This window comes from Erinaceus europaeus, chromosome 2, assembly GCF_950295315.1.
Source record: "Erinaceus europaeus chromosome 2, mEriEur2.1, whole genome shotgun sequence".
NCBI lineage: Eukaryota > Metazoa > Chordata > Mammalia > Eulipotyphla > Erinaceidae > Erinaceus > Erinaceus europaeus.
The window spans coordinates 49,711,849-49,783,937 of NC_080163.1; the positions used below are offsets into that span (position 1 = coordinate 49,711,849).

The window sequence follows — 72,089 nt, forward strand, 5'->3', positions numbered from 1 at the left end:
GTGGGGAGCCGGGGGCTCGAACCGGGATCCTTACGCCGGTTCCTGCGCTTTGCGCCACATGCGCTTAACCCATTGCGCCACCGCCCGACCCCCAGTACTTTGCTATTTTAAGTATTGATTGCTCTTTTTAAAATGCATGTTTGTCAAAGCTTAACAAGGGGGGACATGTAACATTCTCTTATGCTTGTTTGAATGCTTATACTTTTTATTAGGTTCCTGAAAGCTAAAGGAGAATATATTTTAACTGCTACTTAAAGCCAAAATTCTACTTTTCTTCCTTTAGCTATATTTTATGATATTGCTTATTTTCAAAGTCTGCAAACTATGGATATTCATTTGTCTTAAAATAGGACTGTTTTACTGCTCTTTTGCAGAGCATGAACTCCCCAATAATAATAATTTATAGCCCCCAAGCTTAAATTTTGTTTTATGCAGATCTGTCAATTGATTAAGCTTGGTGCTGTATCCATTTATGTTACCTTTGTAGTCATTAATCATTTTGTTATTATTGTTTGATTGCTGGGGCTTCATTGCCTTGGGTTAACTTTTTCAGATAGAGATACAGAGACAGAGAGATAGAGGAAGAGGGGAAAGACACCACAGCATTGAAACTTTCCCCAGAGCAATGGCGGCTGGGCTTGAACTTGGGAAATGTATAAAACAAAGCAGGCCTGCTCTCAGGTGAGCTACCTTGTAGACTACATCATTCATTTATTTATTCTCTCCTTCCTGTCTTTTTCCTTGCTTTTGGTGCCTTTCCAAGCCCTGTAACAGGGGTAATAAAATTGTTACCTGGCATGGTAAGCTGTTGCTCGATAGACAAAGAGCACAGGACTTAAATGCCTGAGAGTCCAGGTTCAGTCCCTGACATGGCATATGTCAAAAATTTTGCTTGTGTCTCTCTCTCCTCCTCCTCCCCCACCATTCAAAAATGTATATTCATATGCTTGCTGGGGAAACATCTCAGTTCTTTCACATAAAACTAACTCTAAGAACAATAAACTTAATGTTTCTGTGACCATGCTGACTGACATGTGGACAGGGTCAAAGTTGAGAGAAAAAAAGACACAGAATTTACTTCTTGGATTCAGCCATCACCAGTGTCAGCTATTTATCTTAAGCTTCCATGTTCTAGAATGCAAGAAAATATCTTTTCAGTTTAATCTAATTTGAGTTAGACTTCCATTCCTTACAACAAAAAAATAGGCCAACTCTAATTTTACCATCTACTGAGTACATACAAAATTATAGAGGAAGTCAGACTAATATGTGGATGAGGGTACCTGTAGAAGTCAGTAAGGATCAAGAAAACAATGAAGGTGATTAATTCCCATTTAGAATGCTGAGGAAAGTTGCAGTGAAGGAAGAAATAGAATTGAGGTTGGGCATTATAGAGTAAGCAGATTTTCCAGTCATGAGGATGTGAATATAGAAAAAGGTGGCATTTAAAAAAAGGGGGGGGGGGCTCCACCCTACTAGGGAAAGAGAGAGGCAGGCTGGGAGTATGGATTGAACTGTCAACACCTATGTTCATTGGGGAAGCAATTATAGAAGCCAGACCTTCAACCTTCTGCATCCCACAATGACTTTGGGTCCATATTCCCAGAGGGTTAAAGAATAAGAAAGCTACAAGGGGAGGGGATGGGATATGGAGTTCTGGTGGTGGGAATTATGTGGAGTTGTACCCCTCTTATCCTATGGTTTTGTCAATGCTTCCTTTTTATATATAAAAAGGGGGGGCTTTGGAATCCTGGTGCATAGTGGTGGAAAAGGACTAGGTAGGGGTGAGAATGTTTTACAGACATTGAACATAGTAAGACAAGAAATTTTACCCATGTTTGAATAACTGTACTGTAAACTATTACCCCCCCTCCACTGCCCCAATAAAAAGAAAAAAAAGGCATTGTGCTCAGAGGAACAGTGTGAGGAAAGATGTGGAATGTTCAAGGACTGATGAGCAGTTCAATGTGGCAGAAAGTAAAAGAAATGGACATGTGCCTTGAACTGGTTGTTAATGGGCTAACTCAGATTCTGATGATCTTTGAAAAATATTCAAAGAAGGAAAGACATTATTCTACATTTAGTGGCGATTTGCTGATATTTTTCATAACAGGACTGAAGTGATCAAAGCTACATTTTCTTTATTGCTACCAGGGTTATTACTGAGACCTGCATTAGAAACCCACTGTTTTCATGAATCCATTTCTTTCTTTTTTTATTAAAAATAGAAACAAATTGGGGGGCTGGGTGCACAGTGGATTAAGCACAAAGTGCAAAGGCCAGCATAAGGATCTCGATTCAAGCCCCCAGCTCCCCACCTGCTGGGGTGGGGGCAGTCGCTTCACAAGAAGAAGGTCTGCAGGTGTCTTTCTCTCACCCTCTCTGTTTTCCCCTCCTCTCTCGATGTCTCTCTGTCCTATCCAACAACAACAACAGATATTAACAACAGTAACAACTAGGGCAACAAAATGGGGAAAATAGCCTCCAAGAGCAGTGGATTCATAGTACAGGCACCGAGCCCCAGTGATAACCCTGAAGGCAAAACAAACAAACAAACAAATAAAAATTAAGAAGGAAGGAGGTAACAGAGAGGGAGAGAGAAGGAGAAACCTGCAACACTGTTTTACTGCTTCCCCATGCAATGAAAGTTCTCTCCCTGCAGGTAGATATCAGGGGCTTCAGCACAGATCCTTGTGCATAGTAACATGTGTGTACCAAAACCCTGTGACCCCAGATGTACATTTAAAGAAGGAAAACTGGTTCCCTTCCATTTTTCATTCACTATTTTCTGGAAGATAAATTTCATAATTAAATTTATGTTCCTAAGTTCCAGTGATAGAACAGGAGGATGGTTTAGTTGAAGGTGAAATGCACGGGCTTCTATCTTCAGTAGGGGTGGAAATGTATTCTTGTGACAACAGAAATTCTGTAAATCAACATTTCTTCAACAAAGTGATATTGGAGTTGCATATGTCACCTTTACTTTCTGTTTCTGTCATCTCATCTCACTCAGTCATAATATGTAAAATCTGAGCAGTGAATTTCTGAAAAAATACTGAGATGTAATCAGAGAAAGTGGCATAGACTGGCCATTAGACTTAAGGGCATTAGCATCTGTTGAGTGATTTCAAACATATCAGCGGATAAAGTGGACCCTACTGATGCCTCTCCAAGATTTTTTATCTTGGCCAGATGCATCTGACTGATAATAGTGACAACAATGATAATGTTGTTGATAATGAATGTTGGCTGTTAATGGCTCTCAGTTAACCTTTGCTCAGAGAATTCCCTGAACTCTAACACTTGCCTGCAACCAAAGACTGTATTGATTTAGAGTACATATGTCCAGCAGTCCTCATGCCTCAAGTTACTTCAACCAGTGGCATTATTCATGTTCTAAGATTATTTTCTTCTTTCATTTTCTCAACAGAATACTTGGACAAGAAAATCCATCTGAGGTTTTGCTTCTAAGGGACTTGGCCTAAGAAATGGGGTAAACGATATTGTTGTCAGGTTTATATGTTAATAGATGTTGTCAAGAAGTAAAATAAATTAATATAAATAAGTCTAATGTATGTTGATTTAAGTAAAATGCAGAAGTGCTTAACATAAGCAAGTGTTCAACAGGCACTAGTTTATACTATTGAATGTAACTTCATCAAATATCTTGTGTGATACTCTAATCCCACAACCATTGTTCTACACTAGTTTTTCCTCATTCATGCTTATTATTGAAATGTTCTCTTTATCTGATCTATATGTCTGCTTACTAATATTCAAGTGGCCCAGGGATCAATTTACTCATCTGTAAAACAGGACGCCATCAACAGTGATGGACATAAATGAGAAAATACATCTAAAGAACTTATCTCATGCCTAGTAAGTACTTTTTGATCTCCCCATTATTCCTGATAATCATTTCCTGGCCTGATACAAAGAAGCGACACACACCCAATGTTCCTGGACTCTTCATGTCAGATACGTTATTTATCTAAAGGAGCAAGAATAGAGCTATAACAACAACTACTACTACTACTATTAATAATTATAATGCTTTTCCAAAGAAAAGCATCATAATTCCTGCATTTGTCCTTGCTATTTACATGCAGGAATATAAATCTTGTCAAGGCTCAGCAAAATAGCTCAGTTGGATAGTGTGCTGCTTTGTCACGTGCACAACCCAAATTCAAGCCTAGTCTCCACTGCTTGCTCTCACACACACTCTCTCTCTCCCTCCCTCTCTGTCTTTAAATAAATAAACAATAAATCTTGTCAAATGAATTATTGTTAAGTGTAATGCCATGGATTTCTGTCAAGGAGCCACTCTTAACAAATAGGTTAATAGTTTCTTTGCACCGAAAGTCCATACTCCACCCTCTGCAAGTGGCTGCTCAAATTAGTGAGAATGTGTTGAAAGTCTATGTTGAATGTAAGAGGTAATAGGAAGGACAGACTTAAGAATAAATCAATTTAAACCCAGTTATACAAACAGTTGTTTCAGTTTCCTTGATCTCTGTGAAAAAAAAAAAAATATATATATATAAAGCCTTTCAGCTTAAGTTCAGAGCTTTACAGTTTTCCGAACTCCTTTTGAGGCCTACCATAGTTTAAATAAAGATAAGTGAAGTTTCCTCTGAATTCTGACAGAGAAAAAACTAAACTAAGCATATCACTTGGTGAATTGGATGCCTTGGGTAATAGGGATCAGATCTTTCCTATAGTGAGGCAGTGTGTGTGTGTGGAGGGGGTAAGGAAGAACAACACACTGAATCATTTCTACACTTTCTTATTTTTGCATTTCCCTTTCCATATTTATTTCTATTTAATTATTCTGTTTAGAAAATGTACAGAAGTTCTGCCAAGTTGAGAACTTCCATTTTGTTATTGTACAATGGTGAAATCCAAGATTCCCTATTCTTAAGTCATGACTATTCACAATGATTTAAGATAGCATATATTTATTTGAATATATACATTCCCATGTAAATAGTGTCAGTCATCACAGTTATCATGGTGTTTAAACAGGAGGGGGCTAAATATGTTTTAACCTTGAGTTCTTTCTTCATGCATGAGGTCTTACTGATTTTATTATTCTTTCATATAATGATATGGCTTAGTTGAAAAAGAAATGTCTTTAGTTTCACTAAAAATAAATATTAGTACAAGATGAATGACTAGAAAATAATACAATTATGAACTGAATAATAAGAGATATTCCTGTAATTGTAATACATTTTGAGTTTCATTTTCAATACACTTAACATAATTTTTAAACTTTTTATTTATAAAAAGGAAACACTGACAAAAACCATAGTATAAGAGGGGTACAACTCCACACAGTTCCAACCACCAAAACTCCCTATCCCAAAACCCTCCCCTTATAGCTTTTATTCTTTATCTCTCTGGGAGTATGGACCCAGTATAATTTTGGGGTGCAGAAGGTGGGAGGTCTGGCTTCTGTAATTGCTTCCCCACTGAACATAGGCGTCGGCAGGTTTTATGCAAGAACCTATATACACAAGGAAATTTTAAGATCATAATACTCATGATAATTGTACTTTTATATAATACTTTTTTCTCACAAGTGATAAAAGTGCTTCAAAACATCAAAACACCTAGATGAATCAATAGAAGGAAAGGGAGTGGGCCCAGTTAATGCCTGACTTGAAAGGAAAAAGGTTAAAACGTTAACAGGTTGATAATGGGGAAACTTGAACATGAATGGTGCAGCGTCAAGAGGGTAAATTGCTACTATAACCTTCACAATAGCACAGAAAAAGAAAAAAAATTGTCAGTGTATTTCATTATATATTCATTCAACATTTTTAGATATCTACTCCATTTAAATCTGTAAGCTACATTCAGTGGAGGGGGGGAATCTAAATCCTGCGTAATCTGTGGTTTTAAGGAAGGTCTTACGGTGAGACAGAAAGGTGCTCATAGATATGAGGTCTGGGGGAAAAGTCCTGAGGGTAGTCTGAATATGAAATTATCTAGCTTCCAGGATCCACATGTTGCAGATGCATCATGATGAAAAGTTGCCCTAAGTAGAGCCCTGCTTAGCAAGTGTAAATCCAGAAAAGCAGACAGACAGCCAGAAGCTTCTCTTAGTACATGCTGCTCATCTTCATCTGTTCATTCATTCATTCATCCATTCATTCATTCATTCACCTACTTAGCAAATTCTTTTTTTTTTTTTTTTTACCTCTAGGGTTATCACTGGGGCTCAGCGCCAGCGCAACAAATCCACTGCCTTTGGAGGCTATTTTCCCATTTTGTTGCCCTTGTTGTTGCCCTTGATGTGGTTCTTATTGTTGTTATAGCTGTTTTTGTTGTTGGATTGAACAGAAAGAAATCGAGAGAGGAGGGGAAGACAGAGAGGGGTAGAGAAAGACAGACACCTGCAGACCTGCTTCACCGTTTGTGAAGCAACCCCCATGCAGGTGGAAAGCTGGGGGCTAGAACCTGGATTCTTAAGCTGGTTCTTGCACTTTGCTCCATGTGCACTTAACCTGCTGCGCTACCACCCAGGCCCCAGCAAATTCTTATTGATTATTATAGAGATATGTAATGTGCTCTATAGGGAGGCAAAAAACAGTAGTGAACCAGAGACTACTATGATGCTTGTATCCTGGTTGGGGTGTTTAGCAACTATCATAAGACTCATTCAATTATATTTGTAATAGGAGTTTTCAAGAAGAAATACTGAGTAATAAGGAGGGGCCTAGTCTGGCTTGAGGGAATCAGTGAAACCTTTAATGGAATTTAAAAAATGGTTAAAGCAAGGCCTGTCTGAACTACCAAAGAAGGAACGCAATCTGTGTTAAGAGGTAGGCTGTGTATATATACCACAACTTGCTCAGACACAATGGAATACTACTCAGCTGTAAAAAATGGTGACTTCACCGTTTTCAGCCGATCTTGGATGGACCTTGAAAAAATCATGTTGAGTGAAATAAGTCAGAAACAGAAGGATGAATACGGGATGATCTCACTCTCAGGCCGAAGTTGAAAAACAAGATTAGAAAAGAAAACACAAGTCGAACCTGAAATGGAATTGGAGTATTACACCAAAGTAAAAGACTCTGGGGTGGGTGGGTGGGTGGGTGGGTGGGGAGAATACAGGTCCATGAAAAATGATGAATGAAATAGTGGGGGTTGTATTGTTAAATGGGAATCTGGGGAATGTTATGCATGTAAAAAAAAAAAAAAGAAGTAGAAACACAAAGCAGAAATTGACTGAGTTTGGAGTATGGCTCCAAAGTAAGAAAGCAGAAATACACTAGAGTTTGCAGTGAATACCTCCCTAATACTTCCTCTCCACTTTTCCAAGCTTTGGGTCCATGATTGCTCAACAATTTGTTTGGCTTTGTATGTTAACTCTCTTTTCAGTCACCAGGTTCCAGGTGTCATCAGGATGCCGGCCAGACTTCCCTGGATTGAAGACCCCACCAATATGTCCTGGAGCTCAGCTTCCCCAGAGACCCACCCTACTAGGGAAAGAGAGAGGCAGACTGGGAGTATGGACCGACCAGTCAACGCCCATGTTCAGCGGGGAAGCAATTACAGAAGCCAGACCTTCTACCTTCTGCAACCCACAATGACCCTGGGTCCATGCTCCCAGAGGGATAGAGAATGGGAAAGCTATCGAGGGAGGGGGTGGGATATGGAGATTGGGCGGTGGGAATTGTGTGGAGTTGTACCCCTCCTACCCTATGGTTTGGTTAATTAATCCTTTCTTAAATAAAAAAAAAAAAATAATAAAAGAGGTAGGCTGTGGATGCCTTAAGAGCCTCTGTTATGGGCAGAACATCTCTAGATGGGCAAGCTTCAGTTCAAAAAAGACCTGGAAGGCCACTTCTGGGAGTTTTTACTTGATTCTTAGAGTACTAGGAGACTCCTGAGTATTTTTTTTACCATTACATTAATTTATTTTCCCATTTTTGATTTTGTAAGTATTAATCTACTTTTATTGTTGACATGTTGTTTTAGAGAATGCTGTCACAGGGGTACAATTTCCTATCTCTCCCAAATGCCCAGCACTTCTAGAAATTTTGCTCTTTATACCTCTCTCAGTTCTATATCTCATGGAGACCTCTCTTTCTCCATCTGTGTCACCACTCCCCAAATGCAGGCCACTTCCACTTGTTCTCCACACTGCCCAAGGCACAAGTGCTGAAGGTAAAAAATGTTGACAGGTCATATCCTTAAATCAAAGGCTCCTGATCTGCCCTCAGATACCACTATTACTATTAATGCCTGTTGTTTTCGACAGGTTATGTTGTTTTCACCGGGCTGGCTTCACGGGCAGGTGACAGATGACCAGGGACTCATGGTTGAGCTGTAGGCAGTATCTCTTTATTCATGCAGGATGCAGCACAATCTAAGACGAGCTAAGCTAAACTCAAGGTAAAGTACTCTAAAACTCACAATGCTGTCTTTATATATACTTGCCAAGTAGGGTGGAAACAGGATATGACATAGAGAGGGTGAAGAGAAAAGTGACTGGTGACAATCAGAGTGTGACAAGGAGAGGATCAGGGTGTGACAAGGAGAGGGGGTGGAGCAAAAACATATCATGAAACAGTGGGGATTGAACCAATACCCTGGAGGGAGGGTAGGACTTGTTAACAGTGGTTATGTAAATAGAATAGTGTTAAGCAGGGGGGATTTAAACCAAATGAAACAGAAGGGGTCTCATGCATACCAACAAATGCCTAACAGTTTTGCTTGTCAGTCTCTTTACCATGATTCCTTCAAGTTCCATCCAAGATGTGGAAAAGGAGAAATTTTCATCATCTCTCAAAGCTCAGTTGTATTTCATTGTGTATATATACCACAACTTTCCTAATTATTCATCTGTCATCAGGCATCTGGGTTGCTTCCAAATTTGGGCTATCACAAAATGTGCTACTATGAACACAGGTATACAGAGCACTTTGCATATGTATTCCTTTTTTTTGTAATACCTAAGAGAGGAATTGCCAGGTCACAGCATAGATCCATTTCCAAGATCCTCAGCAATGTCCAGTGTTTTTCTTAAGGAGAAAGACAAATACTGAATAATTTCATGTATCAGTGGAATTTAAGAAACAAGGAATCAAAGGGAAAAACAGGGTGAAACTTGAACTAGGTGTCGTTTGTTGCAGCAAAGTCAAGGACTGGGGGTGGCACACTGAGAGAACTGTGAGGACCTTGTGAATGATGGTGGAGGAGGACGTAAGTGGATAACTGGATGATGGGAGCTGTTGTGCACACACTTGTCAAGGAGAGATGAGAAAGTGTACTTATGTGAAAACTGTCTTGTAAATAAAAATAATAAGGGTACATTTCTTTGTTATGGGATCAACCTTTTTCTTTTTAAATTTTATTTATTTATTTATTTACTTTATTTATTTTTCACTTGCCACCAGGGTTGTTGCAGGAACAAAGTGCTTGTGAATGCACTGCTGTAGCCCCTGCTTTCTTCCTTCCTTCTTTTCTTTCTTCTTTCTTTCTTTCTTTCTTTCTTTCTTTCTTTCTTTCTTTCTTTCTTTCTCTTTATTGTAGAAGACAGAGAGAAATTGAGAAGGGAGGGGAAACAGAGGGAGAGAAAGAGATGACACCTGCAAACCTGTTTTACCTCTTGTGAAGCCTCCCCCATGCAGGCAAGGAATAGGGGCTCGAAGCCAGGTCCTTTTGCTTGGTAATATGTGCTTTTAAAACAAGTGTGCCACCGCCCAGCCTTCTGCAGATAATTCTTTTTATCTCAGCTAGAAACATCACAGCACTGCTTTATCATCCATCTCACTTCCCCCAGTGCCCTCATATTACCATGCCTGGGCTCAAAGGTGGGGGTTAGCACATTCTCTGTCTCTCAACCCTTCTAAAACTAGTTTTTGAAAAGGACTATCACTGAACACACTTGCTTTATTCTTCCTTTTTTATTTCTAACACTTGTTTGGGGTTTTGAAAATATGTCATTTCAATACAGGTTGTGTCTACAACCAATGCATGAGTGAACTTTGATTTGACCAAGTCATTTAATTCAGAAAGTCTTAATAGCCACTGGTGATCATTAAATTTAGTAGATTCTGTAATAGATGGATTGGTTTTATGGTATCAAATTACTCCAAATTGCCCTAGATAAAACACACCATTAATTCAACTGATTGAGAGACATTTAGTGAACTCCAGTAGGGAACATTTTCTAATTCTGTCAATAGTGTAAATCCTTTGCAAAGAAGAAATGACATGCTGCCTAAAAGGGCAAAAGACATTGTAATGCAACAGTTCATCAACACTACTGAAATCAAAGAATAAATTTAAAAAGAATTTGGAACTTCTAAAGTAGCTACAGATACTATGATAGCTAAATAAAATTCACTGCAGAAACGAAAATAAAAACTCTTAAATCTGTAATTATCATAAGCATAAAGACTTGTTTGGAAAAGCTAAGATTCACTAATGTAAATACCATTTTGTGGGAAATAGAAGGGCTGAATAAGCACAGATAATTTGTGTGCCAAGGTGGGAAACAGAGAAGAGTTTTGATGAGACCAGTAAAACAAGTCAGATTAAAACAACAAAGATCTTTTTCACACTTACCTGATTTTAACTGCAGGTATAGTCTAATGAGTTTTTTCTTTTTAAGTTTTTTAACTTTATTTACTGGATAGAGGCAGGTAGAAATTGAGAGGGAAGGTGGAGATAGGGAGGGAGAGAGACAGAGAGACACCTACAGCTCTGCTTTATTACCTGCAAAACCTTCCCCCTGGAGGTGGGGACCAGGGCCCAAACAGGGCCTTTGCACATTGTAACATGTGAGCTCAACCAGGTATGTCACCACCTGCCCCCAAATTAGTCATTTCCAAATGGCTTTACTTTGGGAGTCTCTGTCCTTTTAGTAACTCTTTGAGACAAACTAAGCCTGGAAAACCATTGTGCTGGGATTCGAAGTCCAATACTCTCACTTGTGTGCACTATTTTCTCTCTCTCTCTCTCTCTCTCTCTCTCTCTCTCTCTCTCTCATAATAAGAGCTGTAAAAGATGAGAGTATAATGCCAACATGCAATTTCCTAAATCTTGGATACAAAGTGGGAAGCATTTTTTTTTACATAATGACCTTAGCATTAACAGTGTAGTATAGTTAACAGCCACAGGCACAACCTGTCCTGGATCACATGGCTATGTATGGATAACTTCATCATTTCATTTCACTTCAAAACCATTTAATCTAATCATCTGATGAGCCTTAGAAGATCCTCTCCTCCCCTCAACAGTTTATTTGTTAATAAATCTCAGACCAGAGGTGGTGCCCAACTGGCAAACTGTAGCTGTTACTAGTCCCTCCGGAGTAGTTATAGGCTTTCAGCCCCAGGAATCTCTCCTAAGACCTCTCTCTCTCTGTCCATGAGCCACACGTGTTTGTCCTCACTCATAACTTGGTGGGTTCCCAAAGTATTCCAAGTCTTGTCTTGTTGTATTCTCAGGTGATCTTCTTTATCCACTGCTCCAACTTCCAGAACTCAGGTAATCTTCTTTATTATTCTTAGTTGACCAGGAGAGGAGAGAGATACAGATGCGGCTACTCTCTGCTTTACCCTTTGACTGCTTATTTTTCCTTAAAAAATATTTGCAAGGTTTTTTTTTTTCCCAAGCAAAATAATCTATTTTTAAAGGAAAGTAAATGGTCAAAAGATATATAAAGAAAGATTCTTTTCTAAATACTACATGTCAAAATAATCAATGCTAACAGCTTAAGATATTTAAATCAATGTTCTCAGAACTATATACAAATCTATTTCTCTCTTTTCATAGGAAGAGATTTTCCCCCAACTTACCATGCAGTCCTCAAAAAGAATTGTATTATACACATTATTCTCAAATCTAATCATTTTCACTCAGGAATAAATTATGGTGTGTAAATGAGTCAAGTTTAACTCTTTAGTTGTTATTGGTATTCTATAGAATAGTTATGTTGTAGTACACTTACTGATATTTTATGAACATTCTGATTTAAGCCCTTTGTCATTTCAAGATATGCTGGGGTAAATATTCATGTGTGCATGTATATGTTTTATTGTTTGCCACATAAACTGACAGTAAAAATAAATAAATAAATAAAATTTCTGGGACTTTTCATTGAACTTATTTCATCTTTATGTGTTTTTTAAACACATGAGAAAGTAAAATCCCCAATAAGATGAGGTATTTTAACTAGCTTTCAACAAAACATGAAATCATAAAATGTGAACTGAAATGAGACTTTTAAAAATGTTTCTAATTTAAGGGAGTCAGGTGGTAGCACAGCAGGTTAAGCACATGTGGTGCAAAGCATAAAGGGCAGGCATAAGGATACTGGTTCGAGCCCCTAGCTCCCCACCTGCAGGGGAGTCATTTCACTAGCATTGAAGCAGGTCTGCAAGTGTCTTTCTATCCCTCTCTGTCTTCCCCTCCTCTTTCCATTTCTTTCTGTCCTATCCAACAAGACGACATCAACAACAATAATAACTACAACAATAAAAACAGCAAAGGCAACAAAAAGGAAATAAATAAATAAATAAATAAATAAATAAATATGTTTTGAAAAATGTTTCTAATTTCACCTTGTGCTATTGTCACAATAGCAAAGAAGAAGATGGCAGCCTGAGAAGTCGCTAACAGCGAGTGCTCTGATTGCATCGTCGGCAACGGTAGGATTTTCTGCCTTTAGCAGGCCAGTCAATAAGGGGTGACACCAAAAAAGTGATTACAATTTAATTTGGGTTAAGAATTAGAGTAAAGGTGACACGGACTAGCGGGGCGCCAGAATTCCCAGGCGGCGCCGGGCAAGGTGAGTGCGCCGGGCATTGTCCTCCGCCCGCCCAGGAAGGCGGCTCCTCCAATGGTTGCAGAGCGTGGCGGGCAGAGGACCCGGAGAGAGCACTTTAGCTCGGGGGCTTCCTCTTGGGAGTCTCCAGGGTCCACCGCGACCCTGAGGGCGGATCCAAAGACTTCTTGAGTATAGCTCTCATTGGATCAAAGGACTTGGAGCTAGTTTTCATTTTTGAGAAATCCTTTAAAAAAGTCTGGAGGGGGGGGGTTTCCCGGAAGATGGTGGACTGAGAAGCGGCTAGCCTTGGAGCTCCAGACACATCTCTTGTAAACAATAGGATTTTCTGCCTTTAGCAGGCCAGCCAATAAGGGGCCATAGCGGTAACAACAAGGAGGTGTCTATAACTTAATTTAGGTTAAGAATTAGAGTAGGGGAAAAAAATTCTTTTTTCTTCCTTTTAATTTTCAAGCATACATCCTTCCCGCCGCCCCCCTCCCCCCCATAAGCAGTGCCTGGGACCAGCTACTAGCAGGATACCCCATACCACCAAACAGGGTGTTTTTTTTTTTGTTTTTTTTTTTTAATACACTGATACACATTTGGGAAGTTCCTCGCACTGCTCTTTAATTACAATTCTTCTTCTTGTCTTCTCCCTTTTCTCTCTCTTATCTCTTTCTATCTCTTTTTTTTTTTTAATCTTGTCATACACTTCTTTCTTCTTTGCCTTTCTGAATTTGTGAATTACTTTGGGGAAGAAATCTGACCCAGAGTGGACTCTCTATGTGTGTATCTCTGCTCTAGTTCCCTTTACACTCTTGTTACCCCTAGAATATACACTGGATAGTAGATTTGCATAACTGTCTATTCTTGCTATCCTCTCTTTCTTTTCTCTTTCTTCACTGGGATTTGGTTACTATTTTTTCATGGACTGGAGAAATTGTTTGGCTAACTGGTAACGATTAAACTCCTTCAATACTTACTTCAGTTGCTACTGTTATTCCTGAGGTTGGTGAGTGCAATTGTCATAAAGGTATTTAGTACAGTGTTACTTGTGCTCAAAACACAACAACTGAGGAACAACAGAGCATAAAAAAAAAGAGAGAAACACATAAAAAAATGGGTAGATTAAAAACAAATAAAACTGCTACCCCAATGAATGAAGACAAGAGCCCAGAAGAAACCACAAATCAGTCAGAAGTAACCATAGATAAGAAAAGTATGCAAGCAATAATAAACTTATTAATCACAGAAATGAAAACAACATTGGAGGAAAGGAATGGCAGTATTAGGGAAACAACAGTTGAGACCCCCAAGGAAAATACTGATTATCTTGAGACAATTAGAGAACGGAAAGCTGAAATAGCTGTAATGAAGAAAGAAGCTGAGGCAAGGGAAAGCAGACTAACAGAAGCAGAAAACAGAATTAGTCAGACAGAGGATGAGTTAGAGAAAACTAAGAAAGAGGTGAAAGAGCTTAAAAAGAGATTGAGAGACACTGAAAACAACAACAGAGACATATGGGATGATCTCAAAAGAAGTAACATTCATATAATTGGCCTGCCAGAGGAAGAAAGAGAGGAAGGGGAAGAAAACATTCTAGAGGAAATAATACAAGAAAACTTCCCAGACCTGAATAACAGAAAGGATATCTAGGTTCAAGAGGCCCAGAGAGTACCAAACAGAATCAACCCAGACCTGAAGACACCAAGACACATCATAGTCACAATGAGAAGAAGTAAGGATAAAGAAAGGATCCTAAAGGCTGCAAGAGAGAAACAAAAAGTCACATACAGGGGAAAACCCATAAGACTATCTGCAGATTTCTCAACTCAAACTCTAAAAGCCAGAAGGGAGTGGCAAGATATCTATCGAGCCCTGAATGAAAAAGGGTTTCAACCAAGGATAATATATCCTGCTAGACTTTAATTCAAGCTAGATGGAGGGATCAAAACCTTCTTAGACAAACAACAGTTAAAGGAGGCAACTATCACCAAGCCGGCCCTGAAAGAGGTACTAAAAGACCTCTTGTAAACAAGAACATCACTATAATACTTGCAATATATCAGAGTAAACAAATTGTTTTTTAGAACAATGGCACTACAATACATTAAATCCATAATATCAATAAATGTCAATGGCTTAAACTCACCCATCAAAAGACACAGGGTGGGGGGATGGATCAGAAAACATAACCCAACCATATGCTGCTTGCAAGAATCCCATCTGTCACAACAAGATAAACACAGACTTAAAGTGAAAGGATGGAAAACTATCATACAGGCTAACGGTCCACAAAAAAGGGCAGGAACAGCCATTCTCATCTCAGACACGATAGATTTTAAATTAAATAAAGTAATAAAAGATAGGCAAGGACATTACATAATGATTAGAGGATCAATCAGCCAAGAAGACTTAACAATTATTAACATCTATGCACCCAACGAGGGACCATCTAAATACATTAAGCATCTACTGAAAGAATTTCAAAAATACATCAATAGTAACACAATAATAGCGGGAGACTTCAATACCCCACTCTCACACTTAGACAGATCAACAAAGCAGAGAACCAATAAAGATACAAGAGAATTGAATGAAGAGATTGACAGACTAGACCTCTTGGACATTTTCAGACTACTCCACCCCAAAAAACTGGAATACACCTTCTTTTCAAATCCACATAACACATACTCAAGGATAGACCACATGTTAGGCCACAAAGACAGCATCAATAAATTCAAGAGCATTGAAATCATCCCAAGTATCTTCTCAGACCACAGTGGAGTAAAACTAACTTTTAACAACAAACGGAAAATTATTAAAAGACATAGAATTTGGAAACTAAACAACATGCTCCTTAAGAACCACTGGGTCACAGACTCACTCAAACAGGAAATTCAAATGTTCCTGGAAACTAATGAAAATGAAGACACAACCTATCAAAATACTTGGGACACAGCGAAAGCAGTACTGAGAGGGAAACTTATAGCCATACAATCACATATTAAACACCAAGAAGATGCCCAAATGAACGACCTTACTACACACCTCAAGGACTTAGAGGAAGAGGAACAAAGGAACCCTAAAGCAACCAGAAGGACAGAAATCACTAAAGTTAGAGCAGAAATAAACAACATCGAAAATAAAAGAACCATACAAAAGATCAATGAAGCCAAATGTTGGTTCTTTGAAAGATTAAACAAAATTGACAAAGCCCTAGCCAGACTCACCAAACACCATAGCAAAGAAAATGAATCAAAATAAATTTTTAAAAAAGTTTTTCTGTTCAAGGGAAATAAAAATATTGGATGACAAATGTTTCTTGTCAAGAAAAGGTATTTTTTTCTGGAAAACAAATGAAATTTTGAATGTTTCAATTCAATGTTAGGAGTGGTGTATGCTTTAGGGCATCATAACTTGTCTTGCTAACCACAAACTCAAAACACCTTGAATCTTCATAATAGAGGAGGGGAGAGCTCAAATATTCAGCTGCCTACTACAGAAAGCCTGTAACTGGAGTGGAAAGAGTGCAGAGAACACATGGCTCTTATTCTATATTAGGAAATCCCAGGAAGCATAAAAAAATTTGTTTACATTCTGCTCAAAGTGTTTGTGTGCTAGAAAAGATTCTTAAATTTGTTTGGGAACTTACATTTAAAGTATAATACAAGATTTTGAAAAAAATATATACAATGAAAACATTTATTTTTATAATATTAAACTAATATATTAAATTTAATTATATTAAACTAATCTCTATGTCTTCACATAGAGATTATGTGAAGACATATCATACAAAAATAGCAACAAGTTATGGAGTCCAGTTACAAGGCTGTTGTCAATTTTCAGGTGAAATGATAGTTGATTTAATTAAGGAAATTATAGGGGAGGTGGAAAAAATGGAATCAATTTTCCAAGCTTATTTTTGGGGTCTACTTGTCTCATAGTTGAGCATTTGATGTGTTGGCAATTATTTTTCTCAAAAAATAGAAGTAAGTTTGGCAAAATAGCAAAATAGTACCCCACCAAGATTTGAGCCCAGCCCCAATTGTACTGGAGAAAGCTCCAGTGCTATGATATCTTTCTCCTCCATCTCTCTATTTACTTTTATCTCTTTCTCTGCCTCTATCTCTGGGTAATAGTTATGTCATATAGCATGTTCTATATGAAAAAAAATCATCCTAGAATAGTGAAGCTACTGCAACGACAACAAAAATAACAGAGGAAGTAAGATGGGGCACTGCTTTTTTAGACTTAAACCTGACTAACATGAAAAAAAAACAAGAGATGCTGTAGTGATGTTCCTATGAAAGGTTTAATTTCCTTCTTCCTCTCCCCTCCCTTCCTCTCCTCTCCTCTCCTCTCCTCTCCTCTCCTCTCCTCTCCTCTCCTCTCCTCTCCTCTCCTCTCCTCTCCTCTCCTCTCCTCTCCTCTCCTCTCCTCTCCTCTCCTCTCCTCTCCCCTCCCTCCTCTCCTCTCCCCTTCCCTCCCCTCCTCTCCCCTCCTCTCCCCTCCCTCCTCTCCTCTCCCCTTCCCTCCCCTCCTCTCCCCTCCTCCCCTTCCCTCCCCTCCCCTCCCCTCCCTTCCTCTCCTCTCCTCTCCTCTCCCCTCCTCCCCTTTTCTCTCCTCCCCTCCTCTCCCCTCCTCCCCTTTTCTCTCCTCCCCTCCCCTCTCCTCCTCCCCCCGACCCCTCCTGCCTGCCTTCCTGCCTTCTTTCTGCCCTTTCCTTTTTTGTTTCTATATTAAGGAACTGAACCTTAATAAATGAACAAGTTGACCACTCCAAACTGTTTCTTAACTCAGATATGAGGACAAAAGAAAGAGACTTCACTTTTCTTTGGTGCCCTAGTACCTCCATGTGGTGCCAGGGTTCAAACTCAGTCCGCCTGCATGTATGGTAACAAACTTACCTTACTCAATGAGATATCTTATGTCCTATAAAGATCTAATGATTTATCTGACTATCCGGTCAAAAATTTGAGCTGAGACTCAAAATATGCACAGAGACTTTTAGAAAGAAAAACTTTCCCTTATCATTGAGTTACTTTAGTTTCAGAAGTTTGTGTATAAATTTCTTTCTTTCTTTCTTTCTTTTTTATTTATTTTTTGTCTCCAGGGTTTTTGCTGGGGCTCAATGCTTGCACTAGAATCCACTGCTCCTGTGGCCATTTTTTGGATAGGACAGAGAGAAATTGAGAGAGGAAGAGGAGACAGAGCGGAAGAAAGATAGACACCTACATGCAGTATTTTCTGTGTATTATTTCATTAAATATCAAGAAGCTTGGTGAAATTACTGCATTCTACATAGAAGGCAACAGAAGTTTGGAAAACATGCAGTTAGGATTCAGTAGAGCTGTTATATGACTTATTCTTGTCTCCAGTAAACTATAACTTCTCCCCATTAGTAGAATGGTTGCCTGGATAGCTGTAAGATTCATTAAGAAATGATAGAGTACTTCAGGGTTGCATGGAGCCTTTCCATGCCTTGCATTCACTGAAAATACTCTAGATTTTTATCAAATATGAGAAATACTAAAAAATATGCTTTATATGATAAAATTACACAGAACAAATTGATGGTTTCCAGGGGCTCAGGAAGAGGGATGTGCAGTAGAAAGGTGTGTCATAAAAAACATCTTTGTGGATTAGAATCATTGAATACCTTGATTGTGGCTGTGGTCACAAGAATCTAAGCATGCAATAGAACTGCACAGAGCTAAACATAAACAAGTGTGTTTAGACTAGGGAAATAAAGATGAGGATAGTGGAAATTAACTTCCTGGCTTTTTAATTGTACTATTATATAAGATAGTACTACTGGAAGAGATGACAGGGTTATATATGATCATATGTAGACATATAAGTATTTATTGAAACAGCATCTAACTATGCAATGATCTCAAAATAAAGTTAAAAGGAGAAAGAGAGAGACACCAAAGTACAAATCTTATTACTCCATTGCCATAGCAACTCCCATGTGGAGCCAGGGCTTGAACCTGAGTTGTGTACATGGCAAGGCAAGCTCCCTAGCTTGTTAACTGTTTCTTTAGGCCCTCTTCTTTGCCTTAAGTAAGATACACGATTATAAAAGGAAAATTCTCGTTGATATCTTGCATGCCTCTGGCTCAGTCAGATGCAAATGATATACAGATGTTCCTCATCTTATGACAAAGCTATGTACCAGTAAGTTCCATTGTAAACTGCACATTAAACAAGCTAAAAATACACTTAAGACGTCAAACTTGATGAACACCACAACTTACTTAGCTTAGCCTACCTGAAAGGTACTCACAGTACTTATATTGCCATAAAGTTGAATAAAATCATCTAATGCCTATTTTAATTTTTAAAAACCGTTAATCTGGGGATTAGGGTGGTAGCGCACATGGTGCGATGCACAAGGACTGGCATATGGATCCTGGTTCAAGCCTCAGGCTCCCCACCTGCAGGGGAGTCACTTCACCGGCAGTGAAGCAGGTCTGCAGGTGTCTGTCTTTCCCCCTCTCTGTCTTCCCCTCCTCGCTCCATTTCTCTCTGTCCTATCCAACAACGATGACACAATAACAACAATGACTACAACAACAATAAAAAAGGGCAGCAAAAGGGAAAATAAATAAATATTAAAAAATAACAACAATAATAACTATAACAACAATAAAAAAGAAAATACAACAAGGGCAACAAAAGGGAAAATAAATAAATAAATATAAAAAACGGTTAATCTATCTCATGTAATTTACTGAGCACTGTATTGTAAGTGGGGAAAAGGGGAGAATATTGGTTGTTTATCCTTATGATGGTGTGACTCATTGGGAACTGAGGTTCACAAACACTGTCCAGGGTTAGGAGATTATCTTGCTGTGTATTGCTACTCTGGGGAAAGATTAGATTCAAAAATTTAAATATGGTCTCTCCTGAACACATATTAATTTTGCACTATTGTAAGGTCAAAAGTTTCTCAGATGAAACATCATAAATTGAAAACAATCTGCATCTAGGGTTCTTCCAACTTCTGCTTTTATCATTCCATTCTTGTCTAAGGGTTCCCAGTTAGTGACATGAATGGCCACAGTTAAGTCTAAACATAGATCTCACATTTAGGCAACCTTAACTGGATAGATAGCTTCTAATTCCCTACAGTTCTATTAAATGTCGCTAAATTCGGTCTAATAAACTTTATTGGGCTAAGAATATGTTACTCTAATTTATCTATTCTATTGGACATAAAATCAGAGCAGGAAATAAGACTATGAAATCAGAGAAATTTAAGCACAATTAAGTCTACTATATTATGTTTTGTAATCACTACATCACTGCAGGCAAGAAATCATCTGTAAATCAATAGGTTTCTCTTTCTTTATAGACTTTTGTCCTAGCTTCACTAGAAGAAAATGAGAATCAGGAAGATGAAACTATAAATGAGCACGGAGAAATCAGAGAACAATTAAACCACAACAAGAATATTTTCTTCTTGCCCTTTTAAAACAATACTCTCCCCTTTCACCAAGTAACAAAACAGAAAAGTAAAAGAATAACAATTAAAAAAAGAGTTAAGAATCAATCTCCACAAAGGCTCAAACTACTATAGGTAGAAATGACTTTGTATTTGCTAAAAACAGGGATTTAAGTCCTTTATATAGAAACAATGGTAGCAACAGCAATAAATATAGTGACAACCTCCCGTATGTGTGTTATGTCTCAATTTTGCACTGAATTGTGCACACAGATCCCTATTGATCTTCACCAATTAATGTTGTTAGCCCTGACTTACAGATGAACTTTAGCTGTTCAAAGCCACATGATGAATAAATAAATAAATAATAGAGTTAGAAATTAAACCCATGTCAGTCTTGGACCAACATTCATTTCCTCTTTGCTGTCTTCCTAAACCATCGTCACAGACCTTGAATCTTATATAATCTTATATAATCATCCACATGAGCTTTGGGCTTGGACTGGACAAAATGCATATACAAGAAATCTGAGAGAAATACAGAATTAAAACTCGATAACATTAAAAGTTATTATGCTTAAACTAGACCTCTTGGACTAAAATTCTCTTATTTCCACATTGTTAAATCATTCCTTGATGGAATTTGTGTGACAGATAGCAACATTAACTGTTAATATTTGAGTGGAAAAATTCTGGTAAATGGATGTTAATACTAATGTTGGCACAGGGGAATATAAGCAAACTAAAGGCTTTCTGGTTTGTATACTTTATATCAACAGATGTTTACAACTTTATTTTGCCTATATTTACCAGCCATATAAATGAGACCAAATTACACTGAGATTCCATGGAAAGCTCTCCAAAGCTCCTAGTTTATTCATCCAGTGTAAACACTGCAAATGAACACAGTACAGTGCATTAAACAATTTAAATATAGAGCCATGAATTCTTTAATTCAAATAATACAGTTTTCCCTAATTGGAAAAGTAATGAATACAGAACAGCACATCATATCACCATATAAAAACCACTGTTCTAGGGGTGGGAGTGATGCACCTAATTGAGCACACACTTTACACTGTGCAAGGACCTGGATTCAAGCCCTTGGTCCCCATCTGCAAGGAGAGAACTTCCTGAATCCTGAAACAGTGTTGCAGATATATCTCTCCCCCCACCCCCTTCCCTCTTAATCTCTCTGTGTATCTATCCAAAATACTTAATTAAATTTTTAAAACTCTCTTGGCTGGGGTGGGGAGAGACAGTAGTTAAAGCATAGCACTTCCATAAATGAGGATGCAGGTCCAACCCTTGACATCAAACATGTGAAACTGGAGTGGTGCTCTGGTCTCAGTCTCTCTCTCTCTCTCTCAAAATAAACATATTTTAAAAAATAATGATCTTATTAAAGAAACCATAACAAAACATCCTTGTTAATTCTTACCCCCAAATTAGTCCTTATTAGCACTTCTACATAGGCACTTTAAAAATAGTTTTTAACAAAGAAAAAAAAACACTAGAGAAAAAATGGTATATCTGGCACTCCTCTTCATTGCTATATATCTGTCACTTCTTTCCAAAGACTACTGTTCTTTGGAGCAAATTATTCAAATAGCCATCTACTATTCTACTTCGCCAGAACCAAAAATTGTACTGCTTTTTATTATTTTAAATTTTAAAAATAATCTATTTTTTAAATATATCAGCTTATCTATTTCATTATCTAAGACTTAGTGTACCCCACCTGTTTTTTTTTTCAGTTACAAATGTGACTTCTTATGCGTATATACATGTTTTTTCTTAGTATACACACTTGGGATAAAGAATGCTATGTTGTAGGCGTTTGCATTTTCAAATGTACTAGGTAATTGCCAAATTGCTGTTATAACTGATTGTATCATTTTACACTCCCAACAACAGTGCACTTATACTTGCTATTTCTTTTTAAAAAATATTTATTTGTTCCCTTTTGTTGCCCTTGTTTTATTGTTGTAGTTATTATTGTTGTTGTTGTTGATGTCGTCATTGTTGGATAGGACAGAGAGAAATGGAGAGAGGAAGGGAAGACAGAGGGTGAGAGAAAGACAGACAACCTGCAGACCTGCTTCACTGCTTGTGAAGTGACTACCCTGCAGGTGGGGTGTTGGTCTGCTTCTAAATTCTGCTTCTAAGACCCCTTTTGTTGCATTGCTTGACATTGTGGCCTATTTACATAATCGTTGTTTTGTTCGCATTGGTTTAATCCCCAGTGGTTCACGCACTTTTTCCTTCTCACCACCCCCTGTCCTACATACATCCTCTTCTGACCTGACACTTCCGCCTCAGGAGATATATATAGGACAGGATTGTTATTAGAGATAGCTAGCTTGCACTGCATTCCTCATCAATAAATATTGAATTGCATCCCAGCTCAGCCATGACTCCCTGGTTGTCTCTCTCCTGCCCACGAAGCTAGCCTGGCATCAGGCACCCCGAACTGGGAATGACAGTGGGGAGCCAGGGGCTCAAACCAGGATCCTTAGTGCAGTCCTTGCACTTTGCACCACATGTGCATAACCTGCTGCACTACCACTGGACTCCCTATACTTGCTATTTCTAGAGGACTTACAAAGACTTCACATTGTCTTTTTTTTTTAATTTAGAATTCCTGATTTTAATTTCTTATTTTGCCAGCCTCTAGATTGAGTAGAGTAAATGATAGAAGTTGTTGGCAGCCAGTTTTATTAATAACAAAAAAACACAATAAGAGTGCTGCTATCTTAAAGTCACATTTGTATCAAATACATATTAAAAGTATTTGACTATGAATCAATGTAGTAGAACAAAACAAGTATTTCTCTGTAGAATTTTACTGAATCAAGTAATCACTAGGCAATACACACCAACTTGGGAAAGTGTATTGGGAATTTTACATTAGTTTCTTTTGCTTGCAATATAAGTCACTTATTTTTTTATTTGTTGTGAATAATACATTACAAGAGTATAAGATTACAATTTTCATTTCCACATCACACCCACCAAAAATTCTGTATCCCCATCATCCCACCTCTCAAAGATAACCACCACAGAAAGTTTCCTTGCTCCAGATTCCACATATGAGTGAAACTATTTAGTACTTGTTTTTCAACTGTTTACTTAGATTGCTAAGCATCATTATCTACACTTCCATCCATTTTGTCACAAGCAACACAATATCACTGTGGATGCTTGCTGGTCCTTGTTCAGGTGCCAGATGCTGGGCTAGCTTTGCGGGTGGGAGAGAGACAACCAAAAACTCATGGCTGAGTGGGAACTAAATCCAAAGTTTATTGATCAGAAAATAATTTGCATTTATACTTTCCAGGAAGTGGCAGGGTGGAAAAAAGGAAGTGACTAGGAGAGAGGGCAGAGTGGAAAAAGAGCTCGAAGCAGTGGGGATTAAACCAGTGCCCTGCAGGGCGGGTCCCCAGCTGTTGCGAAGGTTCTAACGAGTGGGGATTAAACCAATGCCCTGCAGGCAAGATGGGTCTCAGGCAAAACAGTGATTATGCAAATAGACCACAGCATCAAGCAATGCTGGCATAATGAACAACAGATGCTAGATTCTAAAATTGAGAAAAAAAATAATCCAGAAAAAAAATTTCAAGAATGTCCTTGAAATTTTGAGTTTTATTGCTTAGACAATATATTCAAATCTCTGGAATACTTATTTCTTCCAGTTATAAAACACCCTTTAAAATTCATGTTCTCTCCCCCCTTTTAATTTTAATTTATTTATTTATAAAATGGAAACACTGAAAGACCATAGGATAAGAGGGGTACAATTCCCACCACCAGAACTCTGTATCCCATCCTTTCCCCTGATAGCTTTCCTATTCTTTAACCCTCTGGGAGTATGGACCCAGGGTCATTATGGGATGCAGAAGGTGGAAGGTCTGGCTTCCATAACTGCTTCCCTGCTAAACACAGGAGTTGACAGGTCTATCCATACTCCTAGCCCATCTCTCTCTTTCCCTAGTGGGGCTGGACTCTGAGGAAGCAGAGCTCTAGGACTCATAGGTGGGGTCATCTGTCAAGGGAAGTACAGTTGGCATCATGGTAGCACTTGGAACCTGGTGGCCTCTCCAGAGAATCCCAGGTTGTAAGCTGCTTCTTTCTGAAGCTCACACCAGATGTTGTCTCTAAGTCTCCATCTTGGATCTGCCCCACCTCCATTCCCACATTTTAACCCTTTTTGTAAAACAGTTAAGTAGCAATTAATTTTCTGTTGCGTATTGTGATGAGCTCTTTTGTTTTGTCCTATAAAACACTTAAAGAAACAAAGATTTCAATTAATGATACAGACTGCTTGACAAAGGTTCTAGATCTTGATTATTTACAAGAAAATGAATTAGGAATGATGGATATCCACAAGTTGAAGTCTTTAATCCCAATGTGATGCTATTTGTGAGGCAGGATATTTGGTAGCTTGGTAAATTTAGATAAAGTTATGAGGCTGGCATTCTATCTGAATTTCTATCTCCTCTACTCACTCCATTGAGATGAAGTGGGAAACCAACCACCTTCAGGAAAAGAAGAGAGTCCTCACTAGGAAAGAATATGCCCATGTGGAATTTTCCAAAATCCAGAAAAAAGTAAGCCCTTTAGTCTGATTCTATGTAACTTTTGTTATAACAACTTACTTGGTTTTCCCTTTCCTTTCCTTTCCTTTCCTTTCCTTTCCTTTCCTTTCCTTTCCTTTCCTTTCCTTTCTTTTCCTTTCTTTACTTTTTATTTATTTATTTATTTATTTTCATTTTGTCATCACCTGGGCTTCATCATTTTGGGATGATTTTTTTCAGTTAAGGAAGACAGAAATGAGAAAGAAGAGAGAAAGAAACCATAGCACTAAAGCTTCCTTCAGTGTGGTGGGGACCATGTGGTCCTGCACACGGAAGAGAAGCATATTATCTAAATGAGCTATTTTTCTTTTCTTATTTTATTCTTTTAAAAATTACATGTTGAAATCCCTTAAATGTCTCAGTGGAGAGACCACAGGCTTAATACCTAGTACCAAATATGACTGCAGTGTGCTGATCTCCCTACCACCCCTCTTTGATGTAAGAAATAAAATATATTTTAAATTACATTAAAATAATATTTAAGTTAGTAAAGAATTTCTTTCATTTGGCTTTTTGAAAATGTTTGCGGGAGTCAGGCGGTAGTGCAGTGGGTTAAGCATATATGGCACAAAGTACAAGGACCGGCCCAAGGATCCCAGTTCGAGCCCCTGTCTCCCCACCTGCAGGGGAGTCGCTTCACAGGTGGTGAAGCAGGTCTGCAGGTGTCTATCTTTCTCTCCCCCTCTCTGTCTTCCCCTCCTTTCCCATTTCTTTCTGTCCTATCCAACAACGATGACATCAACAACAACAATAATAACTACATCAACAGTAAAAACAAGGGCAACAAAAAGGAAATAAATAAATATTAAAAAAAAGAAAATGTTTGCATAAAACTAAAGGCATGTCACTGTAATTCATAGAATTACTTTCTACTTTCTGAAAAGTAAAATTGATTTTAACACTGAAAATGACAGAATTTTGCCCCTCTAAAGAATAACCAGTGTTCACTAATTCATACTAACATATTCAACTTTTTGACATGCTTGAAAAACACCCATAATAATCATAAAGAGATTTAGACAGGTAACAAAGATATAGGATTATATTCTTCAAGGACTGATGATAAGATGTCAAGTAAATGTATTCATTATAACTTGTATTTAGTATTACAAAGAAGAATGGAACATCCTTATAAACAATTCCACAATAAACATCTCCCTGAATAGTCTAAATGCAAAAATATATTTCTTATAGCTAAAGGAAATATTTGCATATGAATTATTTATTGTAATACTGATTAAAATTACACAGTGACTTCAAACAAATCTTGACAGATGTTAGCTTTTAATCTGCTATTCAGAGTACTTTAATGATAATAACCATACTGTGAAAAGAATGACAAAAGAAGGGACAGAGGCACTTTACTTTAAGTTTATCACTTGTTAAAAAGATGTATTTGTATTTTTTATTTAAAATTTTTTTATTATCTTTGTTTATAGATTGGATAGAGACAGTCAGAAATTGATAGAGGGTGGTGCAGGGGATTAAGCTCAAGTGGCACAAAGCACAAGGACCCGCATATGGATCCTGGTTCAAGCCTCAGGCTCCCCACCTTCAAGGGAATTGCTTCACAAGTGATGAAGCAGGTCTGCAAGTGTCTTGTCTTTCTCTCCCCCTCTCTGTCTTCCTCTCCTTTCTCCATTTCTCTCTGTCCTATTCAACAGCAACATTAATAACCACAACAAGGGCAACAAAAAGGGAAAATTAATTAATTAATATTTTTTAAAAAAGGGAAGATATCAAGAGGGAAAGGAGGGATAGAGAGGGTGAGAGACAGACACCTGCAGCACTGCTTCACCACTTGTAAAGCTTTCCCTCTGCATTTGGGGACTGGGGGCTTGAACCCAGGTCCTTGCACATTGTAACATGTGTGCTCAACCATGTGCACAACCACCCAGCCCCAAAAGATGTATTTGTATTCATCTCATATGAGAATTTCATAAAATATGGAGGAAGTAAGAGAGGGAGGGAGGGAAAATGGAAAAGGGAGAGGGGAGAGACAGAAGAGAAGAGGGAAATTTAAAAAGTCAGAGCACCACAATAGAACATTCAGTGCCACAGACAGGACTTCCATGAATACAAGGGTGAACCCCTACTACTTGAGCTATTTCTCCAGTCACAGTTTTATCACTATCTCCCTAAGCAAAACTAATTCTGATAATACCACATTCACATCTGATTACCTCCAGTGAATGTGAGAAGTCATTATCTAGACACATGAAGAATAATGAAATACAGCCTACCCATAAGACTGGCAAATTTTTAAAAGATCATATTTAATAAGGTTTTTGTCATGTTATCAGACTTCTAGTTGCAGACAATAGAATCTACTGTCACTAATGTAAATAGAACAAAAGTTAGAAAACAGTTATCAGATGCTCAGAAAATTACAATAGTTGCAGAAACAGAGTCTGAGTGAAGTGGTCCAAAATAATTCTGAGAGCAAGTCTTAGCAAGTATTCTGTGGAGGAAACTATGATGTCTTAAATCTTGATTCACAATGTATGTCACCTCCATCACCAACAAAAAATATTCCTTGTAACATTTCTCTCCAATAAATTATTCTTTGACCAAAGTTTGATGTGACTGACAGTTTCCTACAGACAGGAGAAACTTGGAACTATAGCTTTCTGAATTTTACCATGGAAAAAAAAAATTCAGGAAGTTGGGCAGTAGCATAGCGGGTTAAGCACACGTGGGGCAAAGCTCAAGGACCAATGTAAACATCTCGGTTTGAGCTCCTGGCTCCCCACCTGCAGGGGAGTCGCTTCACAGGCAGTGAAGCACATCTGCAGGTGTCTGTCTTTCTCTCCCCCTCTCTGCCTTCCCCTCTTCTCTCCATTTCTCTCTGTCCTATCTAATAACAATGACATCAATAACAACAATAATAACTACAACGATAAGAAAAAATTCAAATACAGAGAATTATCAAAACATTAAAAAGTTGTCCAGAACTTTTAAGTTGACTTAAATGACTCATGTCTTTCTTGATAAAGATACTCACAAAAATAAAATCACCTGTCCAAAGATACAGAGCAGCTAAATGGATTAAAAAAGATCCGACTACTGTACATCTTCAGGAAACTCACACTCAAAGAAAGATAAACAGAAGCTTAATGTAAGAGCATGGATCAAGATTCTAAGCCAGTAATGCAGAATAAAAGGCAGGAACAACAATCTTGTTCTCAGATAAAATACACTTTCAGGTAAAGAAAGTAAGTAGAGGTAGAAAGGCAGTAACAACAATCTTGTTCTCAGATAAAATACACTTTCAGGTAAAGAAAGTAAGTAGAGGTAGAGAGGGACACTACATAATGTTCAAAGGATCAATCCAACAAAAAGACATAGCCATTATAAGTATATATGCTTCAATTTAGGTGCATCCAAATATATAAAACAAGTATTTACTGAACGCAAGGGAAATACCGAAAGTAACACAATGATAGGATGAGAACTTAACACACCACTCACAGTAAAAGACCAACCATCTGGACAAAAAAGTCAACAGGTATACAGCAGTCTAAAAAGAAACCATGGACAAGATGCAACTAACAGATATATACAGAAGTACTCATCATGAAATAAATGAATATATACATTTTCCCCAGTACACCTGGAACATTTACAAGGACTGACCACATGCTGGGACATTAAAACTCTCTAAACAAATATGTGAATATTCAAATCATAAGAAGCATCTTTTTAGACCATGATGAAATGAAATTAAAATTAAACCATAAAAATAGAAACTACTCCAAGGTCTGGAGACTAGACAACATGATTCTGAATAACAAGTGGTCATTGAAGAAATAAAAAAAAGAAATTAAGAATTACCTTGATACCAATGAAAGTGAAAAAATCAAATATAAGACCCAATAGGATGCATCAAAAGCAGTTCTGAGAGAAAAGTTTATAGCAATACAGACCCACCTTAATAAAGAGGAAATATCTCTAATAAACCATCTTCCAGTCCAACTGAACCAATTAGAAAAGGAACATCAATGAGGTTCAAAAGCCTGCAGAAGATAGGAAATAGTTAAAATCAGAGCAGAAATCAATTAAATAGAAAACAAAAAGACTGTCTGGAAGGTTAATAAAACCAAGAGCTTGTTCTTTAAAAGGATAAATAATATAAACTACTAGCTACATTCACTAAAAGAGAAAGACATGTAAAACCACTCAGAAATGAGAGAGGAGACATTATGGATATCTATATGGAAATAAATTTGACAACTCAGAAGAAATGGACATTTTTTATTATTTTTTTTTAACCAGAACACTGTTCAGTTCTGGCTTATGGTGTTGCGGGAGATTGAATCTGGGACGCTGTAGTCTCAGGCATGAGTCTCTTTGCATAACCATTATGCTATCTACTCTCTGCCCAATGGATATATTTTTAGAGATATATCAACAACCAACTATGACACAAGAAGAGGTAGATAAATTCAACAGGCCAATCACTAGAGCAAAAATTGAAGAAAATATTCAAAAGCCTTCCCAAGGACAAAAACCCAGGCATAGACAGTTATACTAATGAATTCTGTAAAACATTCAAAGAATAACTAATACCTCTTCTCCTCAAACTCTTCCAGAAAATAGAAGAAAAGGAAATACTCCCAAACACATTCTATGGGGCTAATATCACTCTCATTCCAAAGCAGGAAACAACTCTACTAAAAAGGAAACTATATATCTATATCTCCGATGAACACTGATGGCAAAGTTCATAAACAAAATCTTAGCTAATCAAATTGAACAATATATTAAGAGAATAATCCACCAAGATCAAGAGGGACTCATTCCTAGGAAACAGGGATGGTTCAGCATCCACAAGTCAATCTATGTAGCCTACCATATCAACAAAAAGGAAAATCACATAATCTTGTCAATTGATTCAGAAATGACATTCGACAAGGCCCAACACCCATTTATCATAAGGGCCCTCAAGAAATTGGGAGTGGACAATTCATCAACATAGTAAAGGTTATGTATGATAATCCCATGACTAACATCTTCCTCAATGAGAAAAAAATGGAAAGTGTCCCCCTAAAAGCAGAAACTAGGCAAGGATGTCCACTTTCACCACTTCTATTCAATATAGTCCTAGATGTCCTTTCCATCTCAATCAGACAAGAAAAAGATATCAAAGAATTTTACATTGGGAAGGATGAAGTTACATTATCATTATTTTTAGATGCTGTTATACTCAGAGGACCCAAAAAACTACTGGAAATCGTTAATAAATTCAGTGAAGTATCAGAACAAAAAATCAGTACTCATAAATCTGTGTCATTTCTTTACACAAAAGGTGGGTTAGAGGAAAGGGAACTGAAGGAAGCAATACATTTACAATTAAACCCTCCAATATAAAATGCTTAGGAATAAATCTAAGAGATGTGGTGAAGGGTCTTTGTCGTTTTCGACGGGTTAGGTTGTTTTCGCTGGGCTGGCTTCAGGGGCAGGTAACAGACGACCAGGGACTCATAGTTGAGCTGTAGGCAGTAACTCTTTATTCATGCAGGACGCAGCACAATCTAAGACGAGCTAAGCTAAACTCAAGGTAAAGTACTCTAAAACTCACAATGCTGTCTTTATATATACTTGCCAAGTAGGGTGGAAACAGGGTGTGACATAGAGAGGGTGGAGAGAAAAGTGACTGGTGACAATCAGAGTGTGACAAGGAGAGGATCAGGGTGTGACAAGGAGGGGGGGTGGAGCAAAAACATATCATGAAACAGTGGGGATTGAACCAATGCCCTGGAGGGAGGTGCTTGTTAACAGCGGTTATATAAATAGAATGAAGTGGTTATGTAAATAGAATAGTGTTAAGCAGGGAGGATTTAAACCAAATGAAACAGAAGGGGTCTCATGCATACCAACAGGTCTTTTCAATGAAAACTATAAGACAGTGTTAAAAAAATAGAATACAACACAAAGCAATGGAAAAACCATCCCCACCCACTCCCACCCCCCACTGTCCCAGGAAGCTGCATGTCTACCCCTCACCACTGGGTTATTACTTTGGTGCCCTACTTACAATTTGGTCAGGTCCTGCTTTTAGTTTGCCTTTCAGATCTTCTTAGTCAACTTCTGTTGATGAGTGGAATCATCCCATACTCATCTTTATCTTTCTGACTTAGCTCACTTAACATAATACCTTCTAGCTCCGTCAAAGATGGGTCAGAGAAGGTGAGTTCATTGTTCTTAGTAGCTGCATAGTATTCCATTGTGTATATATACCACAGCTTTCTCAGCCACTCATCTGTTGTTGGGCACCTGGGTTGCTTCTAGGTTTTAGCTATTATGAATTGTGCTGCTATGAACATAGGAGTACACACCTCTTTTTGATTGGGTGTTATGGAGTCCTTGGGGTATAACCCCAGGAGAGGAATTACTGGATCATATGGAAGGTCCATGTCTAGCCTTCTGAGAGTTTTCCAGACTGCTCTCCACAGAGGCTGGACCAATTTAAATTCCCACCAGCAATGTAAAAGGGTTCCTCTGTCCCCACAACCTCTCCAGCATTTGTTGCTGCTATTCCAAGCTTTAGGTTCATGATTGCTCAACAATTTGTTTGACTTTGTATGTTAACTCTCTTTTCAGTCACCAGGTTCCAGATGTCATCAGGATGCCAGCCAGGTTTTCCTGGACTGAAGAACCCACCAATGTGTCCTGGAGCTCTGCTTCCCCAGAAACCCACCCTACTAGGGAAAGAGAGAGGCAGACTGGGAGTATGGACCCACCAGTCAACGCCCATGTTCATTGGGGAAGCAATTACAGAAGCCAGACCTTCTACCTTCTGCAACCCACAATGACCCTGGGTCCATGCTCCCAGAGGGATAGAGAGTGGGAAAGCTATCAGGAGAGGGGGTGGGATATGGAGAATGGGTGGTGGGAATTGTGTGGAATTGTACCCCTCCTACCCTATGGTTTTGTTAATTAATACTTTCTTAAATAAATAAAATAAAATAAAATAAAATAAAAAATAAAGAAGAATAAATATTGTGAAAATGGCAATCCTGCCAAAATCAGTCTACAGATTTAAAGTAATCCCTACAAAAATACCAATGACATATTTCAAGGCAATTGAACAACTTATCAAAAAATCATATGATATGATAAAAAGCATGAATAGCAAAAGTGCCCTTGAGGAAAAAAAAAAAAAAAGAGGGCCAAAAATGCCTAATGACAAAAAAAAGAAAGTCTCTTTAACAAATGGTGCTGGGTGAATTAGACTACCACATGTAGAAAAATGAAACTAGGCCACCACTTAAGACTATGCACCAACATATTAGCTCAAAATGTACCAAATATTTGGATAGTAGATCTAAAACTACAAGATATACAGAAGAACATACTGATGACATTAAAGATGTTAATGGGCAAAGGGAAAAAAATTAACAAATGGGTCTATATCAGATTGAAAAGCTTTAACACATTCAAAATAAAATTCCATGAAAATAAACAGGAAACACATCAAGTAGGAAATGATATTTTCACACTACTCTTCACACAACTAGTTGATATCAAACTATAAAGAACTCCTACAGCTAACAAAATGAAAAGAACCTAACAAAAAATGAGGACAAGTAGTTCTCTAAAGAAGAGATACAAGCAGCTGTGTTTCATTCTCTGGGTCAACTAGGAATAACAAAGAGGATCACAAGACCAACACCAAGACAGGATTAGAATTACTTTGGGAACCCAACAAGTCATGGGTGAGTGCAAACACATATGGCTACTGGACAGAGAGGAGCTTAAGGACAGATTCCTGGGACTAAATGGAGAAGTCTCTTCAACAAATAGTGTTAGAAAAAAATGGGTTGAAACATTCAGAAGAATGAAATTGAACCACTATATTTTACCAAACACAAAATTAAATTCCAAATGGATCAAGGATCTGGATGTTAGACCAGAAGCTATCAAATACTTAAAGGAAAATATTGGCAGAACTTTTTTCCATATAAATTTTAAAGGTAACTTCTATGATAGAAATCCAGTTACAAAGACTAAATAAGAAACTGAGACTACATAAAACTAAAAATCCTCTGCACAGCAAAAGATACCACCACACAAACAAAGAGACCCCTTACAGAATGGGAGAATATTTTTATATGCCATAAATTAGATAAGAGGCTAATAACCAAAATCTATAAAGAGCTCACCAAACTCAGCAAAAAGAAAACAAATGACCCAATCCAAAAAATGGGAAGAGGATATGCACAGAATATTCACCACAGAAGAGATCCAAAAGGCCAAAAAACATATTAAACAAAAAACTCTCCAAGTCACGGATTGTCAGAGAAAGACAACAATGCGATACCACTTCACTCCTGTGAGAATGTCATACATCAGAAAATGTAGCAGCAATGTTGGAGACATTGAAGGAACCCTCCTGTACTGTTGGTGGGAATGTAAATAGGTCCAACCCCAGTGGAGAGCAGTCTGGAGAAATTTCAGAAGACTAGAAGTGGCCCTTCCCTATGACCTTGCAATTCCTCTCCTGGGGATATATCCTAAGGAACCAAGCATACCCATCCAAAAAGATTTGTGTATACTTATGTTCATAGCAGCATAATTTGTAATAGCCAAAACCTGGAAGAAATTCAAGTGTCTAACAACACATCAGTGGCTGAGCAAGTTGTGGTCTATATACATGATGAAATACTACTTAACTGTTAAAAATGATGAATTCACTTTGTTTACCCCATCTTAAATGAAGCTTGAAGAGATCATGTTAAGTGAGATAAGTCAGAATCAAAAGGATGAATATGAGGTGATCTCACTCACAGAAGTTGAAAAACAAGATCAGAAGGGAAAACACAAAGCAGACTTGGACTGGAGTTGGTGTATTTAACCAAAGTAAAAGACTCTGGGGTGGGTGGGTATGAGGGTTCAGGACCTGGAAAAGGATGACAGAGGACATAGTGGGGGTTGTATTGTTATGTGGAAATGTTATACATGTACAAACTATTATATTTTACTGTCTACTGTAAACCATTAATCCCCCAATAAAGAAATAAAATAAGAGATATACATGACTTATAGACTATGTGGAAATTCACTCATCATTAGAGAAATGCAAATTAAAACTACATTGAAATTTCACTTCACACCTGTGAGAACGGGCTTCATAAATAAAATAAGAGAGGGAGTTGGGCGGTGGTGCAGCAGGTTAAGTGCACGTGGCGCAAAGCGCAAGGACTAGGTAAGGATCCCGGTTAGAGCCTCTGGCTCCCCACCTGCAGAAGAGTTGCTTCACAGGCAGTGCAGCAGGTCTACAGGTGTCTGTCTTTCTCTCCCCCTCTCTGTCTTCCCCTCCTCTCTCCATTTCTGTCCTATCCAACAACAATGACATTAATAACCACAACAATGTTAAACAACAAGGACAACAAAAGGGAAAATTAATAAATAAATGCTAAAAATAAAATAAGAGAAGATAAGTGTTGAAGAGGATGTGAAGAGAGAGGAACTTTACCACACAGCTGGTGGAAGTACAAACTGGTGCAGCCATTATGAACAGTATGGGGAATCCATAAGCAAATACCAATGGAAATACCTTATTATCCAGCAATTCCACTTCTAGGTATTTACCCAAAAGGTACATTAACACTCATTCAAAGGGTATATTCAACTCCATGTTCACAGTGGCATTATTCACAGTAGTTAAAACTTGGAAGCAACCAAAATGTCCTTCAATAGAAGACTGGATAAACATTTTTGGGACATTTACTCAATAGAGTATTACTCAGAAATAAAAAAGACAATGTTGTGTCCTTTGAGATAAAATGGATGGAACTGGAGAAGTTTATACTTAGTAAAGTAAGTAAGGAGGCAAATGAAAACTAAAGAATGCTTCCATAAATGCAGTACATAAAGAACTGATTACATGAATGTGATAAAAAAAGTCAACTCATATCTAAAACTATGGGAGAAATATGGTGGTTATATAAGGGAGTGAGGGTAGGGACACAGACCCTTTATAATAAGAGTGGTGAGAAACTATATGCTAAAAAAAGAAAGAAAGGAAAGAAGAAAGGAATGAAGGAATGAAGGAAGGAAAGAAGGGAGGAAGGAAAAAGGGAAATGAACAGAAGAAATATAAAGACATAGAAAACTGAGAAATGTTGTACATGGACCAACAACTATTTATTATAAACTATTAATACCCCAAATAAAAGAAATAAAAGGAAAAAAGAAGGCAGTGTGTGGGGGGGGCTGACATTTTTGGAAAAATAAAAAACAACAGATATTGGAAATTAGATGTCCTCATGTAATTCTGATGTAACTATCAATTGGGAAAGGATCTTCAAAATATAATTTGGTGGTACCAAGAACAATTTTAAATGCATATTTACTATGATCAGCTTTCAAGTCTGGGAATCTATGCTGTAAAAATAATCACATAAGTGGAGAGGTAACTCACTATTAGGTTGCTTGCCATGTCATGTATCCAGTCAATGTTTGAGCACCTGCAACACAAAGCAGATGCAACAAAACTAGGGGAAGTCACCTTACTAAGCAAAGGAATATATTTATATATCACACATTCAATGAATTAAAATCCAAAATATATTTCAAAAAATCATACAACTCAAAAAATACTAGTAAAAGTTTGGCAGATATGACTAGATACTTCTCTAATCAAGACAAAGAAATGACAACAGGTACATTACAAAATGATCATCATTAGGAAAATGCAAGTTAAAAAAACTCAAGGAGTTAGCACTAGAAACAAACACTGGCAAGTATAAGAAGAAAAAGGAATACTCATGCATTGTTTCTAGGAATGTAAATCAGTACAATCTCTACAGAAAATAGTATGGAGACTCCTCAAAAACTCAAAATGAAACTACTATAATGATATAAATACAAGAATATAAAACACTAATTTTAAAATTAGTTGCACTAGCTTCTTCCAAAAGAGACCATAAATAATCATCTGCAATATTCTTGTCTTTAGGTTCATGATTAGTCAACAATTTGTTCTGCCTTATATCTTTTTTTAAATTTTTTTATTTATAAAAAGGAAACACTGACAAAAACCACAGGATAAGAGGGGTACAACTCCACACAATTCCCACCATCAGAACTCCATATCCCACCCCCTCCCTTGATAGATTTCCTATTCTTTACCACTCTGGGAGTATGAATCCAGGATCATTATGGGGTGCAGAAGATGGGAGGTCTGGTTTCTGTAATTGCTTCCCCGCTGAACATGGGCATTGGCAATTCGATCCATACTCTCAGCCTGTCTCTCTCGTTCCCTAGTGGGGCGGGATTCTGGGGAAGTGGGGCTGCAGGGCACATTGGTGGGGTCTTCTGCCCAGGGAAGTCCCGTTGGCATCAAGTTAGCATCTGGAACCTGGTGGCTGAAAAAAAGAGTTAACATATAGAGACAAAAAAACTTGTTGACTAATCATGAACCTAAAGGCTGGAAAATTTCATTTGAAGAGTTGGGGGGGGGTCTCCGTTTTGCAGATAGTAGTCCTATTTTAACTCTTTTTAAAAACACTTTATTTTTTAATTATCTTTATTTATTTATTTATTGGATAGTGACAGCCATAAATCAAGAAGGAAGGGGGAGATAGAGAGGAAGAGAGACAGAGAGACACCTGCAGCTCTGCTTCACCACTTGCAAAGCTTTCCCCCTGCAGGTGGGGACCGCGGGTGCAAACCTGGGTCTTTGTACACTGTAATGTGCACTCAACCAGGTGCGCCACCACCAGGCCCTGTATCATAAGTCTTTTTCAGCCACCAGGTTTCAGACACTGTCATGATGCCAATCTGACTTCCCTGGGCAGATGACCCAACCAATATGTCCTGAAGCCCAATCTCCCCAGATCCCTACCCCACTAGGGAAAAAGAGAGACAGGCTGGGAGTATGGATCAACCTGTCAACACCCCTGTTTAGTGGGGAAGCAATTACAGAAGCCAGACCTTCCACTTTCTGCACCCCATAATGATCCTGGGTACATATTCCCAGAGGGACAAAGAATAGGAAAGCTTTCAAGGGAGGGTATTGAATACAGAGTTCTAGTGGTGGCAATTATATGGAGCTGTACCCCTCTTATCCTATGGTTTTGTCAATAGTTCCATTTTATAAATAAATAAACAGAAATGGACTAAATGCTCATAGACAGATATTTAGATAAAGACGATATAGTATATATGCTGAATGAAATACTATTCAGTTATTTTTTAATAATTTAATATTTTCTTTTGCTACACTATGCATGAATGGATCTTGAGGTGATTATGCTAAGTGAAATGTCAGAAAAAAATAAAAACAAATACCAGAATCACTAATGACTGTGCATAAAACAGATTCCTAGGGCTTGTGGTGGCGGTGACCAAGATGTCGACCAAGAATTTCTGAGTCAGTGACGGCGACTGGATTTGCCCTAACAAAAATTGTGGAAATGTAAACTTTGCCCGAAGAACTAGCTGTAATAGATGTGGTCGAGAGAAGACAACTGAGGCTAAGATGATGAAAGCTGAGGGCACTGAAATAGGAAAGACACTTGCAGAAAAGAGCCGAGGCCTATTCAGTGCTAATGACTGGTAGTGTAAAACTTGCAGCAATGTAAATTGGGCAAGAAGGTCAGAGTGTAACATGTGTAATACTCCGAAGTATGCAAAGTTAGAAAAACGAACAGGATATGGTGGTGGTTTTAATGAAAGAGAAAATGTTGAATATATAGAAAGAGAAGAATCTGATGGTGAATATGATGAATTTGGGTGTAAAAAGAAAAAATACAGAGGGAAGGCAGTTGGTCCTGCATCTATTTTAAAGGAAGTTGAAGACAAAGAATCTGAGGGTGAAGAAGAGGACGAGGATGAAGATCTCTCTAAATATAAATTAGATGAGGATGAGGATGAAGATGATGCTGATCTCTCAAAATATAATCTTGATGCCAGTGAAGAGGAAGATAGTAATAAAAAGAAATCTAATAGATGAAGTCGTTCAAAATCTCGATCTTCACATTCACAATCTTCATTACGCTCATCCTCCCCCTCAAGTTCAAGGTCTAGGTCCAGGTCCCGTTCAAGAAGTTCATTCATTTCAGTCAAGGTCTCGTTCCAGTTCCAGAGAACGTTCGAGATCTCGTGGGTCGAAATCAAGATCCAGCTCCAGGTCCCACAGGGGCTCTTCTTCCCCACGAAAAAAGATCTTATTCAAGTTCATCATCTTCTCCTGAGAGGAACAGAAAGCGAAGTCGTTCTAGATCTTCTTCATCTGGTGATCGCAAAAAAAGACGAACAAGATCACGGTCACCTGAAAGGCACCACAGGTCATCTTCTGGATCATCCTATTCTGGTTCCCGTTCGAGTTTGAAAAAGAAATAATGTATTAAAATTTACATTTAAAAAACAAAATACCAGTACAGTGCATGAAACATATTTTTTAAGAAGTTGGTGTCCTACTTGGTCAGAAGTGCTGAATCTGCTAGTAGAGGTGCATGCCCTTCATTGCTTTTCAAAATAATGCACCTGTGGGTTGTTTTTTGTTGTTTTCTTTATTTTTTCCTTTTTCTTTTCTTTTTTTTTTGTGAAATTAAAGATAGTATTTTAAGCCAGAATGTTCCAGAATTGATACTCTCATTCATTACTTCAACCATTCATTTCATTTACAACCATCTCAGCTGAACTTCTGATATTAGACAAGACTGGTAAACCATTGTTGAAAATGGTTTTCCATTATTGGAAACAGTCTATGTCAACCTATGTTTAAAAAAAAAAATTATTGGGAAAGGTTTAAACTGGTTGCATAACAACCACTGGAAACTTAATCTGAAATTCCCTATACTAAGGCATTGTCTTGTTTTATCATTTTCATTTTTTATACCACCATACGTAGTACAGAAAAGTCTTGTGAATTGTAGAAAGAGAAAATATTGCTAGGTTCTCCCATTTGACATGTTTTTGAGCAAGAATGTCTTAAAAGAGTTTACCTCTTATACCACTGTGGTTACCTGATGAAGTGAAAATTCTTATTTTGAAATATTTGATAGATTACAAAGATTTTGTGTGATAGTTTTTAAAAATCCATTTACCACGTAGGATGGCATGGACAAATATCAATTATAATGAGGAACAAATTGAAAAGCTTCTGATTATAAAAGAAAAAGATCAAAACAGGCATTGTGTAATTTATATGAACATTTGTTTTTTTAACACAAGACATAAGTATAAATACTGTTCCTTTTTTAAATTACTTATGGCTTAAAATACTTTCAGAATTTTATCCCCTAAAATTAAAATTTGTTCACTTAAGCTCCAAAAAAAAAAAAAAAAAGATTCCTGGATATCATTCCCTAAATATTTGGACTCATGTATTTAATGTGGGGGTCTACAATTTCTGTCTAATAGGGTTTCATAATGTTCTCCACTTCTATAATATATTAATGTCCCAATTTCCAGAATTTGATATATTAAAAAATATAGCCAAATATTTTACATAGGGGAGATTACCCTGGATTACCCAGATGATCTTGACCTAAATACAACTCCTATATGTATATATACTCAACCAAATTTGCTACCACCCAGCCTCAGTATTGTCATTAAATGTGGTAGAAAGAAGCAGAAGAATCAGGGGCGGAAACGATGTAGCTTTAGAAAGATTTGACTGAACATTGCTTTATATGAAGAATGAAGGGAGTTCTAAGCAAGGTATGGAGGTATCTGAGGAGAAAAAATAAAAAAACAATAAAAGAGATTTTCCTGAATTATCCATAACGAAACAAGTCCTTTTTATACCTGGATTTTGGCCCAGGATACCCAACTAAGATTTCAGATCTATTGAATTGCAAGACAATTAACTTTGTGTTGTTCTAAACCACTGTATTCATAGCAATTTGATGAAGTATCAAAAAGAAAATAGTACACATGAAATTCTAATAAAAGCTGTTTCTTCTTTTCCCTCTCTTCCATTTTCATGATCCTATATACTCCTTAAAAGATCTGTCCCTACTGTTGCATTACCTTTCTGACCTCATCTACTACTGTGTTTAGTTCTTTGACATAACTCGTGTTCCTATCATAGTGTCTATAAACAGTTATTATAAAGTGCTAAATAAAAAGTTGAGAAATGTGCTGAAATAGGACCCTATATAGACTATTGTGTAAGCTTTAGAATAAAAAATCATATTAATTTACATTATTGGATATCAGAAATGTGTTCTTTGAATAACTTGTAACTTCATGATTACACATCTGGTACAAGACATTCTTTCCTGTTAAAGGTCAACTTACTTTTTGATGGTTTAATGAAGCATTTTAATGTGTGGCCCACACAGAGCTACATCAGAAACTGTCATAAGTACATTTAGTTCCCGGGTCCTAATACTAAGGTATGAATATAGAAAAATAAGTTGGACTTTTTTATCTATATATTGTTTTTGAAAAAATGATGTAGGGTTTTATAGGTAACTTTACCAAGTGAAAAAAGCAAGTGGCAAAGCAATTTCTGATCACACAGTATTTCTAGAGTTATACCTAAAGCTAAAGAAATCTAATTGAGGAAAATGTCCCAGAAAAATGTTTCATGCACTCCAAAGATCTGTCATATTATGTTCCAGTAACTGAATCTGTATTTTGATCAATAGAATAAACAAATTACTAAAATTTTTAAAGTTTTTTCTAAATAATTCAGCTTTTTCTGGTTTAATAAACTACCAAGCTGCACAACAACAGCAATAAACTCTTCCTGAAATATTTAAAATATCCCACTGTGTAAGAGTTTTTTTTTTTTTCATAAAAAGTTGCTGGGAAATTGTGCAGATGCAGTCACATCTGCCATGTTGTCCCCTCAGGCTACTGCTAGTTCCCTCAAGAGTGGGGACATTCTTGGAGTGCCTGTTCTGCCATGTTGTGCCCTCAGGGCATTGTCTATATCCTCGAGATATCTGGAGTGTTTTGGTTACTCCTCCCCCCTCCCATTCTCACGAGAGTTTTTTTTTTTTTTCCTCCAGGATTATTGCTGGGCTCGGTGCCTGCACCATGAATCCACCACTCCTGGAGGCCATTTTTCCCCCTTTTTGTTGCCCTAGTTGTTGCAGCCTCGTTGAGGTTATTATTGCCATTGTTGACGTTGCTTTATTGTTGGATAGGACAGAGAGAAATGGAGAGAGGAGGGGAAGACAGAGAGAGAGGGGAGAGAAAGATAGACACCTGCAGACCTGCTTCACCACCTGTGAAGCGACTCCCCTGCAGGTGGGGAGCCAGGGGCTTGAACCAGGATCCTTACGCTGGTCCCTGCGCTTTGCGCCATGTGCGCTTAACCCACTGCGCCACTGCCCAACTCCCTCTCACGAGAATTATTATCCTATCCTGGAGTGCTATGGTTAGTCCTCCCCCTTCCCATTCCCGTGAAAGCTACTCCTATAAAAGCCCTTCTTCCGCACCTCTCTCTCTTGCCAGCGTTTCACTTTGGTGCTTAGATGCAGGAAAGGTTACTGCGTGAGGCGGCCACTTTCGCTACCTCCATGTGGCCCAACCTGCTTCTCTCTCACCCAACTCTGAGGTGCTAGCACAAATAAAGATTTGTGTTCCCTCTTCACTCCGGACCTCCTCTCTCTCTTCTCCGTGGTACAGAATGACAAAAAAGTGATTGTATTTTAGCTATCCTGCATGTGAATTTTGAAAAACTACCCCTGTGCCATATGTTTAAGATGAATTGTTGTCTTGCTGTACCATCTTCTATATACCTTTCTTCTTTATATCCTCTGAATTTAAATTCAGTGGTCAAACTCATCTACCTTTATCTTTAGTTTCATATCTTCCTTACTATTTCATGTTCTAATTATCTTAAACTTAACCACTCTATTTTGTATTCTATGACACAATCTTCTGTTTCCTTGATGGTTCTCTGCTAGAGCATGTCTTTTCTCTGTCCCTGCTCCTAGCAAAGTATATGGTACATCACAATGGGTGAGATCCTAGCTATAGATTATTTTCCCCCCACTTTTGTTGCCCTTGTTGTTCATCATCATTGTCATTGTTAGTATTGTTGATGTTATTGCTGTCGTCATTGTTGGATAAAACTGAGAGAGATGGAAAGAAGAAGGGGAGGCAGAGGGGGAGAGAAAGATAGACACCTGAAGACCTGCTTTACCACCTGTGAAGTGAACCCCCTGCAGTTGGGGAGCCAGGGGTCAAACCAGGATCCTTATGTAGGTCCTTGCACTTAACCCACTGCACCACCGCCCAGCTCCCTAGCTATAGATTCTTAAAGGACTCTGAGAGCTGAAGAGGCTCTGATGGTGGAGGAGGACATAGCCTGGAAGTGAGAGTTTTTTTGCAGAAAACTGAGAGATTTTACAAGTGTATTAAAAACTACATTTACGGGAGTTGGGCAGTAGTGCAGCGGGTTAAGCGCACATGGCGTGAAGTGCAAGGACCAGCATAAGGATCCTGCTTGCAGGCTCCGGTTCCCCACCTGCAGGGGAGTCACTTCACAGGCGGTGAAGCAGGTCTGCAAGTGTCTGTCTTTCTCTCCCCATCTCTATTTTCCCCTCCTTTCTCCATTTCTCTCTGTCCTATCCAACAACAATGACATCAATAACAACAACAATAACTACAACAACAATAAGAAAAAAACAAGGGCAACAAAAGGGAAAATAATAAATAAATAAAATAAAATAAAAAAATAAAAACTGCATTTACTGTCAACCATTAATATCCCCAATAAAGCAATTTAAAAAAATATTTATTTTATTCATTACATATGAGGAGAAAGCTTCAGATGAGACACAAACAGAGAGAGGAAAACCATCCAGAACACTACTCTGCGACTTCTAGAGCCAAGAGACAGAACTGGGAAATTCAGACATGCAAATCCAATGCTGTACCAGTTAAGCTATGGTCCCAACAATGGGCAGAGAACTATTTGTTAGATGTATGCATAAAAGAAAGATGAATATCAGTGGGCATTGGGTCATAAGAAATTACAGATTTTTTTTTTAACAAAACTTGATACCTGGGCATTGTGTAAGATATAATTAATCCCTGTGCAACTTTGTAATAATAAGTACTTTTGTCTCTTTATAGTCCAGTTTGAACTGAGAAAATAAATAGTATAAATAAACTCTCTACTAAAAAAAGCAATTAATTTTTCTACACAGAGGAAAACAAACTTAAAGAAATATGGAGTTTTTTCTAGGTGCATACAACTATCAAATCCCCAACATAAAGAGAAACAAACAAGTTTTCTTCTAGTACTCCATGCAGACTACCCTGCATAAGACAGTTTAAGAAAATATATTGCTACAGGAATTGTCCATATCAGTCATCTCCACACTGTATGTCAGGCATCTGCACTCACTTCATTTTGCCAATTCCTTGTTAGGGGACTGATGTTCAGAGAAGCAAAGGAATGTGCCTGGTTCATGCAATTACCAGTGATAGACTTAGACTATGACCTTAGGTTTTCTGCCTCCAACTCAAAATTTTTTGTAACGACAGGCTATTTCCTCTAAACAAAGGGATTGTAAAAGTCTTGGCTATAAATACGTATGATTTGAATCCATACTCATAAGACAGTTTTGTACTAGACATGAAAAAGCAAGAGAGGTATAGTTTTAAGTGCAAACACCACTAATTAAGAAGCAATAACTCTGGCTTACTCACATAAGGGCTTAATGATTTAGGGAATAAAGGTTTTCTTGCTTGCTTTTGCAATTTTATTGGAAAATAATTCACTCACTTTTGCTGTTCACAATATTATCACTTTTTTTTTTTTTTGGTAATCATACAAAAAAGAAAATCTCACAGAAGAAAAAGACAACTTTCCCTAGCTGGGTCATTACTGTATATCTAGCACTGAATATATCATAGTTGGTATCTAAAGAAGTCTTCCCAACAATTCTATGAAGCAAGTATTTCCATTTTATTTCCATCTGAGGGTAAGTTCCTTTGCTAAAATGATCCCAAGACATATTTTTAAAACCACTGCACGTTATTGCCTATACCTGGAAGTATGCTACTAAATACAAATAATCCTAGATGAATAACCTCTATAGATAGCCAACATATTTAAACAAGATTCTATTAATATAATATCTCTTATTAAGGCTTTTCACAGAAAAGTTTTAGAAAGGAGGCCTAGGTGTTATGGAGCATTACTTTATTTGCATGAACAAGGCACATTCATGTAATTGCATGAACAAGGCACATTCCTTTGCTTCTCTGAACATCAGTCCCCTAACAAGGAATTGGCAAAGTAAAGTGAGAGCAGATACCTGGCATACAGTGTGGAGATGACTGATATGGACAATTCCTGTAGCAATATATTTTCTTAAACTGTCTTATGCAGGGTAGTCTGCATGGAGTACTAGAAGAGAACTTGTTTGTTTACATTTTGACAAGAGGACAAGGGCCTTTGTCACTGTGCCTATCTCTTCTTTAAGTAAGAACTATTCTTCTAGGGGAGGATATTATTCGTAGAGAGAAAAACTTAAAACAATCAACTCCCACCCCAAAGGTCAATTAATCAATTGATTAAAGAGGTGGGTAGGTTGGAAGGTAGATAGCATAATGGTTATGCAAAGAAACTCTCATGCCTGAGGCTCCAAAGTCCCAGATTCAATCCCCTGAACCACCATAAGCCAGAGCTGAGCATGCTCTGGTTAAAAATTAATAATAATAATAATAAAATAAAATAAAGAGGTGGGTAAAAGCAAAGGATTATTTTCACATGATTTCCCAGAAATATTTACCTCCCACTTTCCTAAGTTCTAATGATTACTCTGGGATGGCCTACCTTGATCCAATAAATAGCATTTGTTATTCTCCCTATTCATCTACTCAATCAGAATTTACTGAGCACATACTATATGTCAAGTCCTATACTGGGTATTTAAGAGGAAGGAAATGAAACAAAACCCCTTGGGTCTTGATTTCATGAAGCTTATATTATAGTGAGGGATTCCACTGCTAGTTAATTTTTTTTCTTTAGATTGATTGATGTATTTGAGAAAGTGGGAGGCAAAGAACCAAAGCATCACTCTGACCTATACATTGCAGGGATCAAACCTGATACTTTATGCTTGCAGGTCCTGTGCACTATAAATAACTGTGTCACCTCTAGGTATTCAGGGAGTCCATTATTATACAAATACACATATCTAATTAAACATACATATATTATGCAGGAACACAAACTGACTTAGACTGAGGGTAGAGAAGGCTTCACTGAGGAATAAAATTTGAGTTAACACATGAAAATGGTGGAGCTGAGATTACTCCATGCAGAGAAAACACTATATGCAAAGAGAAGGTGCATAATTAACCTTATTCAAATTCCCTGAGACTGCCTCATAAAAGGATGGCTTTAGCCTGGCCCAGGACCAGACCTAGAGAAATTTTCTTAACATTTGATTTAGCCATATCTATATTTTCTATTTGAATCTTTATTTTGGGGGGGGTGGTGGGTGAAGGGGAGGTCAAAAAGGCAAGATATATTTTAAACTACTTTCAACAGAGCATTTAGGAATATATAATTAAAATCAAACAGTGATAAGAAAAAAAAAAATCCCACAAAGTTAACTTCCTGAGGCTTTGTTAGGTTCTGACTAGGTACTGTGCTGAGCATTTTGCATAATTTAATCTTATTGAATCTGCTAAATGAACTTATATTAAAGGAGCCCTAAAGGCCTTGTTAGTTTAGGACTCAGAACACTGTAACTATAACTAAAGGAAACCAACAGACACATTCACATCACAGGGATTTGCCTTTAAAGTTTTTGACCAGTTAACTGCAAGGATATGGAATTGTTGTAGGCTGTTGATGTTAATTATAGATGTGGAAAGGGCTTTCTGAAGCCATTAGGAACATCCACCCACAGACTTCTCTCTTTTTGATGTCAGGGGCAGAATCTGTCCTCCTCTGGGTGAATGTGTAGCATGCACATCAGGAATCATCATAATGCTCAGCATTTGTACAGAACAGGTTGTTTCTAACCAGTTCTGCACTCAGTGGTGAGGTCACACCCAGAGCCTTCTCTTGGGCAGGATGATTTGTCACCTTCCTATCATTAGTGAGGCTTCTTGATTCAAAGAATCAAAGTGGCAGTGGGATAAAGAGAATTGATTAGTTTACATAACAGAAAAGTTCAGCTGTAGCCAGACTCCAGTCTCAGCATGATCCTGGCTCCTCTCTATAGTTTAATTCTCCAGTTTATTCTTCTATAACTTTTCCCCTTTTCCTCTGTACTCTGAACTCCCCAGTCTTTCATGTACTTGCATCTGCCTTCCAATCATCAAGGTTGATGCCTAAGCCCTTCTTTACACACAGACTAATGCCTGTTTATTGCTAAAAACTAAATGTGTGTCTAAAATGGTGGCCATTGTCTAAAGATGAGTCCTCAATTACCACACCTTTTAATTAGCAGTGTCTTGTGTAGTCTCCTCCAATAATGAGTCTTACACTAAGCAGTAATGATGGGCTAGCTTCACCAGAGGGAGAGACAGAGACAAAGAACTCATGGCGGTGTGGTAATACAATTCTTTAATGATGTGGACACCCCAGAATTGGGTGTGAGCACAGAGGGTTTAAGCCACATGGAGCTAGCAAAATGGGTGCCTCTTGCTATGCACACCAGCCCTTCTCCAGATCTTCTCCAGGTTGGGACCCGAAAGAGAAAGACAGTGAAACCAGGAACAGCAGCAGGCTTTATAGGGTAAAAATGGAAGTGGCAAGTCGGGAATGGGATTGGCTAGGAAAGGGGGTGGAGAAAAAAAGGCACTCTGGGAAGGCAGAAGGCTGGTGGGATTAATGTACCCTGCAGCCATGGGTGGGGATCTTTCAGGCAAAACAATGATTATGTAAATAGGCCATAGTATCAAGCAATGCAGGGGAGCTGGCGTAATGCCTAATACAGAAGAATTGGCTAAATAAATTATGGGGCTCACAGTAACCACTAAGACACAGCACTAGTGCCCTACTCCAGGACCCCACCTAAGTCTTAAAAGGCATGACAGCTTCCACATCTGTACTTTGGACACATGAGAAAATCTGTAATATCCATGGAAACGGAAAGAGGTCCATGGTTCCCATCCAATTGGAAGAGCCTAAAACTACCAGTCCTTCCTACCAAGGAACCAGAATCTTGAGTGAGTCATCTTCAGTGTTACTGAAGATGACTCACTCCTAGATTTATACTCCTAGATGACTACAGACTAAGTCAATGTATTTGAAACAAAATAATTCAGAAGAGTCCAACAAACCAATATAATTATGACTAACGATGAAACTGACAGATTATTAGTACTTGATTGTTACTATTTGCTTAATTTAATTGTAACTATTAAAGTTAGATTGCTATATGTCAATGATAAAACTCTGCCAGCATCTGCAAAGTCCTGTGCTATTTCTGGGTTTATAATTATGAACACAAAATATATGGATATGAGCATATAACTCATATGTTGATATTGACTCATCTTTCCAGACTCTTTTTCCTCCAGGTTATTTCCTGACTTTACTAACCAAATGAACTTTTCCTCTAATAATCCCTTACGACACTCCTCCCTTCGCCTTAATAATCCATTGCATATCAATAAATAACTCACTAATTCCATATCTAACATTACTACCTTGAGCCCAGGGTCCATGCCCATCTAGCTCATCACTGTATTCCCTGTACCCTGTGCTTCAACTGGGACTCAAGAGATATACAATATGCTTTTGTTAGCTGAGTGACTGGTAGCAGCCTCTCTCTGGGCTGCTTTTTTATGTTGGAAAAGATTCTAGAATGATGACTCCTTTTCTTCCCATGAGACAACTGACAGATGACAAAGCACTTTTTAATGATTTAGAATGCTCACATCCTTGAAGAGTAGTCTGAATATAATTTTTTTCTTCATGTATAATAAGAACATTTTGGTTATTTTCATTTGAAAATTGTAAACGCCCTTACTTCCAGTTTGTTTGAGGTTTATGATTAAAATCTTGTTCTCTTAAAAGACATTAATCTTCTAGCACATTTCTCTCCCCATACCTGATACCACCAGAGATCTAGCTGTGAAGGGGGAGTCATATAGAGAAGAATATTACTGTGAGGTTAGAGGAATATAAATGTGGAATGTTTTATTTTCATAAGAGCATGGATCATGGTCCCTAGAGCCAACTAGTCTGGCACAACACAAGGACAAGAATCCTTGCTTGTAGTTGTGGGAACTGGGTTTCTCTCTGCCTTACATCAACAAACTCCTCTGGGATTAAAAGCACTTCCTGACAGATAATTATGAGTAAGTCATTTCTCTGGCCCTAACTCCAGCCTCTCATCCCACTGAAGATGTATTACAACTTTGCTGAAATAGTTCTACAAATAGGTTCAAGAAACAACCTTATAAGCCAACAGCATTTATGTTTAGTTTGTATTTAATATGTGTGCTGCATTTAAACTGTCTTTTCTTGGAGGCCGGGAAGTGGCACATTGATTTAAACACACATATTACAGAATGTAAGTACCCATGCAAGGATCCTGGTTTGACCCTGGCTCCCACGTGTATCTCGCTTCACAAGTGGGAAATCAGGTCCACAGATGGTTATCTTTCTTCCTCTCTATCTTCCCCTTCACACTCAATTTCTCCCTGTCCTATACAAAAAAAGTGGGGGGGGGGGGCTACAGGAGCTGTGGATTCCTAATTCAGACACTAAGTACTAGTGATAATGTTGGAGGCTAATACATACATAAATAAATAAATGTAAACTATCTTTTCTTTACTAGATGATGGGATAATTAAACTTATTGCTTGCTAAAAGCAAAAACCTTTCTCCACATGTATTTTGTAACTACAGTAGTAGCACCTAAGGAATTCACAAACAATGTGACATAATCTATATCATGGTATAGTACAATAAAATTAACAATATTTCATGTTGTATAGATATTATGCAATATCATGAAAAAAATAATGCAAGGCAGCAATACAACACAGGACAATTATTCCAGTCAGTATTATCTCATAGTAGCCACACAATCTAAGTAACTTCTCTTTCAACCTCAATTTCCTGCAAAATGGAGAGAATAATGTCTACCTCATTAATGTATTATATCAAGTCCAATATCACTTTGTTCAGGAAATACTGATTTATAAAATTTTTGTTGTTATAATGCTATAGTTCCTCACTTCTCCATCTCATTAATTACTTATACAAATGAAAAAGAGATACAGGAAATAATATGCAGCAGTAGAACACCAGATGTAGATGCAGGAGGCCTCGTAATCACAAGTTAAGCCTCTGGTACCATCATAAGTCAGAGCTGAGAAGTGCTGTGGTCTTTATCTCTTTCAATAATACTTTCAATAATAACAAATAAATCCTTAAAAAAAAAACAAAGAATTAAAGAATGTCTAGTTATTTATTATCTATTATCGATCAATTACCTAGTATAACTGGTATTGTTCTAGTAAAAAAAATCCCTACACTTGGTGTGTGTGTGTGTGTGTGTGTGTGTGTGTGCGTGTGTGTGTGTGTAGAAGAGGAGATATTCAAAAAACAAACAAATTGAGGTCTCTGCAGAATATAGATGACTCAGTCATGGGGAGTAATTTGTGAGACAGTACAGCTAAATGAAAAGATTGATTATAAATGTGTTACAGGAAAGTGTAAGGAAGTGTGTTAGAGTTAGCAAAAGCAAAAAGTTGCTACCATTCTAGGGCTTAAGTGATGCAGTGTGGGGAATATCCACTCCATGGGGAGAAATAATTTGGTATGGCCTTGCCAAGGCAACCAGAGTTTTTCTCATAGTAACATTAAGTGCTAATTTTCAAGTTGATAACTGTGTATGGCCTGCAAATGATGTTATAAATATCCAGTGTTCTCTAGCAGAATACTGTTTCCCCACTCCCTAGTTAGAGGAAAGGAGAAGTCACAAGAACCCTGTGAGAGAAACCTGTAGCTACTACAGCATTATCCTGAGAGAGGTGTGGCTATGGAAGAAGAAACAGTCACCATCATAGAGCAGAATGGCAAGACTGGAAGCAGGGAATTAATACTCCAGCCTTGATCCTCTCCCATAGTCTGATCTCCTGCCAGTGCCCACTAGTTAGTTAAAACTAACTGGAATCCAGGAGGTCAGGTGATTATATTGTCATCATTTAGTAGCCCATACAGATGAACCTCCCAGGGTACAGTAGAACGAACTGAATCTAGAGAGTCAAAAAGAAAATTAAGCACAGTTTCAGATGATAAGTATTGTGACATGTGTGGTCAACCAGGTGCGCCACCATCCAGTCCCCCTGATGAGATATACTGTGGAGAAAAATTGAGCAAGTTATATTTTTGAGACAGGAAGGAGATAGAACTCTACTATTTCTTTGCTTGTTCCAAACGTTTTATTATTTGGGGACTAATTGCACAGTTGTTGGCACATGGGTACAACTTATCATCTCCTTGTGATAGGTATCTGCAGAACACTCTCACTCCCAACTTAGGTAGTTTTTCACCGTCATTCACCAAGACCCCAAAGCCTTCACCAATCCCTGCCTTCCCCTCCTTCCACTGAGTCCTTTGCTTTGGTGCAACATATCACACCCAGTTCAAATTTCACCTTGTTTTCCTTTCTTGTCCTTACATCAACCACTTATATCAGTTTCTATGTTACAGATATCATTGCTATAAATCCTTGCATCACTATTATTATAATGTCTTTATTCACTTTATTAGGAATGGGGGGGTTGATGGATTCAAGTATAGTTGTTTACACATAACTACACTCTCTCTTAATTGAAACTACTGAGTCAATACTGAATTATACAAACACATTTTTAAAAGACAAAATTACTGCCCTGTAGATTTGAGCTCACATTCTGTAGTCATGAGTAGGAACGTTCCAAGCTGCCCCAATATCAGGACCCATCTTCCTTAGGTGTAACATAGAGTATGCTGTCCAGTCTCCCTAGGGAGGGTGGAACATTCTCTACCATTGTTTATCCAAGTTGAGGGAAATGTCCTATGGGGGCCAACATAGCTCCTAAGCTGAATATGGGCCCCAGATCACAACAAATTGATGGAGTTTACAGTCAACAATATTTATACAACATTCCCATAATGGGAGCTACTTTCTTCCCTGATGCAGCTTCCTGGTCCTTTACCCAGCCATAACATTCTCTCCCCAGACAATAACTTAGATCCACCTGCATATCAGATTTTAGGCTCAGGGAAAAAAAATAGTAGAGCCACAGGCCCTTTGGAATATAACTAAAATATGCCTACTAGCTATCTACAAAATGGAGGATCACCCCAACTCTTCATCTGCACTACTCCGGACTTTAGGTTCATTGTTGCTATGCTTCACATTGGTTTGGTCTCGCCCCCCCCCCCGCCTCTGGGAGATTGTGGGTTTGGCCCCTGCTAGTTTCGCGCACCCCCTTATTCCCCGCCCCCTGTCCCCTACAGAATTCCAGAGTTCTGGCCGCCACCTCAGGAGAAGGATGCAGGACAGATCTGTGTGGTGACTGGTTTGGGTTAGTTTTTAAATCATTGTTCGTGAATAAAGAAATACAGCTTCTCTGCCCAGCCGTGTGTCCTCGAGTCTCTGTCTACTGCCACGAAGCTAGCCCAGCCTGCTGGAGCCCCGAACATTAATGACAAATGGTGCCCACGTGGACCTGACCTGCGCATCCCCCCAGATAAGTGAAGACTTTGCCTACCTATCTACAGTGGCCTTCTTTTCTACTTGTGAAGAGGTTTCCAAAGGCCTCTGCACTTTCTTTAAGAGACTGTTTTGCTGTTTCTGGAACATTTATCTCTGGACCACTCTGTGGTTTCCGCCCAATGCCAGCCCGCATGAGCCGGCTTTCTGCTGCGTGGCGCAGGGCATTGGGTGTGGGCTCCTCCCATGCTGCTCGGCTGCTGAGAGCAGGGCAGCAGGCATGGCAGGCAGGGCTGCATCCCATCATGGCCACCACCCTGGGCACCTTGGCCCACGCCTTCTGCATGGCCAGCCCGCCCACCCTCCTCCTATGAAGTCTGGACAGATCCTGGACCACCCGGAGACCGCGGGCTCCTTGCTGAAACTGGGACCCCTGGCTGAGATCCCCAACTCGGCTCTGAAGTCAGAAAAGCTAGAATACACAGAGATTCCTGCAGAGATCACTACCTACAATTCCTTGAAGTGAAGCTGCCCAAGAAGCCACCACTGGACAATGCACTCCCCAGACGGCTAAGACAGTATAGATCTAAATTCGTGTTTAAAATGACATGTCTTTGTAACAAAGGTTTCTCTCCCTGTGTATTAAAGACCATGTTTATGTGTGTGTTTAAAGTTTGGTAAACATTAACTTTAAGGTTAAAAATGTAACTTTAAGGCTATATTCTTACCAGACAGAGTTAAATGAAAAAGGTTTTCAACATAATTCTCATAAAGATAAAATTAACTTACATTTAAAGTCTGAGGTGAGGTAAAAATTAGTTAAAATCAATATAATTTAACTAAGTTGGTCTAAAAAAAACCTGTGCACACTTAGAGTGTGTCTCCATCTTGAATGGGTGTAACAAAAGGTTAAAAAGACATTGTTGATATGTAAAACTCTCAAATTCCTTTTCAATTAGAAACGTTAGATTGCGCTATGGTTATGCTAATGATTCTCATGCCTGAGGCTTTTTTCTTTGCATGGTTCTTATGTTTACTTTTCCACATTCTATTTTTTAAACTTTAAACAACCTTAAAATCATACTAAAAAAGACTTCCAATTGTAATAGAGTTATCAATTGTAATAAACTTCTAACCTGCTACAAGTTTTGTTTCATAGTAACTAAATTGCAGCTGTCAAGTTCTCTACAGAAAAGTGGAATTCCAGCAGCTGACCTTCCTCATACAACGTTCCAACCCCTGGCATTCTTCTGTGGACATCTGCTTTGGACTTGCACTTCTATCGGACTCACTGGTACACCTCTTGGACACTTTGCACAAAACTAGCAGCTTCCCTTTATGCTGCTGGGTTTCTCAAAGACTGACTGCAGCCAGCTGCTTTGAGACTCTAGGTTTTACCCTCCCCCCATGCTAGAAACTGTTCATTGAGGCAAGTAACGCCCCCCAGAGGCAAAAAAGGTCCCCCTCAGGCCTTCCCTTGGCAGCACACTGGTTCTTGTTGCTTGATTACATGTTCCTCCATGTTTTTGCCAGTTTCTTTAAAAAAAAATGCCTGTATGATATAGGTTTCTGTTCACCCCACCCCTGATACTATGGTCATTTAGTTAAAAAGAAAAGGGGGAATTGTTGCTATGCTTCACATTGGTTTGGTCTCGCCCCCCCCCCCCCGCCTCTGGGAGATTGTGGTTTGGCCCCTGCTAGTTTTGTGCGCCCCCTTATTCCCTGCCCCCTGCCCCTATGGACTTCCAGAGTTCTTGCTGGTGCTGCCAGAGGAGAAGGATGAAGGACAGATCTGTGTGGTGATTGGTTTGGTTTAGTTTTTGAATCATTGTTCGTGAGTAAAGAAATACAGCTTCTTTGCCCAGCCGTGTGTCCTCGAGTCTCTGTCTACTGCCACAAAGCTAGCCCAGCCTACTAGAGCCCCGAACTTTAATGACAAAAGGTTCATGATTAGTCAACAACTTGGTTGGCTTTATATGTTAACTTTTTTTTCAGCCACCAGGTTCCAAATGCTAGCATGATGCCAACCAGACTTCCTTGAACAGACAACCCCACCAATATGTCCTGGAGCTCCACTTCCCCAGAATCCCTCCCCACTAGGGAAAGAGAGAGGCAAGCTGGGAGTATGGATTGACCTGTCAATACCCATGTTCAGCAGGGAAGCAATTACAGAAGCCAGACCTTCTACCTTCTGCATCCCACAATGACCTTGTGTCCATACTCACAGAGGATTAAAGAATAGGAAAGCTACCAAGGGAGGGGATAGGAAACAGAGTTATGGTAGTAGGAATTGTGTGGAGTTGTACCCTGTTATCCCATGGTTTTGTCAGTGTTTCCTTTTTATAGAAAAAAAGTATTAATCTAAAAAAAAAGACAAAATTACTTTCATTTACCTTTTCTATAGTTATCTCTTTAAATAAATAATATATGTAATTAAACTGGAAATTCAACAGGTGACTCTCAGTAACAAGATGATATTAAAGGGAAAAAATATAAAAGAATCAAGAAAGCAGTAATCCAGTGGACATATTGGGGTAAAGTACTCTCTGAAGTCAAAGACCTGTGAAAATAAAGAGAAAGAGCACTGAAAACTAGCAAGGGAAGCAGGTAACAGTGGAGTCACTCAAGTTGAGAAAAAGAACAGGAAAATTATAAATTTAGAAATTTAACTGAACCAGGTCATATAGAGTCCTAAAGGCCATTGTTGGGACTCTGATTTATTTTTATTTTATTAATATTTTTAATGGCTGGGAGTTACATATATTTTATGTTAATGAGTTATAGGCCAATTCCTACCAGACCTGAACAAACTTGTACCTCAATACCTAGCTATATCTGTTTCAAGCTTGGCATGGCACAAACTGATTGGCTACAAACTGAGTCCATCAGGATGCTTACAATAAAGGTGAGAGTAGGTTGGGCATAACCAGAGCCCACCACTCAGGATACTGGATGCACCAGTGAGAGTCCACCAGCAGCAGTTACTTCTAACATGAATGGGAATACATTGTGAGTTTGAGATGAGGTGCGACAGGTCTGACTTGTTTCCTTAGAGAATCAATCTCATGAAAAGAGAATAGCCAATTCAATATACATAGATAGATTATAAGGCCAAGACCTCTGCTCAAAGTACTAGTTATGTATAACCTGTAAAGATGACAATCAAATGAATTCATGAGTAGGGAATCTTTATAGTTATTGTTGGTGAAAGAAGACAGAGGATTTGCTATGTCTGACAACCAAGATTGTACAAGTCTTAAAACTTTTAAATATGCTCAGGAAAAAAAATAGTATAGTCATGGTCTCTTTGAAATATAATTAAAATAGGACTACTATCTACAAAATGGAGACCCCTCCAAACTCTTCATATGAACTTTTCTAGCTTTTAGCTTCATTACTAGTCAACAATTTTTTTGGCTCTATATTTTAGCCACTAGGTTCCAGATGCTAACATAATGCCAACCAGACTTCCCTGAGCAGATGACCCCACCAATGTGTCCTGGAGCCCTGCTTCCCCAGAACCCTGCTCCACTAGGGAATGAGAGAGACAGGCAGGGAGTATATATTGAACTGCTAATGCCTGTGTTCAGTGGGGAAGCAATTACAGAAGCCAAACCTTCCACCTTCTGTACCCCTTAATGACCCTGGGCCTATACTCCCATAGGAAAAGCTATCAGGGGAGGGGATGGAATATATAGTTCCGGTGGTGGGAATTGTGTGGAGTTGTAACTCTCTTATCCTATGGTTTTTGTCAGTGTTCCCTTTTTATGAATAATAATTAAATAAACAGATGAATAAATAAAAACTTGTAAATAATCAAGGAAAAGTGAGATAGAGATTTCTATTTGAATAAAGAATATAAAAAAATTCAAGAAGACTATATACTCAAAGAAGATGGAATACAGTATTCTGATAGTGGGAATTGTGTGGAGTTGTAACCCTCTTATCCTATGGTTTTGTCAGTGTTTACTTTTTATTAATAAATAATAAATAAAAATTAAAAATAACACACAGAGATACCTGTTTATAAGTTATTCTTATAGAAGCAGACATCTGTGTGCATAATTAGTGCCTTATTCAAGGGATAACTTTAATGTAAATGTTACAAAAAGATAGCATATACATAAGGCTGAGTTAGAACAGGGTAAAATACCACAGGATTGTGAATACAGGCTGAGAAACCTGGATTTATTAGGCAGGCAATTAGGCATCATCAAGGATTTAGCATGTGGATGTTATAATCAACATTGCTCTATAATAATAATTTGTAGACTAGATTTTGGGTTTGGAGAGATGATCAAAAAGATCCACCAGAAGGCTACTATAGTACAGAGTCCAGCCATGATATCATCTCCCCAGAAAATAACTTGTATCCACATGCATATCAAATTTCAGGCTCAGGTGAAAATAGAAAAAAAGAAAAATAAAACCTAGTCTAGCCACAGGCCCTTTGGAATATAACTAAAATATGCCTATTAGCTGTCTACAAAATGGAGGACCCTCCAACTCTTCATCTGCACTACTCTAGCCTTTAGGTTCATGATTAGTCAACAATATGTTTGGCTTTGTATGCTAACTCTCTTTTCAACCACCAGGTTCCAGATGCTAGCATGATGCCAACTAGACTTCCTTGAACAGACAACCCCACTAATGTGTCCTGGAGCTCCACTTCCCCAGAGCCCTTCCCCACTAGGGAAAGAGAGAATTAGGCAGGGAGTATGTATGACCTATCATGCCCATGTTCAGTGGGGAAGCAATTACAGAAGCCAGAACTTCCACCTTCTGCATCTCACAATGACCTTGGGTCCATACTCCCAGATGATTAAAGAATAGGAAAGCTATCAAAGGAGGGGATGGGATATGGAGTTCTGGTGGTGGGAATTGTTTCTATTTGTACCCCTCTTATCCTATGGTTTAGTCAATTTCCATTTTATAAATAAAAAATTTTTGAAAAGAAAAAAATTACAGAACAGGTAGTTAAAATATATCTCCTATGGGAAGACATACTTATATAAGTATGCATAAGTTATAAATTTATAGGTATAATATCCCAAATTGAATTTATTTCAATATGATTGGTTGATATTCTACTTAATAGGCTATAATTTAGAATCATATTGAACACTATAACTGGAACTTTCAGCTGTCACTGTCAAATATTACCCCACAAGGTTAGATGTTTTTTCTAAGATTTAATACTCTTGTAAATTAATGTCAGATATTTCCATGATGTGTACACTAGTTGGAGTATGCCTCCAACATGAATCAATATTCAGAATGTCCCTTGTACTTCTTTAACCACAAATAAATATGTTCCTGGAGATAATTTTTATTTATAATGTGCTAATATTAAGTTGTCTTTATGTAAAATGTGAGGATTCATGGATCAAGGAGGTTTATAGACTACAATTAATATGTTCTCTGTATGTCAAATTATGTAAGAGCACCGAGTTTTTTTCTCTGAAAAAAAGGGGGGGAATGGAACAAAGGAAGAAAATTATATTTATGTGAAGAGGAAGAGGGCAAATTTGAACAAGGACTGAAGCTTTTTTATCTTTTTCAGATTTATTAGTTTCCATTATTGGATTTGTATAGGCTAGGCTAATTTCAAAGATAGTGCATTTGTAGCATAGCAACGTATTTTAAGAAACAGGACTCCCACTATAGGGAGAGACCAAATGTACCCTTATTGAAGATATATATATATATTAGTCACTGATAATGGCAATAAAGACTGACTGCTTTAGAAATAGAACTTTGGATGTTTGGATCATGGTAGGTAAGCTATTTCACATTTAAGGATGTTCAGCGAATATAGAAAACCTGTGTAAGTTTCAGCTCTCACTAAAACAGACCCAATTCAATAGAATAGTTAAAATGAACTCATATTCAAGGTTTTTCTTGATGTCTTACAAACATATGAATGCACTATAATGTAATATTTCTGAATATAAATCTACTGAAACGTGTCTATGTAAACAGTTATTATATACAGTTACTTGAGAGGCTAATACCAGAAGCCTAGGAATCCTCTCTCACTTCTCAGCCCAAACATGTCACTACAGTTTCTCTATTATGCTGTCTACCCAATAGCAGTTTCTTGCCTTCTTTCTTGTTGAGAACATTCCCTGTGTGTTGCATAACAGTAGGGTAAAGAAGGTAATAATGTCCTCATTCTCATATTATAGACAGAGAAACAGAGACCTAAACATACCCCTACTTTAAAAATAGAGAACCAGGATTGAAATGCAGATATGATTCCAGAATTCTGAGCATCTATTGTAAATATGCCAGTCTACTCTATTTATTTTAGACATTCATTGATATAAGAAGGAAATATGAGCTTAGTGCCTCTCTTTAATTACCTATCTCTGTCAAAATCCCCATCAGGGACTGGGGAACTATTGAGCTATTGGAAAAGTCATGACATATTTTATATACTCTCCTATGCAAAAATATGTCATGAATTTTTCTTTTTTATATATATTTATTTTCCCTTTTGTTGGCCTTGTGGTTTTTTCATTGTGGTTGTAGGTATTGTTGTTATTGATGTCATCATTTTTAGATAGGACAGAGATAAATGGAGAGAGGAGAGAAAGACAGAGAGGGAGAGAGAAAGGTAGACACCTGATGACTTGCTTCACCTTCACTGCCTGTGAAGCGAGTCCCCTGCTAGTGGGGAGCTGGGGCTCAAACAGTGATCCTTATGTTGGTCCTTGTGCTTTGCACCATGTGTGCTTAAGTCGTTGTGCTACTGCCCTACTCCTGACTTTTTCAACAACCCAAAAGCTCAGCTAGTAGAGCACACAGATTACCCTGTGTGAAATCCTAGATTCAATACCACATGGGAACACCACAACATCAGATGGAACTACAAGCATGGTGAAGAAACGCTATTAAGATTCTTCCCTTCTCTCTGCCTCTTATATTTTCTGTCTGAAATAAAGAATGACAAATATTGGTTCAGGAGTAGTGGGATGAAACACACAAGCTTTGGAACTGTAACAATAATAACAAAAAAATACTCCTTAGAAAGAACTAGGACTTCTGAAGGACTAGGTATATAAAACCATTTTACATATTAGCAACTTCTTCTGAATCAAAACATAAAACTCCCTCACCAATATGATAGCTCATAATAGTCAGCTATATTAAGTCACATGAGCTTCTCATACCTATGCTATAGTGACAATAAGTATTCACTGAAGAAGATGAATAGTATACTAGAATGGCCAACAACTATACATTCCTAAAACTTGCTTTGTGGGGGTAGATAGCATATTGGTTATGCAAAAAGCCTCTCATGCCTGAGGCTCCACAGTTCCAGTTTCAATCCCCCATACCACCATAAGTCAGAGTTGAGCAGTGCTCTGATGAAATAAAAATAAATAAATAAATAAAATTGAAAAATAAAACAGAAATGCAGTCCTAGAATTTGCCTTAAAAAACACATGCAACAAGTTTCAACATACACTGGAAGGAATTCAGCTTTTTCAGAGAAGGTTGAATTTTGACTCGTATTCAAAGATTTCCTCAAAACTCACAGACTTTAAGTTATGCACAGTCCTCCTCAGACAATCTAGGGACTGGCTAGTCATTCACTGATTCTGAGTTGAGTTGCCATTGGCTATCACATAGAAGGACTGGGTAGGTGTCGTGTAGAACTAATGTATACAAGGATTCCGGAAGATGGCAGACTGAGAAGCTTCTAGTGGCTGGAGCTCTGACAACATCTGCTGGAAACGGTAGGATTTTTTTGCCTTTAGCAGGACAGTCAATAAGGGGCCCTAGCGGTAACACCAAGGAGGTGACTATAACACAATTTGGGTTAGAAAATAGAGTAAAAAGAAAGGAAAAAAATTTAAATTATTATTCCCAAAGCGCACCCCTGACCCCCTTAACCCCCATGACCAGTCCCTGGGGGCCAGAGATCTGCTCCTAGCAGGCTCCCCTACTGAGCTTCTTTCTTTACCAAGATTCCTGTCCCACCAGAAGGTGTCATTCCAATTCCAATTCTGTTCCTTTCTGAAACACTTGGCCATTCTTCTTTCTAAGTGGCCAATTTCAGCTACAAATATTCGACCAAGCAGAGCCTTACTCAGACAGGGAAAGACTGCCAGAGGTGGTTTTTTTTTTTTTTTTTTTTTGCTTTATTTTCTCAACAATCAGCTGCCTCTGCTCAGGGGGCCTGAGGCAATCTGAATCCATCCAAGCTGAAGACAGGACAGTTTTTTTTACTCTGTTCTATTTTATTATCAATACTAGATATACATGTATTCCTTTCTCTCCTCCTTCAGGTTTACCAGAATTAACTGTTAGTGTATTTTCCATTTCTAGGGGAATGGGTGTCTTATCCATTGTTAGAGTAACTTGTTTAACTCTTCCTACCTCCTCTACCCACTCTCCTCATTACCCCTCCACCTAGCTAATTAAATAATAATAAATAAATAAATAACTCTTTTCCTTTCACTGCTCTTTTATTACTGCTCTTTTTCTTATCTTTTTTTTCTTTTCTGTCACTCTTTTTTTTCTCATTCTTGTCATCCTTTCTTCCTCCTTCGACTTTCTGAATTCACTGATACATCTTTGTAAGTTATTTTGGGGGAGAAATCTGATTCAGAGTGGACTCTCTGCATGTATCTCTGCTCTACTTCCCTTTCATCTCTAGCTACCCCTAGAATATACAGTGGATAGTAGATTTGTATAACTGTCTATTCTTGCTATCCCTTTTTTTCTTTTTCTTTCTTCTCCACTTGGATTTGGTTGCCATATTTTCTCGGCCTGGAGACATTGTTTGTCTAACTGATAGCTGTTAAACTGCTTCAATCCTTGCTTAAGTTGATATTGAAATTTCTGAGGTTGGTGATTGCATCTGTCATAAAGGTATATAGTATAGCGTGGCTTGTACTTGAAACACAACTGAGGAACAACAGAACATAAAAATAAAAAAACATTAATAAAATAAATGGATAGATGAAAAGAAAATAAAACTGTTTCTACAATGAAGACAAAAACCCAGAAGAAACTACATATCAGCCAGAAGTAACCACAGATAAGAAAAATATGCAAGCAATAATAAACTAATCATAGAAATGAAAACAACTTTGGAGGAAAGGGATAGCGATAGTAGGGAAACAACAGATGAGACCCTCGAGGAAAATACGAATTACCTTGAGGCAATCAGAGAACTGAAAGCTGAAATAGCTGAACTGAAGAAAACAGCTGAGGGAAGGGAAAGCAGACTAAGAGAATCAGAAAACAGAATTAGCCAGACAGAGGATGAGCTAGAGAAAACTAAGAAAGAGGTGAAAGAGCTCAAAAAGAAATTGAGAGACACTGAAAACAACAGCAGAGACATATGGGATGATCTCAAAAGAAGTAAAATTCATATAATTGGCCTGCAAGAGAAAGAAAGAGAGGAAAGGGAAGCAAGCATTCTAGAGGAAATTATAGAAGAAAACTTCCCAGACATGAACAGCAGAAAGGACATTAAGATTCAAGAGGCCCAGAGAATCCAAAACAGAATCAACCCAGACATGAAGACACCAAGACACATCATAGTCACAATGAGAAGAAGTAAATATTTGAGACACAGCTAATGCAGTATTGAGAAGGAAACTTATAGACATACAATAACATATTAAACAACAAGAAAAGCTTAAATAAATGATCTTACTGCACACCTCAAGGACTTAGAGAAAGAGGAACAAAGGAACCTTAAAGCAACCAGAAGGACAGAAATCACTAAAATTAGAGCAGAAATAAACAACATCGAAAATAAGAGAACCATACAAAAGATAAATGAAGCTAAATGTTCGTTCTTTGAAAGATTAAACAAAATTGACAAACTCCTAGCCAGACTCACCAAACAAAAAAGAGAGAAGACTCAAATTAATAGAATTGTAAATGATGGAGGAGATATCACAACTGAAACAACAGAAATCAAGAAAATCATGTGAAACTTCTATGAAGAACTATATGTCACCAAGCTAGAGAACCTGGAAGAAATGGAAGAATTCCTAGAAACATATGCCATTCCAAAACTGAACCAAGAAGAACTACAAAACCTAAATGCACCAATCACAGACAGAGAAATTGAAACCGTTATTAAGAATCTCCCCAACAACAAAAGTCCTGGACCAGATGGCTTCACAAACGAATTCTACAAAACTTTCAGGAAACAGCTAGTACCCATACTTCTAAAGCTTTTCCATAAGATTGAAGAAACAGGAATACTCCCTTCCACCTTCTATGAAGCCAACATCACCCTGATGCCAAAATCAGATAGAGACACAACAAAAAAGGAAAACTACAGACCAATATCTCTGATGAACATAGATGCCAAAATATTAAACAAGATCTTCCGGGTTAGCCTAAAGGTGCTTATTTCCAAGCTAGTGCTCTCTGGGTTGGAGAGAACTCAACTGGAGCTGATCTAGGCTGCTGCGTGGGAGAGGGATCAGGAACTCATGCCGCACTAACTTTGCAAGAGATACACTCTGGAAATCTCAGAGCCGGAAAGCAATTTCCAAGTGTCTTTAATCAGAAGAGCAGCTATATTTATACTCTCCAAGTAGGGTGGAAACAGAATGTGACATAGAGAGGGTGGAGCAAAAAGTGACTGGTGGAAGATCAGGGTGTGACAAGGAGAGGGGGTGGAGCAGGTGAGAATTCTACCACTGAACCACCAATGCCCTGGAGGGAAGGTGGTGCTTTATGTAAATGTAAAAGTGATTTATGTAAATAGACCGCAGCTTTGAGTGGGATCAAATTAATCTCATACAGACATACTGGTGTTTAAGCCAGGGGGAGCTGGCATACTATCCAACAAAGATCTTGGCCAACCAGATACAGCAGCACATCAAAAAAAATTGTTCACCACGACCAAGTGGGACTCATCCCACTTGGGATGCAAGGCTGGTTCAACATCCATAAGTCAATAAATGTCATTCACCACATCAATAAAAGCAAAGCCAAAAACCACATGATTATCTCAATAGAGGCAGAGAAAGCCTTTGGCAATACCCAACACCCATTCATGCTCAAAACACTACAAAAAATGGGAATAGATGGGAAATTACTCAAGATAGCGGAGTCCATATATAGCAAACTTACAGCCAACATCATACTCAATGAGCAGAAGCTGAAAGCATTCCCCCTCAGACCGGGGACTAGACAGGGCTGTCCACTGTCATCATTACTTTTCAACATAGTATTGGAAGTTCTTGCCATAGCAATCAGGCAAGAGAAAGGAATCAAAAGAATACAGATTGGAAGGGAAGAAGTCAAGCTCTCACTATTTGCAGATGATATGATAGCATACATAGAAAAACCTAAAGAATCCAGCAGAAAACTACTGGAAGTTATTGGGCAATATAGCAAGGTGTCAGGCTACAAAATCAATGTACAAAAGTCAGTGCCATTTATTTATGCAAATACTAAATCTGAAGAAGAAAACATCCAGAAATCACTCCCATTCACTGTTGCAGCAAAATCAATCAAATACCTAGGAATAAAGTTGACCAAAGAAGTGAAAGACTTGTATACAGAAAACTATGAGTCACTATATAAGGAAATAGAAACTTATACCAAGAAATGGAAAGACATCCCATGCTCATGGATTGGAAGAATAAATATCATCAAAATGAGTATTCTCCCCACAGTCATATACAAATTTAACACAATACCAATCAAATCAAAGTTCCATCAAGCTTCTTTAAGAGAATAGAACAAAAACTACAATCATTTATCTGGAACATGAAAACACCTAGAATCGCCAAAACCATCTTGAAGAAAAGAAACAGATATGGAGACACCAAACTCCCAGATCTCAAACTATATTACAAAGCCATCATCATTAAAACAGCATGGAACTGAAGAAAAATAGGCACACAGACCAGTGGAACAGAATTGAAAGCCCAGAAATAAATCCCCACACCTATGGACATCTAATCTTTGATAAGGGGGCCCAAAGTATTAAATGGAAGAAGGAGGCTCTCTCCAATAAACAGTGTTGGAAAACTGGGTTGAAACATGCAGAAGAATGAAATTGTACTACTTTATCTCACCAGAAACAAAAATCAACTCCAAATGGATCAAGGACCTGGATGCAAGACCAGAAACAATCAACTACTTAGAGGAAAACATTGGTAAAACACTTTCCCACATAAACTTCAAGGACATCTTTGATGAAACAAACCGAATTGCAAGGAAGACTAAAGCAAAAACAAACCAATGGGACTACATCAATTTGAAATGCTTCTGCACATCCAATGAAACTATCAACCAAACAAAGAGACCCCTCACAGAATGGGAGAAGATATTCACATTCCATACATCAGACAGGAGACTAATCACCAAAATATACAAAGATCTCAGCAAACTTAGCACCAAAGAAGCAAATGACCCCATCCAAAAATGGGCAGAGGATATGAAAAAAACATTCACCTCAGAGGAGATCCAAAAGGCTAACAAACATATGAAAAACTGCTCCAAGTTGCTGATTGTCAGAGAAATACAAATTAAGACAACCTTGAAATACTACCTCACTCCTATGAGAATGGCATACATCAAAAAGGACAGCAGCAACAAATGCTAGAGATGCTGTGGGGACAGAGGAACCCTTTTGCATTGCTGGTAGGAATGTAAATTGGTCCAGCCTCTGTGGAGAGCAGTCTGGAAAACTCTCAGAAGGCTAGACAAGGACCTTCCATATGACCCAGTAATTCCTCTCATGGGGATACACCCCAAGGACTCCATAACATCCAACCAAAAAGAGGTGTATACACCTATGTTCATAGCAGCACAATTCATAATAGCTAAAACCTGGAAGCAACCCAGGTGCCCAACAACAGATGAGTGGCTGAGAAAGCTGTGGTATATATACACAATGGAATACTATACAACTATCAAGAACAATGATTCCATCTTCTCTGACCCATCTTGGACAGAGCTAGAAAGAATTATGTTAAGTGAGCTAAGTCAGAAAGATAAAGATGAGTATGGGATGATCCCACTCATCAATAGAAGTTGAGAAAGAAGATCTGAAAGGGAAACTAAAAGCAGGATCTGACTAAATTGAAAGTAGGGCACCAAAGTAAAAACTCTGTGGTGAGGGGTAGTTATGCAGCTTCCTGGGCCAGTGGGGAGTGGGGGTGGGTGGGTGAGTTGGGACACAGTCTTTTGGTGGTGGGAATGGTGTTTATGTACACTCCTTTTAAAGTGTAGTAATATAAATCACTAGTCAAGTAATATGAGAGGGGGAAAATTGTCTATAAGTCTTGAAATTTTTAAAACACAGACTGAGTCTTCTTAATATATAGGCTGTGTATTTGATATGAGGATTCTCTCAAAAGCCTAGACCAAGTAGATCAGAAGCAACCGGTGGCACAGCTATATACAAGATACAGCAAACCCTAACAAAAGGACTTTTCAGAGTTAACCCAATTACCAAATAACGTGATAATAACAATAAGTATCCATTGTCTTTTTTAAACCTAAGACAGCAGGAACCTCACATTTCCACTATAGAGCCTATATTTCCCCCAGTCCTGGAACCTTAAGATAGGGCCCACTTTCCCTCATGCCTCTCCCAATCCATATCAAATAGTATTGCATCCGCGGATCACAACCTAATCAACACAACGATTGCCACCTCAATATGCTTCAGCTCAGACTGTGTCCAGAGACTTCAGGTATGGAATGACAACCCTTCAGCTTCATCTCTCGGGTGAGACCTTTCCTTTCATAGTATTCTCTAATTACATCCCAGGTGGTTCACTTTCTAACAAAGTCCCAATACCTAGATATAGACCAGGTTCTGTGAGAGAGAGCATATGTTCACATGTATCTGATGCTGAGGAATTATTCTGATGCAGTCTCTGCCCCCATGTTTTACCATGCCCCGAAGTGCCCCCTTCAACCAATCCTGCCCCCACACGTCACCGCTGGTTATTGCCCAATAAAAACCCCTCACCCCCCCTCACTCCCTCTGGGCTCTCGGCTCTCTCTCTCTCTCTCTGGGCTCCTTCGGGTCGCTCTCTCTCTCTGCATGGTGAGGTAGTTGGGACGGCCATTGTCGGCTGACTCCACATGGCCTGAGTCACCCCCCATCCTATAATAAAGATTCATGTATCCCACTTTCTCCAGACCTCCTCTCTCTCTCTTCTCCGCGTTGCAGCCGGACACCTGGCAACAACAACATCTGGTGCCCATCGTGTCCTGCACCCACGCCCCACTGGGTGGCCCATCCTGAGGTCCCCAAAAGCTGCCCAGACACAGGTAAGTGGCATCCGCCCACCTCTGTGGCCCTGCATTTCCCTCCACCATGGGAAATTTTTTGTTTTATGAGGAAGTGTCCCAGACATTATCTCCTTCTCTCCTGGGACAGATTCACGCTCTCAGAGATGCTTTAATTTTCGCTACACTGTGGTTTTTCATAGCTATAATCACGACTTACAAGATATGTACAACGTGGTCTGCCTTGAGGCTACACAACCTTGAGGCTGAGATACAAGAGTTAAAGCATATGTGCTTAAGACTTAGATGCCCTAAGCAATCAGCAGCTAGACCCAAAACTTCCATTCCCACTGACACGTACACATGTTCAAAGGCTCCTCCTTTGACCCCCGCCCCCAGATGATCCTGTTGGCCCAGTTCCCATATCCACCTCTCTAAGCCTGCCTTCTGTTGACCCCGTGGTTCCGGTATCTGCCTCTCTAAGCCCGCCTTCTGTTGACCCCGTGGTTCCGGTATCCGCCTCTCTAAGCCTGCCTTCTGTTGACCCCGTGGTTCTGGTATCCGCCTCTCTAAGCCTGCCTTCTGTTGACCCTGCGGTCTGGTTCCTGCTTCCCTAAATACTCCCCCTGCTAATATGTCATCATTAAGAGACCTTGTTAACAGCAGCAAATGCTGGAGAGAGTATGGGGTCAAAGGAACCCTCCTACACTGCTGGTGGGAATGTAAATTGGTCCAACCTCTGTGGAGAACAGTCTGGAGAACTCTCAGAAGGCTAGAAATGGACTTACCCTATGATCCTGCAATTCCTCTCCTGGGGATATATCCTAAGGAACCCAACATATCCATCCAAAAATATCTGTGTACACATATATTCTTGGCAGCACAATTTGTAATAGCCAAAACCTGGAAGCAACCCAGGTGTCCAACAACAGATGAGTGGCTGAGGAAGTTGTGGTATATGTACACAATGGAATACTACTCAGCTGTTAAAAATGGTGATAATCTCACTCTCAGGCAGAAGTTGAAACATAAGAGTAGAAAATAAAAGAAGTAGAACCTGAAATGGAATTGGCATATCGCACCAAAGTAAAAGACTCTGGGGTGGGTGGGTGGGGAGAATACAGGTCCAAGAAGGATTCAGAGGACCTAGTGGGGGTTGTATTGTTACATGGGAAACTGGGGAATGTTATGCATGTACAAATTATTATACTTACTGTTGAATGTAAAACATTAATTCCCCAATAAAAAAAGAATATTGGTAAAAAAAAAAAAAAGAGAGACCTTATGGCTGAGATATGAGAGTTAAAGGATATTTTTTCAGCATTTAAGGACCTTAAACCATGTGCAGTCCGCCCCGAGAGCTCTGTCCCCATAGATACGTGTTCAGTTTCCCCTGTGGCCACTACAGCAGTTTCCACGGCACCTTCCACTTCCGTAGCTCTCTATCCAGCATCATTGAACCAAATTCACACCTTCCCAGTAAATGTGGCCCCCTCTAGACAAAACCCTCAGGCGTGGAACCCATACACCTCTAAAGAGCTCAGAGAACTCAGACAAGTGGTCAGGGATGACGGGATTCATGCGCCATGGACTAAGTCCATTTTAAGGAGTTTCTACCAGCACCTTAACACCCCCCAGGACTGGAAAGATCTGGATTGTGCTGCACTCCCAGACCCCCTCTACCTTCAGTGGACAGCATGCTTCCATGATGAATGCTCTAGACAATCGCAGGAAAATAGTAACAAACAGGTAGAATGGAATTTTGATGCTCTGTTTGGAGCAGGAGCATTTGAATCCGGAACTTAGCAGGCAGAAGCCAGGTTTCCAACCAGTTATTTTGAACAGGTACGCATCTGTGCAACACAAGCATGGGAAAGGGTGACCCCACCTAATGTAGATTCATCAGTTTCCATTAACTCTCTTCGCCAAGGCACTGATGAATCATTAGCGAGCTTCATCTCAAGGGTGAGGACAAACTTAGAGAGAAAGGTTTATAATCCTGACATCCGCTCTCTACTCCTGCGCTCTATTGTCTGGGATGGCATGATACCACAATTCTGTCAGGCATGCCTTAATCTTAAACACCTACACTCAGATAATTGGATTTTAGCGACACAGGAACTTACATCAGGCAATTATGGGGCACCCGCTACGACACATGTTTATGCAGTTACCCCATGTAATCAAAACGGGGCCTGCTTTCAGTGCGGTCGCCAAGGACATTGGCGTAACCAATGTCCAGATAAGCTGCAACCATGCCTCCAGTCAGGGCAACCCTGCCTCCAGTTAGAGCTACCATGCCTCCAGTCAGGGCAATCCCACCTCCAGTCAGGGCAATCCTACCTCCAGTCAGGGCAACCCCGCCTCCAATCAGGACAACCCTGCCTTCAGTCAGGGAGCCAGAAGCCACGTATGGTCTGTCCAAGATGTCGTAAAGGGTTTCACTGAAAGAAATATTGTTGGTCAAATTTTCACAAAGATGGCACGCCCCTAAATGGTACAAATTCAGGGCCTGAGATTTTGTGGACCACTCCTGTTTTAGAACGAGGTCACCCTTCTATGACAGTAAAGATTGGCAATATTCCGTTTAAATTTTTGATTGACACGGGGGCAGAAAAGACGATTTTAAGGCAAGAATAGGTTCCCCAAGATTGGGAACTTCTCCCTGGACCCAGTTTACATGGAGTAGGAGGGGTGACCCCATCATTTTGCAGACAAGATTCGCTTGTGTGGGAAGACCCAGAAGGCTCTACTGGACACTTACACCCTTTGGTAGCTGATATTAGCACCAACCTACTGGGAAGAGATCTACTGGAATGTCTTGATGTTAGGATATCCACAGATACCTCTGCAGAGCGTAACACTCGCTCCTGCAAAACCAGATCTAATCAGCACCCCCAATACTAGCTGCTACTGTTCGTATGCAAACTCCCCACTTAGGCTGGCTTTCTAATGAGCCTGTCTGGGTGGAACAGTGGCCTTTACCTAGGGATAAACTAGAAATTTTAAAAGAGCTCATCGAAGAGCAGTTGTCCTTGGGACACATTCGTCATTCTCGAAGTCCATGGAATACTCCTGTCTTTGTGATTAAAAAGTGCTCAGGAAAATGGTGCCTCCTTCAAGATCTCTGTGCAGTAAATAAAACCATGCAGGTCTGGGGCTCCCCCCAAAGTGGTTTGCCTCTTCCTTCTGCAATTCCCACAGGAATTCCAATCATAGCTATTGATATACAAGATTGTTTTTTCTCTATTCCCTTGCATCTGCAAGATTGTAAACGTTTTGCCTTCTCTGTTCTGTCTATTAATAACGCCAGCCCTGCTGATAGATTTGAATGGGTGGTGCTACCACAGGATATGGCCAATAGTCCTATAATTTGTCAGGAGGCTGTTAAATCTGCCCTTTTCCCATATATTCATAAGGGCCTTAATGTTTTTCATTATACAGATGATATTTTAATATGGGGAAAATCAGATACAGATCTCCATGCTTTATGTGATTTTCTCATTCCTGCATTAAAGAAAAGCTGCCTTAATGTAACTCCTGAGAAGATACAGCTAATTCCTCCAATATCTTTCCTAGGTTCAGAGATTTCTCTAACGCAAATTCGTCCCTTAAAACCTAATGTCACCTTTCTTTCTAACCTTACTCTTGCTTCTTTACAAAGTTTTCTAGGAAATTTAAATTGGCTTAGGCAGTATCTCTACCTGCCTACAAGCTGCCTCCAACCACTGTTTGACCTGTTGAAAGGGAACAAACAGCCCTCCTCAAAATGTAAATTAACTCCCGAGGCCTCCTTGGCACTAGAAAGGGTTAAGCAGGCCCTCCAGGACATGCACCTTGTTCGATTCTCCCCCTCCTCTCCGGTAAACCTTCTAATCTTTAACTCCACCCCCACAGTAGTAGGGGCATTGTGGAAAGACCATGGGTTTCTTGAGTGGCTTCACACACCAGTAGGAGGAGCTCCAAGACTCCTCACTGAGATAGACGTGTTAGCATTCATGGTTCACCAAGGGACAAATAGGTCTGTGCAGGTCTTAGGGAAAGAACCAGATTTAATTATCCTGCCCTTTTCTCTCACAGATACAGAGTGGCTTATATGCCATCATTCCCGCTTTTCCATAAGTTTCGTGGGGTTTCCAGGACAAATAGATAACCATTTTCCTTCTAATAAATTGATAGCTTCTTTACCTCTTTTGCCTCTACTAACACCTAAACTTTTCTCTCGGGATCCCATGCCCTCTGCTCCTACAGTCTTTACTGTTGGCAGGAAAAGGGGAGCTACTGACCTTATATATTACCCAGACAAACAATCTCCTAAACCTCTCTTTACTGAGCTTCCTGAGAATTCCCCTCAGTACAAAGAACTTTATGCTGTTTTCCTTGCATTAAAAGCTGTACCAGAATCCTTCAACCTTTTTTCTGACAGTGTGTATACTGTTAACTTACTTCCATGGCTTGCTCGTTCTTATGTGAAAATTGATGACAACCCACTTTCCCCTCTCTTGATTCAAATCGCCTCTATGCTCTGTTCTCAACCCAACCAACGTATATTCAACACCTTCATTCCCACAGCCCTCTTCCTAGTTCCCTGTTGTTAAAATTTGTAGGCTCTTGCTGGGCGGGCTAGCTTCACGGCAGGTAACAGAGATGCGGAGACAACGGCTGGGCAGGGAAGCTGTATTTCTTTATTCAGGAACAACGATTCATAAACTAAGACAAAATAATCACCAAACAGAACTCTGCTGTCTCTTTGCGGTGGCGCAGGCACTCTCTCCTACTCTCGAACTCAGGAACCCTCTCCAACTCTGGAACTCTGAATCTCTGGCCGGGTCCCTAGGGGTGGGGCCAAGCGGGCCTGCAAAATTAACTGGACTGATCTAATTCTCTCGGTGGGGGAGAACTAGAACCCAATGTAAAGCATACAACAATTCCCCCTTTTCTTTTAACTAAATGACTACAGTATCAAGGGTGTGGGGTGAACAGAAACATATATCATACAGGCATTTTTAAAAAAGAAACTGGCACAAACATGGAGAAACATGCAAGCAAATAACAAGAACCAGCGTGTTGCCAAGGGAAGGCCTGAGGGGGCCATATCTGCCTCTGTGGGCTAAACTTTATCAGCTTAAAAAAAACATTTCTTGCCTCTGGGGGGCAACTTGCCTCGACGGGCATTTGCATGGGGGCGGGGAAAGGCCTAGAGTCCCAAAGGCAGCTGGCTACAACTTACTTAATATGAAACAAAACTTGTTATTAGCATATCTACTGCACGATCCAACATTTCTAATAGAGAAGGAATTTGAGACTTTTACATATCAACAACGTCTTTTAACCTTTTGTTACACCCATTCAAGATGGAGACACACCCTAGGTGTGGGCCGGAGAGGAAACCTCAGGCATGAGAATAATTAGCATAGCCATTGTGCGATCTACCATTTCTAATAGAGAAGGTAGTGGAGAGTTTTACATATCAACAAGTCTATTTAACCTTTTGTTTAGACCAACTTAGTTAAAATATATTGATTGTTAACTAATTTTTACCTCAGACTTTAAATGTAAGTTAATTTTATCTTTATGAGAATTATGTTGAAAACCTTTTTCATTTAACTTTGTCCAGTAAGAATTTAGCCTTAAAGTTACTGTTTACCAAACTTTAAACACACACATAAACATGGTCATTAATAAACGAGGAGAGAAACCTTTGTTACGAAGACATGTCATTTTAAACACGAATTTAAATCTGTACTGTCTTAGTTGTTGGGGGGGGTTCACCATCTGGAGGTGGCTTCCCGCACAGCTTCACTTTTAGGAATTGCAGGTTGCGATCTCTGCACAAATCTCTGCATACTCCAGCTTGTCTGTCTTCAAACCGGACCGGCAGCTGGAGATCTTGTGTGCCCAGTTTCAGCAGGGAGTCCGGGGGGTCCAGGAGGCCCGGGATGGTTCCAGAATTTATAGCAAGAGGGCAGGAAGGCCAGTTTTGTAGAAGGTGTGGGCCTAGGTGCCCAGGGGTGGCAGCCATGATAGGCCGCTGCGGCCCTGCCCCATAGCCCTGACATGTCTGCTGCCCTGTTCGCAGTGGCCAAGCAGTGTGGAGGGATCACATGTCCAGTGCCCTGTGCCACGCGGTGGAGAGCCAGCTCCTGTGGGCTGGCCTCGGGCTCTTGCGTGTTGGCATCGGGCACCTGCGTGGTGGCATCGGGCACTTGCATGGTGGCATCGGGCTCCTGTGGGCTGGCGTCAGCCTCCTGCAGGCTGCGGGGCTGCGGGCGTGGTGCACAGGGTTGTCTGGGCGCAGCCGGCTGGCTGGCTGTTTAACCAGGTGGAAACGGCAGCTCCACGTCTCGTCTCCCTCTCGC

At 39.0% G+C, this 72,089-nt stretch overlaps 1 pseudogene; it reads left to right on the plus strand.

Moving 5' to 3' along the window:
- Positions 1-37,244: 37,244 nt before the first annotated feature.
- LOC103109872 (zinc finger Ran-binding domain-containing protein 2-like) lies at positions 37,245-39,292 on the plus strand (annotated as a pseudogene).
- Positions 39,293-72,089: the final 32,797 nt, after the last annotated feature.